Genomic DNA, 72,089 nt, shown 5'->3' with positions numbered 1-72,089 from the left:
TCATTCATCTGACACCCAACTGCTGCATGAAGACAGAATGAGGAGAAACAGATGCTGAGAGAGGAATAGTGAAGATAAACTTGATTATTTCAGAAATGGTACATAATTTTGAATTGATTGTATTTAGAAAGTTTCTCATTTCAGTATGCTGAATCTAATATTACATTTTCGTGATGTTTCCCTTTTAAGTCTGTACACAAAACATTGTACGAGTCCATCAGTATTCCATGTGTACTGGCTAAAAGTCGCTTTATAATGGTAGCAGCTAACTGAACTGGGGGACACTAAGCAGCGGGTGGTTTGCTGGGTGTGGGGTTCAGCTTGGTGTAGAAGATGGTACTGAAAGTGTTCCTTAATGTGTGATATGTAGCCATGTGCATAGCCACAGGAAGATGTTCTATAAATAGTTACAGGTAAAAGACATTGGCAATAAGTGTACAGTACAGGACAATATTATTTCTTATTCCCTGCTCTCTGTTATATCTTGAATATGAAGTTGTTTTGTCATAGTGATGTCATATGAGCTGCATTAATGCTTTCTGTCTGCATTTATAGATCCTTAGAGAGATGGCAGAAATGACTCTAGAGGGGGCACTTTCCTACTCTCTAACCCAATCAGCTCTTTTTGATACTAGGTCTCTTTCCAATTGGCAAGAAATCCGTACAAATGGTGATCTCTGGTTGTTCAGATGCATAAAAACCACTGAAATTCACTGCCTTTAGCAAACCCAGACTAATCCCCTGCAATCCTGACTGTGCCGTCCTTTCAAAGAACCTTTATTTTTTTATTTGCAGTTGAATGTCATAGGCCCCTTGCTCTGTCCATTAAACTTGTGATGTTAAAATAACTTAGAACTAACCGGAGAAATGTCGGGTTACTTCTCTGCTCAATAACTTTATTTTCTAAACAGAGTGATATCATAAGACGTTCTCTCCTCATTAACATAGTTTTCTGCCGACGGCTGTATAAAAATTGCTCATGTCTTAAAGTTTCTGAGAGGGGCACTCAGCAATTGATTTTAATTAAAACACAGGACTGAGCTGAATCCAAATCCTATTAAAAGTGTTTCAGCCAAAGTCTGGAATTTCTAGTCTTTGCCTCCTTGGTCTTTCCTCTACCAGCAAAGACTAAAGTGTATTTGGATTGGACCCTGAGCCTGTGTTTAATACCCTGATGCCCCTGCTGATTATGCTCATGGCAGTTTTACATTCAACTGACAGTTCACGATTCATTTTCTTGCAGAGTAGGACGTCTGGTGTTACTTCGGGGGGATCTTTATTTACATGAATCATTTTTCTTGGCTTTTAGTAACGAAATCATGTGCTAAAATTCTAGGATTCCGATGACGTTCCTTTTTTTTGTGTGGCTTCCAATCTGCTATGGAGGTTTTTACCTGCAAACTGTTCCATTACAAAACCTGTATCGTTTGTGTTCACAATGTCTAAATCATGTTTAAAGTGTGTGTACTGAGGCCTCTTGATATGCTGAAATGGAAATGTACCCACAATGCAGTGCTTTATAGGTTGCTGGCGCAAACACTGAGCAGACGTCCAGCTTAATCTATCTGTCCATCTATTTCTGATCGCTACAAAGCTGCTGTTCCTTGGCAAGTGTCGCTTGAAGGCATTTGCCCAACAATTTACCAAGCCATTGTAGCTAAAATCACTGTGTCTTTAACAACTTGAGATTTTAGCCTTTAATAAATTAAAGACAATGCATCTAAATGTGTCCGGCTGTTCTTTCCAACAAAGGAACCAAAAGTACACCATACTGTATTCTATTCTTTATTTTAGGTGAGAATATAATCGGCAGGAAGCATTTACTGGTAACTTGTTTAAAAGCAAACATCTCTATGATAGATCTTAATTTCAACAATATTATTGTTGAAATTCCCACCCTTTCCAGCTATATAGGTGATCCCAGTGGTGGCCAATAAAAGGGCAACGGAGTTTGGGAGTTTTACTTTGAAAGCAGCAAGTAAGTTGCGGGTAAAATTTAGTCCCTGTGTAAAATGTATAGTGATGCAATAGAATTCTTAAAGGAGAAGGAAAGTCTTCCTGCCAAATGTTAGCCAAGTGATAGTATTGACTTACCTGAAACCCCTGCCGGTGCTCAAAACTGCACCGGCCCGGGGTTATACAAGTGACCATCACGGAGTGATCCTCTTCCAGCTTCTTCTTGCTTCAAATTTCCCGGGGCAAACGCATGAGCAAAAAAAAGTTTGGCTTTTCACTCTACTGCGCAGCCGCGAGAAGAAAGTGGAAGCCGGAAGAGGATCTCTCAGTGGTGCTCACTGGTATAACCCGGGGCTGGTGCAGTTTTCTGCTGATAGGAACACCAACCTGGGGTTTCAGGTAAGTAAATACAATCACTTGGGGTGCATTTGGCACCCCCAAGTGCAAGAAGCCTTTCCTTCTCCTTTAATGAATCAGATGCAAGTTGAGTGTAGGACTGGCCATACCAGGGATGACTGACGTAGTTGGTCAGCTTAAAGGAAAACTATACCCCCAAAATGAACACTTAAGCAACAGATAGTTCATATCATATTAAGTGGCATATTAAAGAATCTTACCAAACTGGAATATATATTTAAGTAAATATTGCACTTTTACATCTCTTGCCTTGAGCCACCATTTTGTGATGGTCTCTGTGCTGCCTCAGAGATCACCTGACCAGAAATACTTCAACTCTAACTGTAACAGGAAGAAGTGTGGAAGCAAAAGACAGAACTCTGTCTGTTAATTGGCTCATGTGACCTAACGTATGGTTTGTTGGTATGTTTGTGAGTACAGTGAATCCTACGATCCCAGGGGGCGGCCCTTATTTTTTAAAATGGCAATTTTCTATTTATGATTACCCAATGGCACATACTACTAGAATAGTATATTATTATGATAATGGTTTATTTACACGAAGCAGGGTTTTACATATGAGCTTTTTTATGCAATATCTTTTTATAGAGACCTACATTGTTTGGGGGGTATAGTTTTCCTTTAAATATATTGCAATATATGGACAAACAATCCCTGTTTTGTTTAAAGAAGAACTAAAGCTTGACTAAAGTAGTAGCTAGAAATGTAAATTATGTTTTGGGCTTCTGTACCAGCCCAAAGCAACAACAGCCTCTGAAGATGCCCCATCATCTTTTCTGCTGACAACTTTTTTTCTGTAGGAAAAAAAAAAAACTTGAATCTTTCGTGATTTATTAAACACTGAGGCTGATAAAGTCCAAATAAAAAAGTATCCTTCTCCAACCTGCCAAAGTCAATGGCAGATGTCCCTTTTACAATTGGAAGATCTCATCTGCGCGGCGTTTTGCTCAGTAATCCAAATAAAAAAAAAATGGAGTTTTTTGGATATCAAATCTGAAAAAATTGTACGATTCTGATTTTTTAGGATCTTATGAAGTCTTACCCCGCACCACATTTTTCTAAGTTAATTGATTGATAAATAGGGTAAAAATGTGGATGGGACATAAAAAGTGGTTTTAAAAAAATAGTGAGAAATTTTTGGTGTTTTAGTAAATAGACCCAAAAAGAACAATCTTGCTTTCATCAGTCCACAAAATGGTGCACCATTTCGCTTTAGGCCAATCAATGTGTCCTTTGGCAAATTGTAAGCTCTTCAGCACATCTTTTTTTTTTTTTTTCCCAACAATGGAACTGTTCAGGGACTTCTTGCCGATAGCTTGGCTTCACATAGGCGTCTTCTAATTGTAACAGTATCACAGGTAACTTTACACCTTCTTTGATCTTCCTGGAGCTGATCATTGGCTGAGTCTTGCCATTTTGGCTTTTCCTCTATCCATTCAAATGGTAGTTTTCCCATTTTCTTCCACATCTCTCAGGTTTTGGTTCCCATTTTAAAGCCTTTGAGATCATTTTAGCTGAGCAGCCTATCATTTTCTGCACTTCTTTATATGTTTTTCTCTCTCCAATCAACTCTTTAATCAAAGTACTCTGTTCTTCTGAACAGTTTTGGGAACGACCAATTTTACTCAGATTTTCATAGAGAAATGCAGTATAACCAGCATGCACAACATTTGCTCTTTCCTTCCTTAAATAAGGGCTGTAATTGACACCTGTTTTTGCACAGAATGAATAAGCTCACTAATTGAACTCCACACTGCTATTATTTGTTACAAGCTATTATTATTTGGAACAAGCCTCAATTAAAGATTGCATTACACAGAATCACACGGGTTTTCTATTACTCTACTCCACTTACTAGTAAATTATTTGCCATTTTAGAAATATAATTTTTACCAAAAACAGTGATTGATCAGGTTAGTGATGTTGGACTGCTTTATTCTGAGCACAACTGTATATAATCCCTTTCTTATTAGAAAAGTAGAGGTTTCAGATATAAATTGGCCCAATCAGCTAAACCTTCGTTCATAGAGCCAATCAGGTGGCCCTCAGGACTTGTGAATCTTTGGAAGTTGATGGAAACTCAGAATCCACCACCCACAAAAATATACCATAAGATATCTCAACTAGTAATTTCTTATATTCTTCCTGGATGTAAGAGATGAATTTAATATACAGTAGGTGGTTGTATTGTTAAGATGAGGCCTTCGCTTCCTTTAGATAATCAGAAATATTTAACACAACCATGCAACCACTCTTTATCCACCTGTTGGATTTACATTACTGGTATTTTTCAAATATTCTGCTGCTTTGTATTCCTATTTTGTTAAAGATCTGCTGCCACTAGGTTCTAGTAGATGTCCATGTAAAAAGCATCTCAACTGGACCGGTTAAAAGATGTTTATTCAGCTTAATTATATTTATAAGACGATAATCTAGCTATGGGAACAAACTGTAAATGATATCCTTAGAAACTATACTTTCCTTAGTCAGAAGGTGCCATTAATAACTTTAAAGAGAAACTTTAACTTTAAAGAGAACACTATAAGCAAACTTATCTTAGTAACATAGTAAGTAAGGTTGAAAAAAGACACACGTTCATCAAGTTCAACCTTTTAGTTCTGTTTTTTTTTTATCTGCCTAACTGCCAGTTGATCCAGAAGAAGGCAAAAAAACTCATCTGAAGCCTCTCCAATTTGCCTCATGGGGAAAAATTCCTTCCTGAATCGGACCAGTCCCTGGATCAACTTGGACTATGAGCTATCTCCCATAACCCTGTATTCCCTCACTTGCTAAACACCATCCAATCCCTTCTTAAAGCTATCTAATGTATCAGCCTGTACCACTGATTCAGGGAGAGAATTCCACATCTTCACAGCTCTCACTGTAAAAAACCCCTTCTGAATATTTAGGCGGAACCTCTTTTCTTCTAATCGGAATGGGTGACCTGGTGTCAGCTGAAAAGACCTACTGGTAAATAAAGCATTAGAGAGATTATTATATGATCCCCTTATATATTTATACATAGTCATCATATCACCCCTTAAGCGCCTCTTCTCCAGCGTGAACATCCCCAATTTGGCCAGTCTTTCCTCATAGCTAAGATTTTCCATACCTTTTACCAGCTTAGTTGCCCTTCTCTGTACCCTCTCTAATACAATAATGTCCTGTTTGAGTGATGGAGACCAAAACTGTACGGCATATTCTAGATGGGGCCTTACAATTGCTCTATACAGTGGAAGAATGACCCTCCTCCCTTGACTCTATGCCCCTTTTAATACAGCTCAAGACCTTATTTGCACTTGATGCTGCTGACTGGCATTGCTTGCTACAGCCAAGTTTATCATCTACAAGGACTCCAAGGTCCTTTTCAATTATGGATTTGCCTAGTGCAGTCCCATTAAGGGTATAAGTGGATATTCTTACATCCCAGGTGCATGACTATCAGATCACAAGGCCAGTAATACAGGTGGTGGGTTCAAGGACCACATCAATGAACCGTTGCAGTCCTCAACCAGAGAAGGTATTTTATAGTTTTATGGATTAGTCATAATAATGCTGAATTTTAAAAGGTTTGTATACACTCATAACTATTTCAAAATTTCAAATCCCCCCCCCCCCCATTTCATTGGTGGAGACATTTTGGAGTAAAAAATGTCTGTTAAAATGTAGTAGGTACAACTAACTCTCAAAAAGATTGTATATAACACAAAAATAGCCACACCCCAGGGCTGGATTTACATAGTGGGTGCCCCTAGGCCCGCTGATGTTCATCACCCCTGTCCCCTCCCTTTTATTTGCTAAAATTTTCATCATTGGGATCGATTGGAGCAATGGAGATTGGCGCACAGGAAATTTAAAAAACCTTGCGCATCCCCAGAGTTTCTGAACTAATGTGGGTGTGGTTGGGCAGCATGCCACCCCCAAAAAAGCCAGAAAAAGAAATCGAGGAATTCGGGAAAAAAATTCTAAAAAAATTGTGTGATTTGGATTTTTGCTCAATTTAATAGCTCAATTAAATTGTGCTTTTTTAATAAGGTCCAATCATAGATTATAGTTTGGTCGGACTTTAAAAAAAAAAAAAAAATTTGGATTTTGATAAATAAGGCCCATAATAAATGCCTTTGTGGATAATTCTGACTGTTAAGTTTGGTAAAGGTGGGATATAGATCCGGGGCTGTTGTAGCTACAGCTCCTGGTTAAGTTATTATTCTTATTTCTACACTTGGTAAGAAATTTGGGGAAAGCACTCTCCTTATTCATCACAATAATGTTCCCAAGTACAAGGGTGGTACAGAATTTCTATGCTGAGGGGGGTTGAAAGAACTCGATTGGCTTGCACTGATGAACACATGGGATAAAGGGGAACACCAACAGGAAAGCTAGTCCTGATTTCTCAGCAGCAATGCTGCACCTGGTTATTGCTCTTGTGGCTGAATGCAATGCATATCCCACCAACAACCTTCCAACTTCCAACGAAAAGCCTTTTCCAAAGAGCCGATGATGTTATAAAGGAAACATACTATCATATTAATACCCTTATGTTTGGAATGAGATAGTGGAAAGGCAGGTTTATAGATTCCTTACGGAACAAAGATAAATGGAGGATACTCTAATTTGATCATAATCAGTAGATTCACACTCAAAACAAACTGGAGAGTACAACATTTTAAACTGGTCCACTTAGGCTATGGGGAAATTGTACAAAAAGATAATGGAATTGGGTTTACAGTCTTTCTGTCTGACATATACTCAACTAAATGTTGACTTATTTCGTTATTTATGGAGTAGTCCAAATGTACGCAAGGTTTGGCTAGCCTTAGAGAAGTTTTAAAAGCTTAAATTAAAGAGTCATATTAAATCCTATATTTGCTCTACTCCACCTGGACTCTGATCTATTTTTTAATCTAATTTCGGTGTTTATGGCCGCTACAAAGAAATGACTGTTCTTAAGGGTAGGACTACATGGACGTTTTCGGCGCAATGCAGCGAGCTGCGACAAAACGACTACGACAAGTCGCATTCGAGAGAACTAAGGTAAGAGATAGAAATGTCAGATGAAGTCGCAGCGTTGATCCGATGCAACACGACTGTCGGATTCAGACGCAGCGTGCAGCCGAAAACGTCCATGTAGTCCTACCCTTAATTGGCTGGCAGATTCCACCTCTTCATTAACAGATATTCTGGGTTAACCCCTTTATTAACAGATAAATTGGGATTCTATTTGGAGGATTATTTTGCTGCAGTCACTGGTTCTGCAGAGTTGGAGAAAGTTTGTATTAAATAATACAAAAACTAAAAAATCCACGTTAGATTACATGACAACACAGGACCCAGTCTTGCTGTATCGGCTTCTGGCAGTTATTATTTGACTTATTTGTGCTGTTTTGATAATTTATGACGATCCCTAAGCAGCAGCCCAGACCACACTGAGCATGTGCAGTCTTGGTCTTGCAAAGATGTTTTAAAGTTGACCTGTCATCCAGACACAAAAATCTGTGTAATAAAAGTTCTTTTCAAATTAAACATGAAATCCAATTTCTATTTTTTATTAAAGCATTCATAGCTGTTGTAAACTTATTTAAAAATCTCAGCTTTCAATTAAATATTGTTTGCCCCTCCTCTTTGCCTTAGGCATAGAGGCGGGGCAGACAATTACTTTCACTTTCCATTCAGCACTTCCTAGTTGTCACTGCTCTCCCCACATTCCCCCATTCTCTTTACCATTTAATTGTGTAGCCAGGACATGGGGATGGACATCGGGTCCCCCATTCTGGTGCACAAACAAGATTCTGAGATGACGCAAGGCTTGTCTTAATAACAGTGTCAACAAAATGGCTGCTGCCTGCTTGCTATAATTTTGAAATCCCAGACTGAAAGAAGAAAGATTCAAATAATTTATATAGTGTACTTAAAGTTCATTTTGCTTGACTAATGTGATAAAATCGGATTCTGAATAATTTTTTTGGGTGACGGGTCCCCTTTAAGAAAGTTACAAGATGGTGACCCCCTGTGGCCAACTTTGAAAGCATAAATCATTTGTTTGATTAGGCTTGTGGTGCAGTAAGTTCATGTTTATGTTTAGTATACAAAATACAGCATTTCTAGCCATATTCTATTTTAGACTTTACTTCCCCTTTAAATCACACTCTTGGCTTGCTAAAAATATAATCTCAACTGCAGAGGCTGAACCATTATGTTCACAGAATGTAGTTTTCTAATAACACTTCCTTCCTTGCTGTATGAATGTAATGCTTAAGATCCTTGTGTATTCGCAGAGTGTTTTTACATTGTTAGTTATATTTAGTCCTAGTTTACCTTTCTTTTAATTTGGTAAAATGTATAGGCGGCATCACCGTTTAATATCAATATCTTTTTTTCTTTCAATGACTTTTGCTCAGAAAGCTGAATAGAGGTGATTAATTGCACAGCTTTTGTCAAATCTGCTGTTTATTCTGTAAACGCAACACAAAATATACATATAAAAAAAAAAGCCGGAAAACTATCGCTCTGTGGTGCTCACTGGAATAACCCCGGGCTGGTGCAATTTTCTGCTGATAGGAGCACTGCCCCAGGGCTTGGCACCCCCCCCCCCTAAGTTAAAAGAACTTTCCTTTGATAAACTTTTTCAGTTAGTACAACAGTCCTTTGTTTGTTTTAGTTTATACAGTAGCAGTGGCCAGCTCTATGTTGTAGCTCCCACCTTTTCCAGCTGCATAGTCAGGTGACTGCAGTAGTGGCCAACAAGGGCACAGACACACATGAATATTAGTTGCCCGGCGACTAATCACCTCTTCTTCGGGCGACTAATCTCCCTGAACTGCTTTCCCGCCGGGTAGAATCTAAGTCGCTGGCCGGATGGCACTCTGAGCAATTAATTTTCCAAAGTCGCCCGAAGTTTCCCCGTGAGGCAACTTGGGAAACTGAAGTTGCAATATTTAATTAGAGGTTTTGGCAACTTCAGATTTATCTTGCAGGAAATTTCAGAGAACAAAGCTACCGCTCTTCTTGTCCACTACTGTATAATGAACAAACTGAAAAACCTTACCGCTAAATTTTCTGGGGGGAAAAAAAGTGTAATTTTCCTGCTGCTCTATATCAGCACAACTTAAAGAACAGTAACATCATAAAAAATAAAAGTGTTTTAAAGTAATAAAAATAAAATGCAGTGTTGACCTGCACTGGTAAAACTGCTATGTCTGCTTCAGATACACTACTATTGTTTATATAAATAAGCTGCTTGTAGCAATGGGGGCAGCCAATTATAGGGGAGGTTCACCTTCAAACAACTAGTTGTTTTCCGATAGATCACCAGAAATAAAAGACTTTTTCCAATTACTTTCTATTTTCTGGGTCACCGTTTTTTCTAATATTGAAGTGTAAAGATGTAATTTATCACCTTCTAAAGCAGCTCTGGGAGGGGGGGTCGCTGACCCTGTAAACTGTTCTAAATTTAGTTGATACATTTCTTATCTTTGTCCCTGCTGAGCAGAATCTCTGGGGTTCATTTAGCGCTTGTCGCCTGGCGACTAATTGCCTTTTCTTCGGGACAACAGTCTCCCCAAACTGCCTTCCTCCTGCTAAAATGAAAAATCGCCTGCGGCAATGCACTCACGGTGCTTCGATTTCCGAAGTTGCCTCACGAGGAAACTTCGGGCAACTTTGGAAATATTCGGAAGCGATGCAAGTGCAGTTCGGGGAGATTGTTGTCAGGCGACTAAATCTCCCCGAATCTGCAGTGTGCTAAAACCATAAAGGCCGCTGTTAGAATATTTGCAAATACTGAACTCAAAGTGTTTGGAAGGTGAACAATAGTGATGGGTGAATTTTTCCCGTTTCAAAGAAAACTCGCAAAAAAAACTCGCAAAAAAAATTGAATCAGTTAACAGTGCTGCTTCAGCAGAATTCTGCACTGAAACCCATTTCTCAAAAGAGCAAATAGATTTTTTTATATTCAATTTTGAAATCTGACATGGGGCTAGACATATCAGTTTCCCAGCTGCCCCCAGTCATGTGACTTGGGCTCTGATAAACTTCAATCACTCTTTACTGCTGTACTGCAAGTTGAAGTGATATCTCCCCCCCCCCCAGCAGCCAAACAAAACAATGGGAAGGTAACCAGGCCCAGATTTGTGGAAAGGCCATCTAGGCCTGGGCCTAGGGCGGCAGGATTTAAGGGGGGCGGCATGCTGCCCAACCACACCCACATTGGTTCAAAAACAATGGGGATACGCTGGAGATACAATAATTTTTCAAATTTCCCGTGCGCCAATCTCCATTGGTGACGAACGGTAGGGGGCCTAGGGGCAGCCTTTATGTAAATCCGGGCCTGAAGGTAACCAGATAACAGCTCCCTAACACAAGATGACAGCTGCCTGGTAGATCTAAGAACAGCACTCAATAGTAAAAACCCATGTCCCACTGAGACACATTCAGTTACATTGAGAAGGAAAAACAGCAGCCTGCCAGAAAGCATTTCTCTCCTAAAGTGCAGGCACAAGTCACATGACCAGGGGCAGCTGGGAAACTGACAAAATGTCTAGCCCCATGTCAGATTTCAAAATAGAATATAAAAAAATCTGTTTGCTCTTTTGAGAAATGGATTTCAGTGCAGAATTCTGCTGGAGTAGCACTATTAACTTGTGCGTTTTGGAAAAAAAAAAAGTTTTCCCGATGACAGGAACCCTTTTAAAGTCAATGGGCGTTCATTTGCATTTTTACGGCAATTTCGTGAGTTTTTTCGCCGGCGGCGAAACCTGGATATTTGCCGCAAATTCATGCCTGGCGAATAAATTCACCCATTACTAGTGAACAACCCTTTTAAAGGAGAAAAGGCTCAGGTTACACAGCAGATAAGCTCTGTAGAACATAATGTTATCTGTTATCCACTATTTAACCTGTGCCATATAGACTTTTTTTTAATTTCCGCCATTGCTTGTTTATATGAACTATAGTAGTGTTTCTGAAGCAAACAGATCAGTTTTACCAGTGCAGGGCACCAGTACATGAAATTTGCATTACTTTAAAACGCTAATTCTTTGGTGTTACTGTTCCTTTAATTCAAAGGCACAAAACCTTCTAGCAAGGCCGTTTCATGGAAGAGAGCAGTTACAAAGAACAGACAGAAAGACATCTATAGTTTTATATGCATTTAATAGTTTACCAATTGGTACAATAAGATTTTTGTTTTTTAATATGCAGAAAACGAATAAATTTTGTTTTACACAGTTTGAGAGCAACAAATCTTACTGTAAAACACAGAGCAGTATTATATACATTCCTTTACTGATTTTATGTCTTTTTTTTTTTACTGTGTAATTGGCTTTTTAGTTAATGTTTAGTACTGGACTGGAAGGATTCTTCCACCTAAATAAAAACGTCATTGAACATTGAATTGTGTCGGGCGTGAGCTAAACGTACGATCGGCGTCTCCTCGAATTGAACTGGGAAGGGGGAGGGGGTGTGTGAAAGATGAAGAATTGCTGATAAACAAGTAAGGAACCACTTACATGATACAGTGGAGGGATACAAAGGTTGGAAAGATGAGGAAGTGCAGTTGTGACTTGGAAATCCATTTTCTATAATGGAAAAAGTATTCAACGTATTAAATATTTCCCCACAATTATGGGCAGACACTTGCCTCTAAACTTTGTGCATTCGTCACTATTTACAGCTTGACAATTTGGAAATATTTTAAGTGCCTTACTTTATTTTTTTTTTTTTAAAGGATGTAAAACTCCTATTTCAAAGCCAGTTGTCCCTGTTCCAGTGTTGGGAGGATTATCAAGCCACCACTGTACGACAAAAAAGAAACTCTTTTAAACAGCGTGTGTGGAGGGTGTCGGCAGGGGGCGCTTAGAATTCAATTTACAAGGCAATTCACATGAAACAGAAGAGGCAAAACAGGAGAAGCAGAGACTGACAATTAATAGACCGGGCATTGTGGGCTAGAAAGTCCAACAGCTTTGAAGCTACTCCACAAGGCAACTTGCTAGTAACTAGTTATTGTCATGTATTAGTGCCTGGGCACATCATTGGTCACACCACACACAAGCAGGACGGTTTCACCTTGTAAAGTGCAAGATGCAATTAGAACCGCAAACATGTTGCTTTTCTTCTCCTCATTTGGATATTTCTGGTCACTGCTATTAATTTGCACCTCTAGAATGTACCATGGACCCAACAGTCTCAGGCAGCAAACAGCTCAATATTTACCTACCAGTCATTTAAACATGAAACTTCAGCCTTTGCTGCAAAGAGCAGCTTTTATCATTAAGAGGCAAAGACAGCACAAGCCACTGTTACCATCGCGAGGCATAATATAAATAGTGTACACATCATTTCTAGCAGCTACATATGTAGCAAAGATGTGCTTTTATACAGAGGACATTGAATTGAGCCTCATTCTATGTCAAGTGTGACTCCCACCATCGTTTCCCAGTGTTCAGATTTTGATTTCATTTATTGCCTTTAGGGATGCACCGAATCCAGGATTCCATCCAGGATTTCGGCCAAAGCTTTTGCCTGTCTGAACCAAATCCTAATTTGCATATGTAAATTAGGGACAGGTAGGGGAATCACATGTCTTTTCATAACAAAAGAAGAATTTTTTCCACTTTTTCCTTTCCTGGATGCAATATGCAATATGCAAATTAGGATTCGGATTTGGTTTGGTATTCGGCCAAATCTTTCACCAAAGATTCGACCGAATCCCAAATAGTGGATTCGGTGCATCCCTAATTGCCTTACTTACTTCGGTCTTATCTGTCTGATCAAATGCTCTAGGATCAACAAGTTTACTTGCCAAGGCACCAAATAAAAACTTCAAATGATAATTAGTCATAATTGTAGCTGTCCTGGGCGTCTTTTGTGAGCGTTAGTCTTAACATAGGCAGCAGCAACAAATTTTATACGAATGCACATATTCTGTCAGAAGATAGTGTTGAGAAAAACAGAAATATTACACTGGTAGAAAACATTAAAAGTGGCTGTATATGTGCAGCCCTGGGAAACTACTCCACTCTGTGCTGCATTTCTTTCCTGCAACTCCACTCTGTGCTGCATTTCTCTCCTGCTACTCCACTCTGTGCTGCATTTCTTTCCTGCAACTCCACTCTGTGCTGCATTTCTTTCCTGCAACTCCACTCTGTGCTGCATTTCTTTCCTGCAACTCCACTCTGTGCTGCATTTCTTTCCTGCAACTCCACTCTGTGCTGCATTTCTTTCCTGCAACTCCACTCTGTGCTGCATTTCTTTCCTGCAACTCCACTCTGTGCTGCATTTCTTTCCTGCAACTCCACTCTGTGCTGCATTTCTTTCCTGCAACTCCACTCTGTGCTGCATTTCTTTCCTGCAACTCCACTCTGTGCTGCATTTCTTTCCTGCAACTCCACTCTGTGCTGCATTTCTTTCCTGCAACTCCACTCTGTGCTGCATTTCTTTCCTGCAACTCCACTCTGTGCTGCATTTCTTTCCTGCAACTCCACTCTGTGCTGCATTTCTTTCCTGCTACTCCACTCTGTGCTGCGGTGCTTTCCGGGTGTGAATTGTTTGGGGGTGGGAATACAGTGAGTAGAGAGGGTTCTAAATACAGGGAGTCAAACCACCCATTACGTTTAGGAACCATTGGCCTTACATGTAATGTGAAAACTGGGTGCTCGGGTTCGTGACCAGCATTCAAAAATCAAACTGAAAGGGGGAACCTTTTGGGTAACCCTCCTATTGGGAATTGCAGTTCAGAGTAAAAGGTGTTTAATTACAAATGTTACTAATCAACAACATTGTTTGTCCTCACAGAGTGAATTCATGTTCATGTCAGTTACATGCTTGGATCATTTGTCTGTATGGGAAATAGGTATATTTCAAGATAATGGGTTACTGCATTGACCTCCCATCATCCAATGAATGTTTGGGTTTTTTTTTTGGTTTTTTTAAATTTACCACACTGCCTCCCCAACCATTACACAAGCAATATATTGGCCTGTTCCATATATAGGAAAATAACAATGATTGTAGTGTGTGAAAAGGTTTCTTCTAAGGGTAGGACTACATGGACGTTTTTGGCGCGATCAGACGCTCAAAAATAAGGTATGTGAATGCATTGTCGCATGGTGTCACAGCGTTGATCAGACCCGACAAGACTGCAAGATGCAGATACTGCGACACCATGCGACAATGCACTCACATACCTTATTTTTGTCGCATGCTACTTGTCACAGCGGGTTGGATTGCGCCGAAAACGTCCATGTAGTCCTACCATAAGACCATACTAAAACGCAACATTTGTTTTGTTTTTTTTAGTATGCAAAAAGCTTATTGGGATAAAAACAAAACTGAAAACAAATGTAACTTATAGTCTCTTATTTCAGTGTGCTGAAGCGAATATTAAATTTTCATTTTAGTTCCCCTTTAACATCCCTAGCACGTTTATGGTTCGGATCCTTGAGAGAGGGAATAAAGTCATTATGACAATTAATAAAACCATCACTCCACAAAAGGGAATGTAAGACAAGGGGGCTCATTAATAAACACTGGGCAAATTTGCACCTGGCCCGTAGCTCATTACAACCACTGTTCAACCTGCAGCTGCTTGGAAAAAAAGTCAGACACTAGGGCTCATTTATCAACACTGGGCAAATTTGCCCATGGGCAGTTACCGATAGCAACCAGTGATTAGCTTCTTTAAGCCAGCTGAAAGTAGAACAATGGATGCAGCAATTTTATTGGTTGCCATGGGTTGTTGCCCATGGGCAAATCTGACCAGTGGTGATAAATGACCCCCACTGACTGGTTGCTATGGGATACTGCCCATGTGCAAGTTTGCCCAGTGTTTCTAAATTAGTCTGTTAATTTCCAGGCACTCAGGTTTCATTTTTACATTTGCTGATGTGGCAGCCGAATAATAAGCCTAATAACCTGGAGGGCTACGGATATAAGAGACAGCACTGCGGATACGTAAGTGTGCAAAGTTTATTCTCTCTGCATTATTGGTCCTGAACCTGAAAACAGCAGCATTTATTTGCACACAAAGCAACATCATCATAGGAGCAAATACACCTGTCACAAGGGAGGCAAAATTAGCACAAAGTAAAGAGGTTTGGGTTTTGTTACATGTCCTGCTCTTACCCACTCATATAAATCAGCAATTCTTATTGTTATAAACACACCCAAGTTTTGACATGTCACTAGAGCATGCTGGTAATCCGTGGGTCTTAACTGCAGCGTAGTTAACGAGAACTAAAGCCCAAATTTTTTTTACAAATTAATTAAATTGAAGGTTTGTGATATAAATTCTGCTTGTTATTTGGACTGAGACTTTACTACCTTCTCTTCATGAACATTTTCATTTCTTCTTCTGTTGGCACAAAGCACCGGAAGAGAAGCTGGAGGGGCAAGACTGAACTTGCCAAGCAACAAGCCACATAAGAAGCAGAGAAGGAGTAACCAAAAGACTCTGTAAAAGGCTGGCATGTAGAAGAGCAGATAGAATTAACCCCAGGCTGAGCAGAAATTTTAACTCCAAAATTATATTACAACATTTATAAACACAAAAAAAAAAACAACAAAAAATAACTTTTCTGTAAACTTTAGTTCCCCGTTTCCCATTCATACGCTTTAACGATACAGTGCTTGTTTAGGTTGCAGGAGCCCAGACGAGTGCGATTATGCAGTTTTGGTTGATAAAGCGCCACTCCCTCTTTAGAAGGACAACATGGCTGCTGGAGAAACTGGCACAACGTTACAGCTTGGTTGGTTATTCACAAACCCAGCAGAGCATTTCTAGAGGAGCCCAAAGTGAATGTACCAGCTCAGGTCTGCAAAGGGTTTTCTATAAAATCTTGGAAATTGTGTGGCTCTGTACCAGAGATGTGCACACGTAGTGAGTTATGTTTAAACGTCCAGACAGTGAGGGATTGACACTTCTTACTTTTAAACATATAAGTAGGCTTTAAGTGAATCTAGTCTCAGGATTAATCAGTCACTAGTAAAGATGGGGGCGTAGAAATAAACATTATCCTTGCCAGTCAGAGGATGAGGCTCAGCCAGCATGAGAAGAAAGTGGCAGTGCTGCAGGACAATATAGATACCAATTTCCTATAAAAAGCTATTTACCTTGGTTGAACTAATGGATCTGCAGGACACCGGTTACCAGATAGATCAGCCATGACTTTGTAGCACTGGCACAACCACAAAGGGGAGTGAACTTAGGGGGAAAAGGCAGGTTAATAATAATAATAATAATAACCTGAGGAATACAAAGGATTTTGAGGAATGAAAAGATTGGACAGGGTTACCAATATATATAAAGCTGTTCTGACTTTCAGAAAACACATTTAGGGTAAGGGCACACAGGCAGATTCGGGGAGATTAGTCGCCCTGGCGACAAATCGCCTCTTTTCGGGGGGCCCAATCTCACCGAACTGCCTTCCCCTAGCTTCCCGCCAGCTCTAATAAAAAAATCGAAAACTTCAGGCGACTTCGGAAAACGAAGCACCGCCAATTTTTCATTATAGTTAGCGGGAAGGCAGTTTGGGGAGATTATCGCCCCGAAAAAGAGTCGATTTGTTGCCAAGGCGACTAATCTCCACGAATCTACCCGTTTGTCCTTACCCTTAGAAAGTAACTAAATCTTTAAGCAAATCTGTTGCGTTACTTGTCTTTTATATCTGCTTAACATCCAACAATCAACTCCTTAAGGCCATCAAGTGTGTAAATTCCCTGTGAAAGCACCCTAGGTGAGGATTATTAGATGCTAATCAGACTGAGCAACACCCACATATTATGTAGAGAACTGGCTCGATTTTAACAAGCGCAACACAAACTGCTGTGCAGAACGTTAACCTACCCTTTCATAAAATGTTAGTATACGGGTTTTGCTGCTACATCATAGAATCTGATAGGGCAGACATTCCAATGCAAATTGCAAGAGTGGGGTAAATAAACCTAGCTTTACATATATTTATATATGTGCTTCTGAATGTGCCCACAGCTGGAGACGGAGTATGTCAGGCCCAATCCTGTTAAGGTAGAGAGATTAACTGTCAGCTACACCCCACAAATACACAGTTCTTGCCTCTTAGGTCTGATGTGACCAATGCCAGCCCATGTTCTTAAACCTATGGTACTTCTAGACAACGTATGTAAATTTACAGTATACAATTTGGATTCACCATGCATGAATACTTTTTGTGTAACATTTAATAAGCTCAATCTACATCCAGAATAATTTACATGAAAGGACAAAGGTATTTAACAGAGCTCAATGGGTAACCATGGTATCTGAGTGCATCCAGAGGAAAGGGGGAAAGGCGATGGGTTCCAAGGTGAATTCAAATCAACGGCACTCCCACACTTTTACTGTTTGATCTACACTTCCAGTCACCACATACGGCGCAGTCTTGTGGAAATCTGAAATGAAAGCGCACAGATTAATTCTGACCTTTCCTTAAGTAAAATTTCACAAAGGAAAATTGAGCTGTTTTGTTGTAGCAAAGATTTTAATAAAACGCCATAGAATGTTTTCAATAAGCAGTTTTTTTTCCATAGAGACACTTATGTTTTAATTGATTGTGCCAGTATCATTTTCTTGCCTGTCCCCCTGTTACTTGCCTACCCCAGACTCTCAACAGCTGGGGACTAGGAAAAGCCTTGACAAGCAGGAGGTATTGTTTATATCAGTGTTCCAGCACAGTGGGGCTCATTTATAAACACTGGGCAAATTTGCACCTGGGTAGTAACCCATAGCAACCAATCAGTGATTAGCATTTTTTCAGTCAGCTGAAGGGTGACCACTGAATGCAATCATCTGATTGGTTGCTATGGGTTACTGCCTGGGAGCAGATTTGCCCAGTGTTTATAAATGAGCCCCACTGTGTCTATGACCCAGGCATTCAACACATGTAGGAAACAGCAGGATCGGTTATAGCAAGATGGTCTTTATAGAGATGCTTCCAGTTTTTTAAAAGAACATGAGACCGGTCAGATTCACATTAAAATACCAGTAACATCACCATTTTTGCTACTATAATAGTAAGTACATCATATTATGCCATGATTTTTCCCAATCGCTTCACCAAACTGACACATACAAAATCCATCTTTCAGTTCTAAATCAGCCACCGCCTGAACAGGAGTAAGCACAAACACAGCTATTCTGGCTGTATGGTGCCCAATCACCTAATTGGAAACTCCTTCAAGGCTAGGAAGCTAGGATATTTGTGAGTTCTAATTATGTGTTTTACAACTGAAAAATGTAATGGGGTGGGTTGAGGTGTATTTAGTATTACATAAGTGTAGAAGTGGTTTATGCGTTGAAAGACTTTGTTGTTATTGTTCCTTTAAGTTCCAGATGTTTAAGGAATAAAAAATAAAAACTGGGTAAATAAATGTGCAAAATAAAAAATGTTTCTAATATAGTTAGTTAGCCAAAAATTTAATGTATAAAGGCTGGAGTGAATATTCTAACAGAACAGAACTTCTTTATTTTCAACTTTAGTCATTGACTTGAAGGGGGGCCACATGGGACAATGAGTTTGCAATTGATCCTCAGCATTTAGCTCAGATTCAAAAGCAACAGATATGACCTATGTGGCCCCCTCAAGTCTCTGATTGGTTACTGCCTGTTAACCAATCAGTGGAAAGCAAGAGAGCTGCAAAGCAGGAAGTAGTGTTCTGGCTATTATGTTAGACATCCACTCACTCCAGGCTTTATACATTACATTTTTGGCTAACTACCTATATTACAAACATCTTTTATTTTGCACAGCCTATATATTTACTCAGTTTTTATTTTTATACTGAACAATTCCTTTAAAACATAGTTATTTTTCAAATTCTGACCACAGAATAGTATCTCTTCACAAGGGACACAACTATGCAATTTATAGAGGAATACATAAAACAGGTTTGTAGTTATCTTTCTGCAATTCAGTAAAGTCAGATTGTCAGTGCAATTAGATATCCCTACCATTTAAAGGCCCTTACATGGGTGTGTTTGTTTTCTCTTTACCATGTGATGGATTTTTGTGCTACTTATACGAAAATGCAATGTGCCCTCCTGCCGCTACAAACCCAAAGTTGAAACTGAAATCAGCTGTTGCATTGCTGTGTGGCTGAATGCACAAACCAACACTAATAGGGAAAAGATTTGTTTTACCATAATTTATACAAGATATGAGATTGGAAATCTTACCCAAAGAGGTAACAAAATGTTCATGCGCATTAAGGGTTTTCATGCAGCGTTTGTTCTTGTAGTCCCAAATGCGTATAGTTTTATCATCAGCACAACTAAGAATAAACTTTCCTCCTGGATGGAATTGAACTCCACGCACCCAATTATCATGGCCAACCTAGTAAGGGAGTGGGAATAAATAAGAGAGTCTAAGAAATAGTACAAATGAGCCAGCAGTGCCAACATATAGAACAAAGTAAATGATGGTTTGGTTTTTTTTTTGAAAACCATGCAATAAAGCCATGCTTACTAACAAAGTAAGAATGGTTGTTAAAATCTATTAGAGTAATAAAAAGAACAGGATAAAACTTAGAATTTTTTTTAAAAGAGTTCTGTAAAACTTACAAGTGTCATTAGGCACATGCCAATGCTAATGTCCCACATCTTTATAGTTTTATCTCTGGAACCAGACAGGAGAAAAGGACCAGGTTTACCACTTTTTTTAGTCTGAAAAATAAAATAAAAATGTTATAGTTTACACAAAGTGTAGGCTTGCATACACCAAATGGACTTTGCATATGTTTAAATATTTAGGCAAATAAATAAAACTTATGCAAAGATCAGTTAGCACAGAACATTTTTGCTTTGTTTTATTTTTCTTGCACCCAGGCAAGAAAAACTAAGTTACCCTGTATTTTTTTACTGCTACATTGCATTTCCTACCACAACTAGGGTCTCTGTCAACAACTATGTTTCTTCGTTGTTTATTTGAGATGCTGAGCAGCAAGGCATGCACTTTTTGGGGTAGGGTAATTAGTGGTTCACAAAAAAAAAAAAGAGAACGTTTTATAGAGCAGTTTTATAACAAGTGCTGAGAGTGCATGACTTTTTATATTTATTGATGGCTATTCCTACTAATTGTGCACAGTCAGGCATTTGGACCTATGATTGTGCAGCTACTTTATTTCTCATACATATATTACACATACACACACTTTTAAATATAAAACTTTGCTTTCCAAAACTTAGAAAAACAATTATATACCTCAGATCCTGTAGCATCGGATATGGTAGAATATGAGCTTTCTGGTGCCCAAGAAATGCATTCTACCACATGCTCATGCTCTCTAAGTTCTGCTTTGCATTCCTTTGTAGCTACAACCCAAACCCGAACAGTTTGGTCATTGGAACAGCTGGCAATAAGTGTACCATCCTGGTTTGGCCTCACCATGCGAACCCACTCTCTGTGTCCTGTGAAGGTCTTCACACAATACCTGTGGCAAATGAAAAAGACTGTAACATGCATACATGTAGTTTACGGAGTAATGCAAGGAGAGAGACAGACAGAGGGGTATATTTATCAAAGAGTGAAGTTAAAGATCGCCACAGTCTGCTAGAGTAAAATTCCGCCACTCTCTATTCATTTCTATGGGATTTTGAAAGGCGTATTTATCAAAGGATGGACTTTCACCCATTGATAAATACTCTTAAAAACGCCATAGAAATGAATAGAGAGTGGCGGAATTTCACTGTGGTGATCTCTAACTTCACTCTTTGATAAATATACCCCAGAGAGCGAGACAGACGGACTTATTTAGACACTTTGCAAATGCATCGAAGTTATGAGTGAAAACTCATGTGTATTATAGCACTAACCTCCTGAAATAAAAATGTTCCTTCTGTTGTTCTACCTGCAGTAGCTAAATCAAAGCTAGTTGCCGATTGGCTGGTATGGGTTTCTGTCCAGTGTCAGTAAATAATCCGTAAACGGGTTGTTCACCTTTAGTATGATTGTAAATTCTAAGCAATTTTTCAATTGGTCTTCATTATTTATTTTTTATAGCTTTTTTAAATGATTTGCCTTTTTCTTCTGACACTTTAAAGCTTTCAAATGGGGTCACTGGCCCATCTAAAAAACAAATGCTCTGTAAGGCTACACATTTATTGTTATTGCTATTTTTTATAACTTGTCTTTCTATTCAGGCATCTCCTATTCATATTCCAGGGTTTCATTCAGATAAAAAAAAAAAAGACCTATGCAGGTTGTATTTTATATTTTCATGGATGGTGCTGTCTGTGATACAAAGATTTCATTCAGATAAATGCATGGTCGCAACTCAAAAACCACAAATAATAAAAAATAACCAATTGCAAATTGTCTCAGAATATCCCTCTCTACATAATGCTAAAAGTTAACTCAAAGGTGAACAACCCCTTTAATGTGTTAAATTAAATATGCAAGGAACAGATACAACTCCAATTTCTGCATACTGCTGCAAATAAGCAAAGTGCACTACTGACTCAGTGGTCCTGATTCTAATTAAATGTTTAATGGATTTGAATTTAAATTAATTGAATGCAATACTGAAAACAAATTCCATGTTTTCATATCTTTTCCCATCTTTGAATATCCTGGCCATTTATACTTACCCAGTCTGAACTTCCCACATCTTAATGGTTTTATCCCTTGAGGCAGACACTATATGATCTCCATTGGGCATAATGGCTACTGAGGAAACATTATGATCATGACCTGATAAAAAAAATCATTAAACAAGAAATGGTTGGGTTCTGTATATTTAGAAAGAGAAGAGTAATAATTGACACACCTCTGTTACATGACATGATGAATGCTGCAAAGATTGTGTTCAGACAAAAATGGCAAAATAAAAATCAATTAATAGATGCCATGTTGTTGAATGTACCACAAGCTAAAAACACATTAAAGGAGACATATAGGATAAATGAAAAAAAAAAACCCTAATTTTGTAGGCAATTATAAGTAATATATGGTGTTGCTTTTACATGGTGATAAAAATTAATATTATCTTTAAAAATAGCCCCTTTACTGGAGATCCCTATAGATGTTCAAATGAGGGGTGGGCATGTGCTAACAGTCCCTGCCAGAAGCACAGTAGGAGGGGGACAACCAATCACAGCCCAGTAGTCAGACAAGCAAAGACAGCCTTCAGTTCCCCATCAGGTCCTGCTAGCTGCTGATTGGTTCCTGTCCTACAGTGCAGTGAGCTGAGTGCCGCCGGCTCCCCTGCACAGCCTGGGAATTCAGGGAGCAGGAAGTGGAAGAGAAGGGAGGGATTATTAGGGGTTTTGCAGAAATATTCAATAAATCAGCCAGAAACACTACTTTTTTAAGCACAATTCTTCTATATCTAAATGAGTACGCGCTGGTACGTTCTTATTTTTTTTTTTACTGCAAGTTGGAGCGATATCATGCCAAAGAAACAAACACGAGGTTCTTACCATGCATAGTCCTGATGCACTCAAAACCTTGGAAATCCCATAGCTTAATAGTCATATCCGCAGAACAAGAGGCCAGCAGCTTTCCAGAATGGTCAAAAGATATATCCTGCACAGAGTCTGTGTGCCCCTTGAGTGTGCGTTCAAAATCTCCAGTCTCATAGTCCCACACCTGACATTCGGAAAGAAAAATCTATTAGCACCATGCCACGGCTTGACAGGAGGCACAGACGTTCATTTTCACTCTGCAGGGAAGTCTCCAACCTCGATGAATAATTAATGAGCTACAAAATCAAAATAATTGGGTCTTGGAAAAACCTGAATACTGGCAGAATACTTCCATATGAAATGCAAGAATGAAGTTCTCTTTAAGCCTTTAGAACAACCCCCTAAGGAAAGGATAAAATGTGCAGTTTTTAACAAGTCCCTAGCAGAAAACCCCCACTATAAGTAAAATATGCTTCCTAAAAAGGCATTTTCTAACTTGATAAAATCATATTTATAAAGGTAAACTTTAAAGCCAATTGAAAAATTGCTCTGAATTAAAGGAAAGGACATTTCCCATACACTCCATTTTATGAAAATCCAATTTTTTAAACAATTATTTCCGTTTTCTCTGTAATAATAAAACTGTACCTTGTGCTTGATCACAACTAAGATATAATTAATCCTTATTGGAAGCAAAACCAGCCTATTGGCTTTATTTAATGTTTACATCATTCTCTAGTAGACAAAGGTAAACGATCACAATCATGAAAATTTAATATACGCTTCAGCATACTGAAATAAGAAACTTTCTAAATACAATCAAATAAAAATTCGGTACCATTTCTGAAAAAATCAAGTGTATCTTCGCTATTCCTCTATCAGCATCTATTTCATTGACAGTTAGATTCAGCATATCTTATAAGGGGGGGGGGCTCCTTTTGCCTGCCCTAGAAGATGTATTAGAGCTCACTATTAAAATCACCAGACATGTCTCTCTACATGCAGGATTTGTGCAAAAAAAAGCAGTTATTTTGTTAAATTTTTATTGTACAGGTATGGGAACGGTTATCTAGAATGCTCAGGACCTTTCCTGATAACGAATCTTTCCGTAATTTGGATCTTCATACCTTAAGTCTTCTAGAAAAGCATATTAACACGAAATAACTCCAATAGGCTGGTTTTGCTTCCAATAAGGATTAATTATATCTTAGTTTGGATGAAGTACAAGGTACTGTGTTAATACTATTTATTTTATTACGGATAAAAAGGAAATAATATTTAAGAATTTGGAATATTTGATTACAATGGAGTCTATGGGAGATGTACATTCTGTAATTCAGAACTTTATGGATAACGGGTTTCTGGATAACGGATCCCATACCTGTATTGTATCATTTATGAGTGAGGTCTAATACATCTGCTAGAAAAGCCCCCCCATAAGATATATTGAATCTAACGGACACCCAACTCCTGCATGAAGACAGAATGAAGAGAAACAGATACTGAGAGAGGGATAGTGAAGAAAAACTTGATTATTTCAGAAATGATGCAGAATTTGTAGTTGACTGTAATTAGAAAGTTTCTTATTTCAGTATGATGAAGCTTATTTTAAAAATTTTCGCGATAGTTCCCCTTTAAGGTATGAAGATCTAAATCATGGAAAGATCCATTATCTGGAAAACACAGATCCCGAGCATTCTGGATAACAGGTCCCATACCTGTATTGTGAGATGACTGCCTTTCAAAGGGAAAAAGAGCAGAGTATTGAGGGGGAGATGGGAAACAAAGCAGCCACTTGGGTGGGGGGGTGACATGCCAGTGAACTGGGAGAAGAGCTCGGCCAATTACAATAACTGTGGTGCAGATCGCTGGGCTATTAGTGACAAGAATGGATGCTGAAAATATTTAATCAGCTTATATTTACAGTTAGACTACAGGACACTATTTGGCAGTACATCTGGTTTTTATGCAAACAAAACTTGCCTCCAAGCTCTGAACTGAAAACTAAGCACCTGCTTTGAGGCCACTGGGAGCAACATCCAATGGGCTAGTTCGCAACATGTTGCTTGTGAGCCACTGGTTGGAGGATCATCGATTTAACACAATATCCATTATCCAGAAACCAATTATACAAAAGCTCAATAACGGAAAGGCCATGAACTTAATTTTTAATCAAATAATTAATTATAAATGAACACTGCAAGGCAGGGGCAATTCCATAATTCTCTGATATACTGTAATAGAATTGTGTGTAAAACACAAGTGTAAGGTGTTCCCAGTACAGTTGACTTTTGTCATGTGTCTGAAATAATCTTAAAATTGTATAACTATGAAGTACTCCCTTCTCTGAAATGTTTAGCTTAGGTTAAAAAAACCTTCTTGCAATTTCATGGATTTAAAACATACAGTAAAGGTTACCTTGATCGTTGCATCTTCTGATGCCGTGACCATAACACTAAACACTGGATGAAAAATAACACGAGTGACAGGACTCCGATGACCACTGAGTGCATATTTTTCAGGTGGGCGAGGTATCCATTCTTTGGGGTCTCGCTTTTGGCCTATAGGTCCTCCAGATGTAAACTCTTCTTTTGCTTCATTTAATTTGGATTCTAATTCCATAACCTAAAAAACAAAAATCCAACAGAATATAAAATGACTCAAACAAGTTTCTGAAGTGCAGCAACCTGTTATTTACACCTAAGTATAAGTAACATTAATTTCAAGAGATGCTTAATAAATGTGTGGCAAGGTTTTCCCTTACTTCAGTCAAAGATTGTTATTTGTCTCGGGTCCTATTACTTTAACCCTTTAAGTGACACACTAATAGGTACAAAGTTCTAAACTGCAAATTACTACCTTGAAAGACTATGATGCCACTGAAGATGTGATGGCCACATTGCTTTCAGACATATGTAGTGGCAGAATCATTTGTGGGGCTGCTTTTCAGCAGGAAGTAGCGATTTTTTTAATATGGTGTGTGTGTGTGTGTGTGTGTGTGTGTGTGTGTGTGTGTGTGTGTGTGTGTGTGTGTGTGTGTGTGTGTGTGTGTGTGTGTGTGTGTGTGTGTGTGTGTGTGTGTGTGTGTGTGTGTGTGTGTGTGTGTGTGTGTGTGTGTGTGTGTGTGTGTGTGTGTGTGTGTGTGTAAATGCTGTAGATTAACCCATTTCAATAAATTAAACTTTAATGAAACCCATTGCTTTGAAAATATTTGACAATTATTCAAAAATGTATACATATATTAAACAAAAAATGTGATGCACTAGTAAAAATCTATGTTTCAGAAATGTATAAACCTTTCAGTGCATAGAGGAGAAGAAAGAGAAAAACACACAGGACAGGTTCACATAACCAATTTACCTTTTTTTGTAATCTGATAACAGATGTCCATTTCTTCTCCAAGAGTCCTGCATACTTCTTATCTAACTCTTCATTCTGAAAATTAAGAAAAGATGTAAGTTAATGAAACTATAGGTGTAGATTTTTCGCTGTTCACTGAACTTAAATGCTTGTCTGCTATTCTGCAAACCAGAATACATACAAGGAGTTATATGTATGCCTTTTAAATGCAAATACTCCTGGTCTGTAAATCCGTTAGCATCTGCTGCATTATTTAAAGATTTAAAATAATTTTATTGGTATTAAGACCTCATGCAGTTTTACAATCTATTAAAATTTGGCCGGCCTACCTTGTTACACTTCAACAATTAAAAATAAATAAATAAATAGCTGTAATTAATTTTGGCGGAATTCATACACCTTCAACTTATTCTATATTTGCTAAAAAATCATCAATGGAGGTTGTTTGTTTGATAACTTGTGTTAATAAAGTTCACAATCCGTTGGTGCGTGTTGCTGTATATTCAATTAAAATGTCCCATGCCAATTCCGTTTAAATGTTATGTTAGGGAAAGGCTGCTCAACATAAAAGTGCTCAATTCTCTTATCATTATCCGAGGACTACTTCAGCTAGTTCACGATAAAATATACTTTGTGGGAGTCCGTTCTATTATGTCCACCTGAATCACACGGGGCATCCTCCTATCATGTGTTCCACTGTGAACTGCTCCACACTTCTGATTACAGTTATATCATTAGTGGATTATAAAGACTATAAAGGGTTTTTATAATTCACTTTGTTTGGAGTGCCTGAGGAAGCTCAAGCTGAGCAAAACGCATAGCACAAATAAATGGAATATAAATTGTTGAGTTAATAGTATAGCTGTAATCAGGAAAGTGGAGCGGTTCACAGTGGAACACACAATGTAAAATTAACTGGCGCCATTGTGCAAAGGAGGTTGATATCCGGGTGGAAAGCTGCAAGTTCAGAGCTGCAAAACCATTGTGGACTGGAGGAAGTCTGTGTGCCTTTTGAATAAGCCGGGAGAAAGTTCAAAGTGGAGATCGTTATTGTGGGTGAAATAAATAATAGTTTTTTTTCTGGCGCAGATATAGCGAAAGAGGGACGCCCCGTGTAAGTCGCTGGTTGAAGTGTAACAAGGTAGGCTGGCCGCCCAATTTTTAATAGATTGTAAAACTGCTTGAGGTCTTAATACCAATAAAATTATTTTAAATTATTGAACACCATTTTAGTTTGTAGGGTGCTTAAGGTGGAAAAGGTCCCCACCTGTTGGTATTAGGAACTATATTGTGCCCCAAACAGATTATTGCACCGTATAACATTATTTAAAAAGAGTCAGAACCAGCAGTGCAGAGAATAGAAAGGGACACATAATACATTCGATTAAAACAACTTTTCAGATCAATGACATAATATAATACATGATTATATGATGGTTCCCACTTTTAGAGCCTCCTTCACCCTCTATTGTTCCCTGTATCTTTAAAAACAACCAGAAAGATCACACTTGGAGAGTATCTTGAAGATTCCCTCAATGTATTGCGCTCATATGCTCCAACAATCCAGCCTTAGAAAATTAGTTTCACCCACATATTTGGTTCCAGGCACAAATTGTGGTTTCAGTTTGGATAAATAAGGTCATAAGTCAACCTAATTTGATCATTTTTCTTTTTGGCCAATGAACAGTGGTGCTATCTAAAGGTGGCCATACACGGGCTGATAAAAGCTGCCGACAGACCGAGTCTGCAGTTTATTGGCCCGTGTATGGGGCCCCCCGACGGGCTTCCCCGATCGAGATCTGGCCGAAAGTTGGCCAGATCTCAATTGGATGGGACTAAGAATCCCGTCAGATCGCGGCCGCATCTGTTCGTTGATGCGATCCTGCGATCCGACCACCCGCTCCCGATCGGATCAGCCCGATATTGCCCACCTCAAGGATGGGCATATTGGAGAGAGATCTGCTCGTTTGGCGACATCGCCAAACAAGCAGATCTCTCCGTGTATGGCCACCTGGTTAGCAAAATGCATTATAGTAGGAGTCCACATATAAACAGTACATTTTGCACACAAATACGGACACTGATAATTCCAGTGTGGCTTATTTATATTCATTCTCCAATGAGTAATACAATAAAGCACTGGACCGACAGGTAAAAACAGCACAGCAAGAAGAATGTACATCATACCACATCTGCTGCATGAGCTACACTGTCCGGAGTGTTTGCAGGGAGGCATATGCATAGTAGATATGAAATGTGAACAATGCACTCACATTACAATGTGCTTCTCTCCAGGTCAGTACTTGCCGATATCATGTTTGGGTGTCTATCTATGGCACCCATTTGTACTAACACTGGACTGATCAAGCTAAAAAGGCATACTGTCAAACGACTGAATTCTAATACCTATAGTGTGCAAAAGATAGATTATTAAATTAATCCTCAACATTTCTCAACGTAACTTTATCAATTTATTGTTTTAGTGAAAAAAGTTTTGAAGAGAGCATTTTTATCAGTTTTGATGGTGATGATTCACATAAGAAATTCCAGTTTTCAATAACATAATTACTAGAACTATTTTCAGATAATGTATCTTCCAAGACTGAATTAAGCCAAGTTGCAGACTTTCTAAACTGTTACAATGTGATATAAACAGTGAGTTGCAACTGTCAGTGGCAGAAGGAATTTCCACATGCTCCCTGATTGAGAAATGACAGCAATGAATGAATGGGTAAGATTACAGAAACTGCAACCTGGCAACCTGTTACTGGGAACGGTAGGGACACAATATTCCTTTTAAAAATCTACTTTGTAAAGAACAAGCACATTTAAAAACTAAAGAAACTACTGTCATGGTAACTATCCCTTAAAGGGGTTGTTCACCTTCAAACATTTTTTCAGTTACTTTCTATTTGTGACAGTTTTTCTAATATTGAAGTGTCAAGTTTCATTTTTCTCATTCTAAAGCAGCTGGGGGGGGTCACTGACTCTTAACACTTTTAAAACTATACATTTACTTGATACATTTGTTATCTTTGTCCCTGCTGAGCAGAATCCACGAGTTTTATTAAAAGCACCTGTTAGAATTGATACAATAGTTGCTAATATTCCACAGATACTGATGAGAAATGTAGCAACTAAATGTAGCAACTAAATGTAGCAAATTGTAACAGTTCAGATGCTCCTGAATTGCTAAACTGCCAGACCGAAACACTAGGGACACGGACATTACACTTTAAACTTACATTGTGCGAGAATGGTAAAAAATAAAAGATTGAAAGTGATTGAAAAGTTTTTCTTTATGGTGAACAATCTGAAAACAACTCAACTGAAATTTGCTGGAAGTTGAACAACCCCTCTAAAGCTTAACAGGATAAGGTCATGGAAAAAAATGTCAAAAGAGCAAACAGATTTTTTTTTATATATTTAATTTTGAAATCTGACATGGGGCTAGACATATTGTCAGTTTCCCAGCTGCCCCCAGTCATGTGACTTGTGCTCTGATGAACTTCAGTCACTCTTTACCGCAAGTTGGAGTGATATCAACCGCTCCTCCTCCAGCTGCCGCAAGGTGGCCATACACGTAGAGATTGTGGGCGATATCGGACTGATCTGACTGTAAGCCCTAGGGCACAAGGATTAGATTAGAGTGGATTTTTTTACCCTGCCCGATCGGCATTTGCCTGACTTTCAGCCAACGTAATTCTGCAGGCTGAGAAAAGCAGATCTGCACAGTGCCCCTGTTCCATTGTTTTGAATCTAATCAGCATGTGTATGGTCACACAGAGGCTGAGGTCAGCCCAATTAGGCAGGCTGAACAACATTTAAGACAATAAATAAAATCAAATACAGATATTTATTGATACATTTATATATCTTTCCCTTTCGCCAAATTGTACTGTAGATTTCTGTTTTAAACTATAGAATTGGAATTAAATACAGAGTTACTATTCTTGTATATGTAATACATAATATTAATGTTAAGTAACTTTTCCAATTAATATGCATACCTCTTAAATGGAATATATGATCTAATTCATGGTGATACGTAATGGTTAATGTTTTTTATGGGTGGGGTTTATAGCTATTTAATTGCAGGTATGTAGTGGGATCAGGTGAATGCTTCCGAAGAAGTGGTGAGAAGCCATGAAACACGTTAAGCGGATGATCTGATGTTATGTACGCTGATATCTTTTAACATGTATTATTAAAGTTTAAAGATTTTAGCACACCACTCTGAGTGCTCTGTAGTTGTTGGATGTTCGTGGATTTGATCCGAAGGGGGACGGATGTTACGTGCAGCACGGAGGTGAGAGTGTGAGAGAGATGAGATGCTCCCCGTGTTTGGAGTCATAGGCTGAACAACAGCCTGTGTCTCCATAGCCTAACAAAAGAACAATGGGAAGGTAACCAGATAGCAGCTCCCTTACACAAGATAACAGCTGCCTGGTAGATCCAAGAACAACAATTTCAATAGTAAATTCCATGTCCCACTGCAACACTTCAATAATATTGAGTAGGAGAAACTACAGCCTGCCAGAAAGCAGTTCCATCCTAAAATGCTGGCTCTTTCTGAAAGCACATGACCAGGCATAATGACCTGAGATGGCGCCTATACACCAATATTACAAATAAAAAAAAAAAAAATGCAATTGCTGGTTCAGAAATAAAATTTTAAATTGTAAAGTGAATTATTTGCAGTGTAAACAGTGTAATTTATTGATAAAAAGACATCATAAAAATCATGACAGAATCCCTTTAAAAGGAACAGTAACAATGAAAGTGCTTTAAAGGGCAAGTCAACCCCAAAAAAAGAAAGTGCCTAATAAAATAAAACATAATTCTAAGCAACTTTCCAATATACATTCATTGCAAATATTCAGTGCTTTTAATGCATTTTAATGTTACATTATTTGTAACAACAATTGATATTGAAAGCAGCGTTTAACACCTGGTTGTTACTTTTTAAACAATGTTGCAACAGTCTTAGTTCCCCAGCAAAGACAGACCAGTTAATCAGCTGCCTTGTCTTACATTGTTTCAACAGTCTTAAGCTGGCCATAGATGTTGAGATTTTTAAAATATCCAATCCTCATCGTAAGACCACGATTTTCTCGGAATGATTGTACGAATTGACCATCAACTAAAAAGACCAATTTGCCAGGAAAACAATGGGGAGCTGCCTGCTTGGCCCTGCAAACATAGATAGATTGCACTGGGACCGACAAAGATTTTTTAACCTGGCCAATCAATTTCCTGACAGATGTCGGCCAAAAAATCGTAAGATGTACGATCGTTCGAATCCCACTAACCGCACGATAATTTCGAAGGATTGGTCTGACTTTGCTAAAATCGGACGTTCGGCAAGAAGAATCATCGTGTCTAAGGGGAGCTTTAGACATCAGGGCAGATAATAGAAAGGGACAAACACCGCTTTCAATAGCAATACATATACAAATAAATTAAACACCATAAAACATTTGTAATGAATGTATATTGCAAAGTTGCTAAGAATGTTTTCTTTTATTTTGCAAATTTTTATTTTGGGTGTTGACTTGCCCTTTAATGTAATTAAAATATAATGTACTGTTGCCCTGCACTGGTAAAACTGGTGTGTTTCCTTCAGAATCACTACTATAGTTTATATAAACAAGCTGCTGTGTAGCCATGGGGGCAGCCATTCAAGCACAGGATTTCCAGTAGATTAAAGGTAAGTTCTGATGAATCCAAATGTATACTACAGAGCTTAGTTGTGATCTGCTAAGTAACCTGTGCCTTTTCTGCCCTTTCAGCCTAAATGTCCGCATGGCTACACAGCAGTCTATTTATATAAACTATTATAGTCTTTCTAAAGCAAACACACAACTTTTACTAATGCAGGGCAACAGTACATTATATTTTAATTATGTATAAAACAGTACATTATATTTTAATTACGTTCTTTCATTGTTTTGGTGTTACTGTTCCTTTAAGTGAAACAAAAACTAAATGAACGCATGTCGCATTCATTCATGCAGAGTGCCAAATACAAATGGTACAACTGAGGGGCCCCATTAATCCAATGTGGACTACAGTAACACCTCAAAGTACTAGAGGGGGGAAATCCTAATTCCTCTCTATCATTCATTATAGACTTTTTTTAGTTTAATGACTGCATGCATTTGTAGGTCTGTGCAAACCTGCATTTAACCCTAACTCCCCCCCAAAAACCTTCTGATAATATGACTGACAAGCCAGAGCAGCAATTTGAACATAATACTTGTGAAGGCTTTGTCCTAACAGACCGTATATTATTATAATGCATTAGTAGACATGAACCTCTCCCCCAGGGTGGAGAACTGACTTTCACCAATAAAAAGAGTTTAAACAGGGAGGGACCCACAAAACAAATGCACAAGGTAAAACAGCTTGTATATGAACACATCAGTCAATATAGCAGTAACACCCTGTCTGGGAAGCCTACAACTGACATTTAACTTAACTAATATTCCATAAAGTAACAAATTAAAACAGCAGTTTCATACCAGAACATAAACAGAGGACTGCATAGCTAAATACATTATAATGATTGATAGAGATTATATATTATGATGGCTATATTTTTAATTTAAAAATACTTTCTTTTAAATTGCAACAAGAACTCGGTATGAGGATTTTTTTGTAGAGCAATTCGGATTTCTGCCATTTAAAAATAAATGTAGATTAGTTAAAAAGGGTCCTCCAACCACAAAAGTGTCATTCTAAGTAACTTTCTAATATGCAATCACTAATACTTTTCTGTGACTTAAAAATTATTAGAAAAAGCTGTTGCTATTAAAAGCAATATATGTCTGCCAGATCTGACCCATGAAACTATGTTGCATGACAGATGATTAACAAACTTGCAGGAGAATGAATGGGCTTCAGTTCTGTTCATGGTTTTTAGAGACAGACACAAAGAACCCACAGGGATAAACACCCCTTTCAATAGAAATAAATAACTTTTAAAATAAAAACATTCAATAAATGTATACCAGAAAATTGCTTAGACATAATTCTCCATTGGAGTGTGGAGGGGCCCTTTAATTCTGCTGGTATAGATTTACCCATGCTATTATATTCCTTTTCATTAAATTTCTAAATAAACTATATTTACTCTTTAAAAAAAAAAAAAAAAAATCCACTAAATGTCATATATACAATTCTTTATCAAATTTCAAAAACACATTACGAGGGCCATTATACTTTCAATAAACTATTAAGCTAGGGTAACAGTTTTTAAGCACACGCAAAATGTACCGTATTAGAGCTGTCAAATCCCTCACAAAAGGCTTGGTCAACTACTGAACAGAATCAGAACCCAAATTTGCACATTCAAATTTGGAAGAAAAAAAAATTGTTAATTTCAAAAACTGCCATATTTAGGCCTTTTTATACATTTATAGACAGCTTAGCAATTATAACTTACCATATCAAGTTCTGCCTCCTTCTTAAAAACAGAATAGGCCTCTTCATAACCATTGGAACGTAGGTAATCCGCTATTGCTCGATTTCTAAAATGGAAAAGTTTACATTAAGGCCAATTGCTGGTAGAATATAGAAAAAAAAAAAAAGACAAAACAATGAAAGCTATAGAAAGAATATTTCACTATAGGAAATATATAGTCCCAAAGGAGAACATCAGAAAATTCCTCGCCACTGTGTAGAGATAATGGCTGCATTACCATGATGGCATTATGCGATTACATGACTTTAACTGCAGCAATCATCAGCACACACAATTAATTTTCAACCATTGTTTCATCACAACAAACTGCAGTAGACAAAATGTCATAGTTGTCTTTGCCATTATGGGAGATGACCATTATAAGAAATAGGGATGCACCAAATCAAATTTGGATTCGGCTGAACCCCCGAATCCTTCGCAAAAGATTCGGGCGAATACCGAACCAAATCCTAATTTGCATATGCAAATTCGGATTCGGTTGGACCCAAAGGATTCGGACGAATCCTGAACCGAATCCTGGATTCAGTGCATCCCTAATAAGAACTAATTTAATGCTAGTCAAGACTTATCCAACAAATAGCAGAACTCAATTGTTCAGGCAAGCACAGGAGGGTCGGTTAGAGGTTGTCTGGTTTTATAACAGGCATAGGAGCTGATATTTTAACAGGCTATCAGGCAGATAAAATGAATACAGCTATAGAATTGTCAGAAAAGTCTTATCTTTCATCAAATAGGAAAGACAGAATATTGCATTAGCCCTTTCAAAGAGAAAACTATTGACATAGTACTGTGTGGGGAAAACAGCTGAAGTATATAGCAGTCAATCAGATCTAATTACTATGCAAAATGTTGGACATACTAGCAGATACAATGGTTGTGTTAATATGGATGTAACACTGGCTCAGCGCTTGCAGAACTGTTGTCCTGAATTCAATTGTGACCTAGACACTGTCTGTAAGGAGTCGACATTTTCCCTGTGAATATGTAGGTTTCCTCGGGGTACTCCGGTTTCTTCATACACAACAAAAACCATACAGGTAGTTTAAATAACTCTTGATGAAATCAACAGGGACGTTTGCATGGGCTCTACTAGGGCAGGGTGATCAATCTTTAAAAAGCTTTATTACATAAAAAATAAAGGCTAAATGTAGTCCCACAGAGAGCATTAGGATTGCTGTGATTTAACCCCTTTCTAATGCATTAGAGAAATAATACCCAAAAGTGCAGCCAGTCAAAAGTGAGCTTCTGCTATGAGGCAAGATGAGAACCTTGCATTCAATGTCATAAAGGGACCCCTTGCAACTTAACCAGCTGACTTCTAGTTCCAATTATAGTGAAATTGTGCTCTCTGCACCAGCAGTGAACACTCCTCACCTTGGTTCAAACAGTGGAGAGATGAAGGATGTGGGGGAGACAGCACCAGGTTTGCTACCTTAACTATTTAGAAGGCCAGAGGCAAAAGATAACGTTGCAGCTGCATTTGAACAGGCAAACTTGAATCCTGTGGTGCAGCCACTGACTAATAAAGTATGTATATGCCAAGACCTACCTTTAGCTCTCCCTGCCAGAATTAACTATTTTCCTTCCCAAGTATCTATATGTTTTACATAATTCCCCTATAACCCCGCCCCCCCAGGCTCAGTGGTTCAATGGGGTGGATAAAATAGTCAGGAGATTTTTGTGGGTGGGAGAGCACCAGTGCCAGAATATTAAGGTACTGCAAGCTCCTATATCTGTGGGAGCTCTAGCACTAACCAACCTTAAATTTTACTTTCTTACTGCCCAGTTAGTATATGGTCATTGGTGGATGATTCCTAACACTGATAACTCTGCAGTGGTCTTAGAAGCTGCTACAGTTGGCTCCTTTGAAGCCAAACTCCCGTACCAAGGAATTTCTTCCTATTATCCTACCACACCCTCCATGGTTATAGTTGTACAGGCCTTTCAGAAAATAGTTTGTGGCTCTTCTAAGGCTTGGTCTCCTCGGACCCCACTATTGGGTAACATCCAGCTCCCTCATGTTTGGGCTCTTCCAAATATTGCTAGAAAACTTACAAAATACAATTCCCTACAAGGCCTATAAGCCTAGCCGAAACAACCCTTCAGACCTACCTCTATAGACAAGACCTGACCAATGCCCTGCCCTGGCTCTACATGATACTATCTGCAGCCATGTACATATACATACAGATCATATTTCTAAATAGAGCTTATCTGACCCCCCTATCGCCTGTCAAAGATCTATAATAATCTATCCGATCAATGTCCCAAATGTAGAGAGAAAACAGGCACTATGTCTCATGTCTTCTGGGCCTGCCCACAAAATTGTGCAGAATAAAATCTTTAAAAAATAGTCTATATTTTAAAATAGCACTTATATTTCAATAAACTTTAGAAGTAGTTTTACAGACTGGAAATAAAACATGCATCACCTATACAATTACCAATTACATACACGTAATTGAAGAGAATCAAAGTATTAAAATGAAAATAAACTAAAGGAGAGCTAAAAAAGTTCCCTGAAATATTCGCTTGCTGACTCCCATTGACTTAAATAGGAAATGTTTAAAAGAACCTGAGCTCAATAGGTAATATTCCAGTGGAAAAGAGCCAAATGAAAAGCACCCAAGTGGCATAAGCTCTTTCAATAAGAACACATTCAGCCTTCTTTTTGTACAACAGTACACAGTTGCAGAATAATATTAACATGCACATGTTTTCGAAAGGCAATTTATACAATTCAGAAAAAGAAGAGAAAAAAGTCCAAACCACTCACAGCTCATCTCTTTGCCTCTGTGACAGCACCATGATGAATGATGTCCCAGTTATACAAAATAATAAGGGACACCTTAAGGGATTTTTCAAACTATTTAGAAAACTGAATTGGGGAAAAAGTGTGCCACAGAGTGGCTTCAGAAACAAGAAAAAGTCTCCTCCAGATGCAGTGTAATGAGAAATGTGGAGTCATTCAATAAGGACGGTTCATTCCACCTGCATACAAAGAGAAAAAAAAACATTAGAGCCAGTTAAGAGAATAAATGTACATTAATTATGAATTATTAATTTGTATATACATTATATTATCTAGGATACTCCAAAACTTTGCATATTAGAATTTAGAAACAACACCTTATAGCACTAAAAGATCCTTAAATGGGGAAGAAACACAAGAATGAAGGTTTTGTTTCCAATTTGTATAGAAAGTAAAATGTTGTGCGGTCATGTAGCAACTTCAATACGGCAACCAAAAATTAAGCGGTGGAAATTAAAATCATAATACAGATCTTTTTGGGATTTATCAACTATTTCGTAAAAAGAAGAAAAAAATATTTTAAGTAATTAATATTTTAAAATTACAGAGCCTTTGATTATTTTAGACTACCACTTGTAATGCATTAGAGGATGGTGCCAGCAAGTCCTTGCTACTAGACTTTAGGTAGCCATAGACTTTACACTTACAATTTTTCCTAGAAAAGATCTTTCCAAGAAAGATTGTTTCAATACACACGTGTAGAGCTGAATAGTCCGATAAACAGGTAGAAACAATACCTGTATCGGACAATTCAGTATGAATAATGGTCGATGTTTGGGTACCTTCAAAGGGGCCCGATCAAAATTTTAGACCTGGTCCGATCAACGAGCTGATCAATATCAAAGTCTTCTGCTGATATCGTCAGCTAGTCTCCCCTATACACGCACTGAACATCTTACCAAAATTTGTTTCGCACAATATTATCGGTGTGTCCAAGGTCACCCATAATCCAACTTGCATACCAGAACTAATTCAACTGGTCAGTCAAAAATTGCAGCATAGAGCAACTCCATCTACCAAAGCTAAAAAAAAATGTCTGTACCATGCATTTCTGAATATACCAGGCAGAAAATAAACATAGGAAAGAAGTTGTCTGTTAGATCTAAGAATTCATAACCACCTCCTATAAGTTTTTCTGATGCTTAAAGGGGTGGTTCACTTTTAAAGTAACTTTTATCATGTTATGGAATGGCCAATTCTAAGCAACTTTTCAGTTGGTTTTCATTATTTATTTTTTATAGTTTAATAGTTCTTTGCCTTTTTCTTCTGACTCTTTGCAGCTTTCAAATGGGTGTCGCCGACTCCCTTCTAAAAAACAGATGCTCTGTAAGGCTACAAATGTATTGTTATCATTACTTTTTATTACTGATCCTCCTATTCAGTCCTCTCCTATTCATATTCCAGTCTCTTATTCAAATCAATGCATGGTTGCTAGGTTAATTTGGACCAGAGTTACCAGATTGCTGAAGATGCAAATTGAAGAGCTGCTGAATAAAAAGCTAAATAACTCAAAAACCTTCAGTAATAAAAAATGAAAACCAATTGCAAATTGTCTCAGAATATCACTCTCTACATCATACTAAAAGTTATCTCAAAGGTGAACAACCCCTTTAACATTTTGTAACATTCACACACTAATGTTTCTATACCTTGGCATTATTAAATATGTGAAATTGCACGTGCCTCTTTTGAACAGCTGGGGGAAGCAATTTTCCTTTTTAACACCTCATTACTTAAAATCAACTTCTGCTGTGAAAGTGGCAAAGAAACGCTGTGAGTTGAGGATTGCAAAGAAAGTGGCTTTCCCAGTTGCTAAAAACCATGTAGACTGTTTCAAATATATTTATTTGCGAAACAAATATAAAAAAAGACCTATTTAAATAAACAACGAAGCTAAATTATCAGGGAAGATGGATAAGGAAAAGCAGTCAACTTGTATGGAAATACACAAACAAAAAATATATATAAATCTGGCAGAAAAAAAAAAATCTACCTGGTTTTTTGCTGCATACAGAAAGGAAAAAAGCTGGCCAATACAATTTGACCCTTCTTTTTGTCTGATATGCCAAGGACATACACATCCCATTACCTTCTTTAACAATCACTGACTTATAGAAGCAGTTCACCTATAAATTATCTTTAGCATAATGCGGACAATGATTTTTTGATTGGATTTGGTCTTCAGTTTGGAATTTCAGCAGTAAATCTATTTGCCAGGGTGCATTTTACCCTAGCAACCAGGCAACGATTTGAATGAGAGACTGGAAGAGGAAGATAAGAGGGCTTAAAAGAAAAGAAATAAAAAAGTAACCGTAATAATATTGTAGCATCATAAGCACAAGTTTTTTTGCTGCCAGTGACCCCCCCATTTGACAGGTGGAAAGAGGCCCACCCATATAAACTGGCTATACACAGGCTGATACTGAAGGGCTCATTTACTACATTTAAAACAATCCTTGTGGGGAAAAAAATGGAATTCTTTTAAAGGTGTTTACATCTAAATAAACTCCATTCACTTCCAAATAGCTGAGCTTAGTAGTGCTGCTACTGATCGGCCTATTTTTGCAAGTTGGCTGCAGTGCACCTACTGATGCAGAGGAGGGTTCTTAAAGTGAGCAGGGTCAATAAACGGAGTTAGTCTGGGATAAAAGATGGATTTCATTTGGACTCTAATGCAACATGACGGCATTCAAACTCTAAACGTTTTCCTTGGAATTTTTTTGACTTACACTGAATCACAACTTTGTTGCCTTCCTATGTCCAGTGTTAATTTGCAGTGGTTATTGGGCTTTTTTAAATTCAATTTGAGGTCCAACATTTGGTCCAGGCCTCAGCTGGCTTTTATGAAGGATAAGGATACATCAACACACTGTTCCAGACACTCAAAGATAGTTTCACGGAAATAAAAATCGAACAGCTGTTATTTTGAGGGAGTATCTAGAAGAGTGAATAGGCAAACCCAAGTCTTTGTCCCCATAAAGTCATTCTGATTACTGCAACTGCCCGCAAAACCGTGGTCAAAACTCCCATCCACCTATTACTGCTTCGAATACTACTGAATGTATAATACCCTTTTGGACGTACATGAGTTTTTGACAGGTAGCCATGGCTCCATTTTTAAAGGAGAAATATTTTGTGTAAAAAAACTAAGAATGTACCAATGCGTTATACTCATTTAGATATAGAAGAATTGTGCGTAAAAAAAGTAGTGTTTCAGGCTGATTTATTGAATATTTCTGCAAAAACCCTAATAATCCCTCCTACTTCGAGCTCCATGAATTCCCAGGCTGTGCAGGGGAGCCGAAGGCACTCAGCTCATTGCACTGTATGACAGGAACCAATCAGCAGCTAGCATGACCCAATAGGGAACTGAAGCATGCATTTGCTTGTGTGACTGCAGGGCTGTGATTGGCTGTCCCCCTCCTGTGATTCTGGCAGGGAATGTTAGGACACACCCACCCCTCATTTGAAACAGGGACAAGTGAACATCTATAGGGAGCTCTAATAAAGATAATTTTTAGCACCGTGTAAAAGAAACACCATATATCACTTATAATTGTCTACAAAATTAGGGGTTTTCAATTCTCTTTTGCACCGTCAGGTACTGGCCATCAGTTACAACCGGATTAATTAATTAGACCTAAAATTGCACACACAAAAATTAGGGGGAAAAAATGCTTTACCTAAAAAGATAAGGAGCTTCTGTTGAAAGTATGAATGACTACTGTTTCAGGTCTGTGGAACATCGGAAGTGGACACTTTTTATTAATGGGGCAATGTATTATTCCTATATTTTTGCCAGCTACAACTATTTTACACGTTTTATATTTTACCAACATGTTACTTTAATGCAACATCAGCAGAATGTTAAGTTAGCACTCACAATGAGTGAGAAGGAACATGCACCAGTAATCACTTTAATTTGGTGTGCAGGTCAGTTAGTGAAGTCTCATTCTCAACATTTCTTTCTAAACCGAATTTGGCAGCCAATGACATGATAGACTTTGTTAATGAATATTTATAGGGAAATAACCTTACTTTGGAAACTTCAGTAAATTAAAAATTGCTTGCTATAGCTTTTACCAAGTATTATAAATAAGCATCTAAAATGGCCATGAGCTAGAAATTGGTGCTTAACAGCTGATATAACATGTGAAATGGATGTATGTGAAAATGGATATAATTGCAAGCTTTGCAGGTCAGATATATATATATTTATATATTAGATGTTTTGTTCTAAGGCAGGGATCCCCAACCTTTTGAACCCGTGAGCAACAATCAGAAGTAAAAGGAGTTGGGGAGCAACACTAACATGAAAAATATTCCTGGGGTGTCAAATAAGGACTGTGATTGGCCATTTAGTAGCCCCTATGTGGATTGTCAACCTACATTAAGGCTCTGTTTGGCAGTGCACCTGGTTTTTAAGCAACCAAAACTTGCCTCCAAACCTGGAATTCAAAAATAAGCTCCTGCTTTGAGGCCACTGGGAGCAACATTCAAGGGGTTGGAGAGCAACATGTTGCTCACGAGCTACTGGTTGGGGATCACTGTTCTAAGGAATCACTTAAACAATACAAAAACAGGTTACTTGCTACATTGGAGCAGCTACATTAGTACAAACAATGAGAGGTTAATCGGAATAACAACTAAAACATTGGTCAAAAATGGAAGACTTTATAATTTTATCAGCCAGCAAAGATCCGCCACTGATTTTTAATTTATGAGAAATGGAATACTTTCTGCTTCAGTTACTTCCAGGGCAGATGTATTAGACCTTACGCTAACTGATTCCACTACAAACAAAATTGCTGCCTTTTGCACAAATTCTGCATATAGTGACTGATGATTTTAATAGTGAGCTCTAATACATCTTCTAGGCAAAAGGAGCCACCCTATAAGATATATTTGATCATTCAACTGACACCCAACTCCTGAATGAAGACAGAACGAAGAGAAACAGATGCCAAAAGAGGAAAAGTGAAGATAAACTTGATTTTATAAGAAACGGTACAGAATTTGTAATTGATTGAAAATATTAGGATATTAGAAGTAATCTCATAGTTCCATGACCTGATAACGGCACTCGGCCAAACTGCTGTGACTTAGAATGTCCTTATATTTTACAATAGGGGGCACTTTATTCACTATAAATACCTCCTCACATATAACAAAGGTTGGCCTTCCAAGGGAGTTTCAACCAAAAAGTGCAACAACCACTGATTTACACTCATATGGTCCTAACATTCAATATGTCCTACATAAGTTTGATCAAGTGTACATATGGTATGGCATGTTAAAGTCAAGAGCTATTTGACCAGACATATTTCATCAGAAATCAGCTTAAAATGTAAAATAAAGTATCCAGAAGTAAACATGTAATGTTCATATAAAGATAGTGTTGAATTGTGTGGATTAAAAAGCAATTTTGCTTTTTTTTTTTTTTTAATAAAATCAGCAAATCAACATTCACATATTTTATTGCCTGAAAGACATTAGCACTCTAAAGTTATTTGACAGATAGCTCTGTTAATAGTGCAGCAAATCAACTGAAATTAATAGGGGACACAGCCAGATACAGATTAAAAACAGAAAATATGGACACAGAAAAAAGCACTGGCACACATGGTGCTTTGTTTTTATTTTTGTTTTGTTTTAGTAAAGAGAATGTAACACAAACCATTCAACTAAAGTCTCAAACCAGTTTCACTATATTTAATGAGAATCAGCATCTGCAACTAAAATATGTAACTATGGGCTAACAATGTGGACCTTTTCATATCAGCTTTACAAAAGTGCTTTAACATGACATAATATGTAACTAACTAAAAATGCTGAAGGCAAAACATACCCCAATATGAGAAACCTATAATTGTTTATTATACTTGTTCATCATTCCCGTTCCCTGTGAAGGTTATAATATAAAATCTCTATGGTCCATATAGTCAGTTGTATCAGGAACCAATTAAACTGCCAGATTTACAGATAAGGAGTTCATTTTACGAGGCGTTTATTTGTGGACTGACATTTAAGGGCACACAGGAAGGCATTGGTCATGATTTAAAAAGTAAAAAAAATATAAACGTTATATTTGCTACCACAGGCGACAAATCTCCCCAAAAATGCCTTGCCATTCACTAACCGTGTAATCACTGCACGTAAATTACATCACTCACGCCAATTTGGCTTATTGCGAGAAAATGTCTGCTCTCAATTATTTCGCTTAAGTAATGTAATTTAGTAAACATGTTCCAGATTATTCAACTAAAGAGTCTTACCAGCGGCCATACCTGTTAATGGCCAAGAAAGGGTGAAAAACTCAAAGAAAAAAAGGGCTTCGTATGAATTTACATATAAATTTCATTAAAACACTTTAATTTTCACTGCTTTGTGCAATACACAGCAATAGATATTTCTAAATTAAAAAATAAAGCAAAAAGTATTTAGCACAAGTCCTATAAACAACTTAAAACCATGGCACTATGCCTTTATTAGAAATATAATAGCAGAAAATAAGGCTGACACTATGCATCCCTTAAGCTGGCCATAGACTCAAAAGATTCGCTTGTTTGGCGACATCGCCAAACGAACGGATCTTTCCCGATATGCCACTAACGGCATGGCTATATCGGGGGTAATTAGAACGTTCAGCCGTATGGCCGAACAATCAAATTACGATACACCAAGGGGCTCCAACGGGTCAGTCAGTTAAAGATCAAACCTTCCCGATCAATATCGTGGTCGGAAGCCCCCATACACGGGCAGATAAGCTGTCAAATTGGTCCAAACGTCCGATATCGGCAGCTTTATCTGCCCATGTATGGCCACCATTAGTTAGCAAAACTGCTACTCTACTGTGGGTTTAAGTGGTTGTCTGAGAATTGGATCTAATCTAAAAATGGGTGATTTTACCAGACAAAGCTGTAGGCAAAGATGACCAGGAATACTGATCAAGGGAAAAGGATGGCTTTATATGTACTCAAAGTAATAGGAATCTCTATTATGAATATGAATATTGTGACAAAACGCCTGCTTGCAAAATACTTCTGAAAGACACAGTTGGTGAGCTATAGGACCTTGCCCAAAGCATGGTTGAAACTCTGCTTTTTGAGCTAAAAGAGATATGTATTTTTTTTTCATATGAAAGCACAAAAGTAAATACAGGTATGGGACCTGTTATCCAGAATGCTTGGGACCTGGGGTTTTCCAGATCCTTCTGCAATTTGTATCTTCATACCTTAGGTATACTAGAAAAAGATGTAAACATTAAATAAATCCAATAGGCTGCTTCCAATTAGGATTAATTATATTTTAGTTGGGATCAAGTACAAGGTAATGTTTTATTATTACAGAGAAAAAGAAAATTGATAATTTAATAAAAATCGAATCTATGGGAGGCGGCCTTTCCATAATTCGGAGCATTCTGGATAACAGGTTTCCGGATAACTGATCCCATACCTTTAAGAAAAACACTTTTTTTTTTTTTTTATATAAACTGTCCTACTTTTCCAAGCCCTGTACAATGATTGAGGTACAAATGCAAAGGTAATAATACAAAAGGGCCATGTAATTGTATCTGCCTATCTGGATGCTCAATTTTGTTTTACATATCCTAGTCCAATGTGCAAGGAGTCATACATTATGTTATCTTATCTAATTGTGCTTTATCTTTAACAACATTTGCACAGAACAAATACACTCTACTTATTTCCTGATACTGGAAATGTTTAAAAAAAAGTTTCCAAGAACATACCATTTCTAACACTCACACAACAGACTTCAGACTATTCTGGTACATTACAAACATCCATGCAACACATACATAATAAACAGCAATAACCTATACACATCTAGACAATTGCATAGATCACCACATCTCCCAGTGAAAGGTGTCTTTTCCTGCTGAAAAACCAGATGGGAATGGACTGAATGAATATTACATCAAATACTATGAAAAGCAGAGCCTTACTATGATATATGTGTTAAGACATGTGAAAAAGTGCTTATCACCCGTCATCTCTTCTCAATCAAAAGCATGGAACGTGATCTGCCTGTTGCAGACAGTGGCAGTTATGAGGTTCATGTGTTATGTTAACATACCAACCCAACATTCTGAAAATACTTAAATATCGTTTCTGCTGGCACAGAACGTTTAAAGCCACACCAAGATAAAGGATTTATATCAGTTTTGAAACAGTCATGCAATTTAATTAGGTAATTGAATATGCCTGTTTATAAAAGCACAATACACAGAATTTGCCAGAATGCTACCTCTGGATTTAAATCTAAAATAGCAACAATTCATTGCATTTCCAGTCGGGAAGATAACCCAATGTACTGTTTTAGTCATAACAGTAGCCTTAATTATTTACTGAGCATTATGGTCCAGAGTTCCAATAGAACTGCCTAACCATTATGCCATGTATGAACTTGGTCACTATTTGAATGGTCCAATTTAGTATTTACTTTCCATTAGGCAGTTGTGAAAAAGGTTCATCAGCACAGTATGAGAAATAAATAAAATAACCTTCTTTATTCTTAGTTATCTATAATAGTGTGAAATATAATATCTGGCTGCTGATGCTGGGCATGTGGCCATGTTGGTAGGTAAGCAATTGTGATTTATTGCCACTTTTGTTGCTTGATGGCTTAACACCCAGAATAAGAGTGTGGCACTTAGGTAATGCCACCTGAGAAGAAGAAACAAAAAGAAGGGGAGAGTGAGAAGAAGAAACAAAAAGAAGGGGAGAGTGAGAAGAAGAAACAAAAAGAAGGGGAGAGTGAGAAGAAGAAACAAAAAGGGGGGAGAGAGAGAGAGAGAGAGAGAGAGAGAGAGAGAGAGAGAGAGAGAGAGAGAGAGAGAGAGAGAGAGAGAGAGAGAGAGAGAGAGAGAGAGAGAGAGAGAGAGAGAGAGAGAGAGAGAGAGAGAGAGAGAGAGAGAGAGAGAGAGAGGGAGAGGGAGAGACACAGAAAGAAACTACTAGTGCAAAGCAAATAGAAAAGACCCCACACCTGGTAAGGATACAGAATCCCAAAGAAAGATCCTGAGCCTGATCCTGAGCCTCTTCAGACTTAATGCAAAAAAACCTGGAAATTAAATTGGAATGGTACACAGAGACTAACAGGCCCAGGGAAAGCAGACTGAGTCATGTGACCAGAAGGAATTAGAGGATGAGGCCCACTTCTTATTACTCAGCAGGAGAGGGGGACACTTACTTCCAGAGACTCTCCAATCACATCTCATTTGGAGAAAATTCCAAATTCTACTGGGAGAAGATGTTCCCTCTAATTCTCTCGAATACGTGCACACAAAAAATTTTGTATGCACACATTTTTAAAAACGGTGTGTGCGGGTCAGAATGAATGATAAATTTTGTATTTTTACACAAAATCCGGCCTCAAAATTTGTCCATGCGCACAGTTTAGATGGAACATTGGTGCTAATACAATAATGTCCCAATACTCATCCCTCTCTATTTTCCAATACACATATACTTCCTCCCAACCCTTTACAATTTCCTACCAGCTTTAGAAATACTAAAATATATTAGGTCCTGCCAATAAAGTCAATTTGAGAAAGAGAGGCAGAGAAAAAGAGAGAGAAATAGACAGACAGGGAAAAGGGGAGAAAGAGAGAGAGAAACAGCAAAAGAAGGGGAGAGAGAACACAGAAGAAATAAGCCTAACTGTAAAAAAAAAGTGAAAAATGGCAATCCTTAAGATAAAACCTATAAAAAACATCAACCTATATAGTACGGTATATGGTGCAGGCCGTATGAACTGAAACAGACTGCATATAACAAGAGAGTGCAGAAAGTTTTAATAGCCATGAAAATCAAAGGCTTGGTGAAAATCCAAAATATAACTGCTTAATTGCAATTATACATTTTCATATGAATAATACAACATTCAGATACCAGCTTAATAAATATTAAAATATCATTGGTACAACACAGATATTGCTTAATAGAATGGTTTAAAGCTGCAATGACAGAACAATTTTCAAAGCATTAATCAGGTACTGCATTGTAGGGGTGGTGTTCCATAAGACAAAGAATGAGTTAGCTTTATTAGAGAAAAAAAAAAAAAACACCAACAAAAATAAACCACATTAAAACTGTTGGGTACCGTAAATGGCGTCAATCAGTCAGCCTTAGGTAAAAATAAAGAGCTTACTGTAAACCAAAAGATTGTATATTCATTTATAAAAAAAAATGTTAACCCTTCTTTGTAAAGAAACAGTATAGAGCAGACCATTACCATCTACAAATATGAAACACCCTAACATTTAGAGAATAATAAGTTCATAGAGAAATCGGCAAGATATGATGCAGTGGCAGTCAGAAGGTAAAAATATCTCAGCAATGAGATTTCATAGCGAGGGAATATTATGTATTACAGAACCTTTGTTGTAGTCCATGCATTGGACATCCAGGAAGTAACAACGGATACTGAAACTGGAAGTAAACAACATTTACTCTGTTTTTCTTTTACTATATAGCTTAAATTCACCCCAAAATGTCACGTTAATATAGGAACATATTAGTCTTAGGAACATGTCTTTAAAGCATTGTGAAGTATTTATTGCAGCTGCACAGCAATATTTGTAATCCCCACATATACAAGATGTGATTAAAAAATAAGAATTATCCATTTGAATTTCAGCATATATGAAATCAAACCTCAACAAGTGTGTAGAAAAAGCAAATCGCAAAAAGAAAAAAATGATTTAAAAATAGATTTTCGGTTAAATCACTTGTAGTTTGTGACATAATTTGGTCGTGTGTTCTGTGCATCTGGAGAGATGTACAATCCAGAATGATGCAAAATACAGTATTTTAGCAGAGCTGCAGAGCCATATCATCGTCTCTGCCTCCTTACTCCACCCAGTTTCCTCTGTCCCTGTTTGACGGCGCTGCGCAGTATCCTTTATTATGAGCCCAAAAACAAGAGCCAGACAAATGGCAAAAATTGCTGAACACATCGGTTAAACAACATTATTCATAAATATATATATATTTAAGTTATAGAGCCAGAAATGTTTAAAGCTCTTGCCCTGAATACTAATGGTTAAGGAAACATTGCATAAGAAACAATTAGCAACATGCCAACACAGGACACTTTTAAAGCAATCCAAGGACGGAAAAAAATGCCTAGTCATGATTAAAATTCCTGACGTCAGAAATATATTATTGATTTTAATTCTTTAGATGATTACCATCAGTTTCAGCCATTAGTGTCAATCCCAGCTCTTACTGAAAGCCTTTCGAGTGTCGCTGACTTGCAATATAATACACATTATCACAATCCATGGCAGGACGTCTAAATCAAGGCTATTATGATGCAAGCACTACATCATAGTTTTACGTGAGAAGATGAAATGTCAGTACTTAAACAACACAAAAGGTGGCAACTATTAGTTCAAGGCCTCCCACCCAAAACACAATTCTGTTGCTCTGCACAAGAAGAGGTAATGATTGGTAGAAATGAAGCCTTGTACAGATGAGGGAAGACATCCCTGTTACTAGATGGGATGTAGGAGTCATTCCAAATGCAACATAATACTGGAAAAGGAGTGGAGGGGCGGCATACACATAAACATGGCATGTCCCTCTGATACTCATGAGACACAAAAACAAGCAGTTGTCTCGCTAAGCTGAAAGTGCTTTTTATTAGTAAACTGATTTTTTTTAAATGAATTCACGTCATACGCTATTGACTGAAATGGTGTATTTATTACATAGATGTTGAACAGAATTCAGTTTCCTCTGCTGAAAGTTGTAGTTGCACAACAATCAGTAGGCCATGAACAGACACATCACTGCAGCATAGAATGCTATAAATAAAGGCTAGTCAATCATTTGCCAAGGACACTACCTGCAGCTCTCAAACAGAGGGGACAGGAGATCATTCCTCTATCTAAATCCAGATGCTTACAACATGCCAATGTGTGAGAGGATTCACTGGCTTCTCTGTCAAAGATGCCCAACCCACTCACTGTTCTCTTGATGCTGCAGAACTCTAACTCGCAGCATCCCTTGACAGATAGGGGAAATGTAGGTGTGCAATAGCTGGAGGTGCTTAGGTCGTACATAGGATTGTGCTGCTGAAATGCATCTCCTTTAAGGCGATGATCTGGCAAAACTGCATCTCCCCTTAAACTACACCCACCAGCAGCCCTATGATAAGGCTTCCATGAGGTGTAGGTCATGAAATAGCTGGGAAGGTGAAAGTGGGAGATCTTTGGCTAAAGCTGTCCTCCCCCCTGCGGGCTAGGAACAGTAACGGCTGGCCGCCATTTTGAGAAAGTGGGAGAGAGAGGAGAAGATGAAGGAGGGAGGGGAGGAGGCGGCAGCAGCAGAAACAGCGGCAGCCACATCGTCACACAAGGCCTTGCATCCCGCCCGATGATATGGCTGGGCACTTACCGTGCAGGGTTATCCCAAGCACACAGCGGGAGAAGGATTTCTTCTCATGATCGCCGGGCAGCTCCCCTGTGCAAGGTCTGTGGAAGTGGCTTCCCACCTATCACGTGACGACGGGAAAATAAGTCAGATAAATAAAAATGCTTGGGTGTGGAGGTCAGCGGGGCCCGCTCCTATGTACGTTGTCTCCTGTCTGTCAAAGTGTAGCCAATCCGTCTTCTCTGCAGCTATTCCTTTCCAAGTGGCCGTGCCTCCCTTTCTTCTCCGTGGTTTATGCCGGGACTCTCAGGGCAGCCGCCGCCGCCGCCGTGCTGTCAACGAAACGGAGATCGGGAGCGCGGTGACGTCATATCAACCGCTGAAGGAGAGGAGGGGGAGCGACCGGCCGGCTGCTGGGGAGTGGGTTTGGTTAATCTGGAAGCGCGCATGCGCCTTAGCGGTGGCTGCCTAGGCGTGGACGAGGAGGGGGAGGGATGACAAAGGCAAATGACGCAGGGAAGGCGGAGAGCGCATGCGCAATTTTGACGGTAGAGGGTCCACGCTTGCCTTTCGCGTTCACGAGAAAGGAGAGTTTGTTTGTGCAATGTCTGTGCACCCGTATGCGGTAGGAGTGGGTTCCTTGGACCGTTATCTGAACATTCCCTCCATTGTTGTTCTCCATTGACTATTCCAACACTGAAAAATATTTTATAGGCCTAAAATTGGCAGTTCGTCTCAACCTAATTAGTCTGCCGCGGTTTAATTCTCTTAATGGTTCCCGTTATTTGGGGAAATAATTCAAGCTTTGCAGCAAGTCATTTATTTGAACATCTTTTTACTCACAGAAACATTATTAAGGGCAATGACAGACAAACGTAGTCCTGACATAGGGCACGCCTGTTCCTTTGTATTTAGCACCGTGCTAATTGTGCAGAGGGCAATTGCCACCTTTTCTGGAAAAAAATACCGGCCTTCCTATATATATGTATCTTATTTCCCTATTAATAACTAGGGATGCACCGAACTAGGGATTTGGCCGAACCCTCGAATCGTTTGTGAAAGTTTCGTCCGAATACCGAAGCTAATCCAAATCCTAATTTGCACATGCAATTGAGGGGTGGGAAGGGGAAAAAGATTTTACTTCCTTGTTTTGTGACAAAAAGTCACGCGATTTCCCTCCCCACCCCAATCCTGGATTCGGTGCATCCCTATTAATAACATTGTGCTCAAGCATCATTTTCACCATCCAGGATGGTAAAATATTGGCCAGGTGGCAACCCTAATTGTGCCCAAAATGCCAGGGCTCAACAACTTACTTGGATCTACCTAGGGTTGCCACCTTTTCTGGAACAAAATACCGGCCTTCCTATATATATTTATCTTTTTTCCCTATTAATAACATTGGGCTCAAGCATAATTTTTCCCTGCCAGGACTGTAAAATACTGGCCAGGTGCCAACCCTAATTGTGCCCAAAATTATACATTGGCGGAATTGAACACTGGAACTATCAGGTCATGCCAGGGCTCAACAACTTACTTGGATCTACCTAGGGTTGCCACCTTTTCTGGAACAAAATACTATATATATATCTTTTTTCCCTATTAATAACATTGGGCTCAAGCTTAATTTTTCCCTGCTAGTACGGTAAAATACTGGCCAGGTGGCAACCCTAATTGTGCCCAAAATTATACATTGGCGGAACTGAACACTGGAACTATCAGGTCATGCCAGGGCTCAACAACTTACTTGGAACTAGCTAGGGTTGCCACATTTCCTGGAACAAAATAAATACTGGCCTTCCTATATATATATTTTTTTTTTCAATATTAATAACATTGGGCTCAAGCATAATTTCTACCGGTCAGGTGTCAACCCTAGAAATAGCAGACACTAAAGCCTTTCCATGTTGGAAGTGACACCATTCCAACAGAAATTCTGGCAGAACATGCTACAATTTGTGCTCATCATTTTTATTTAGAAGGTGGCCTACCTCCAGCTAGTTCTGGATGCAAACAATAGTTCTCAGGTGAATGGCCCAATGGTAGCTTTTGGTCTTCCTATACCCATAAACATAAATATGCGACTGTATAAATATACGATAAATGATCTAGATGGGGAAAAATGTTTTCGATCCTGGAGAAAAATTATGAAACGTTTCCAGAAAGTCAGGAAAAGCTTTTGTGAATGTGAAAAGCAGTTAGCAGGAAAACAGAAAAAATTCAGCTTTTAAGAAATCTGCTCCTGATACAGAACCTTTCAGTGCACCACTTAGCGCTCGAGTTTGGTTAGAGAACATACCATTGCAAACACTTTTGTAGCCAGTTGTTTATCCATGTGCTACAAGAGTTGCCAAGATCAACAGACTATTACAGAGCAAATATTTACATGACGTATCCAAATCCTTGGCAGAATCAAATTAAAACACCTACTGTAACTCCACTGTCCAACTGTGTACTTCAAACATTCATAAATAGCAGATACATTTGTTTGACATGATCTCTTTTTCATAAAACTATGTTGATTACACCACTTTCTCCACATACAATAGTATTACTAAAACAAGGCAGACTTAGTATCAAATTACTAACACTCACATTCAAAGCGCTTAAAGAGCACCTGTTGGCTAAATACATTATCCCCAACCAAAGCTGTGGCCTAATAGAGCCAACACTCCGGTTGGGCATAAAAGTTTTTTTGTTTTTTTTAAATGACCCTCATCAGTGCTAGGCCACCCGCACCGGGAGGGAGCTCCCAGTTTGAGCAGCCATGTTGGGGCACATGCATGTGCATAATGAGCAAATGCCACAACTTCGTTATTGTGCACATGCATGCACTCTAACTGACATGAGCTCCCTCCTGAAGTATTATCTCAAGCCCCTAGAATTCTCTGCCTGCGATTGATTTCAGACTTATATAAGTAAGAGTGGCCTCAGAAGATTTTTTTTGGAGGGGGCCTGGCGCTAGCTTGTTATCCCGCTGGATATGTGCCTGCATTTCTAGCTCACTAAGTCCCTAAAAATTTAAAATATTAATGGCAAGTGCAGGATCAAAATCAGTAGCTACAAACAGAAACATGCACGCTGTAGGTACTGGCAGTGGCACATGAATCCGCTGTAGAAAACCCATTTTGTGATGTGTCTGGTTATTCTGTTCTGTTGCATATTACAAGGTTGGCAACCTAGGGCTCAGAACTAAGGAAATTGTAAATGCATGTGTTATAAATACAATTACTCATTTTGAATTCCTGATTCTAACTCCAGAAACAAAGTAGCAAAAGCCAGCTGATTAACAGACACAAAGGAAAATGCAATGTAGTCTTCTGCTACATTCTTTCAGGAGTCAGAACCAGAGCGCAAAAAGGGACAAAAAAAAACAAATATTGCTTTTAACTACATTCACCAATATACTAATGTAAATTTCAGTGATGGCTTCATCTCATTTTAAAGGACAAGCATTTCTATTCTATGGCTCCTATGGCTGAGAAAGTGTTCCCAAATCTCTACATTAAATTATTAAGCTATAATGGTAAAATCACTCTCCTGAAGCTAAGGGGCTGATTTATTAAAATTCAAGAACCTGAAAGAAATGCTACCACAAAGATTTTCAAATTTGAATTTTCCGAAATCAGATTCTCAAGATTCATTAATTGACAACATTTCAAAAATTCTGAATGAAAACATTTGCCATTTAAAACCTGCCAAGCTTCTAAAAAAGTCAATGGAAGGTGTATTCTTAACATTAACAATTACGTATTTAATTTTTTTGAAGGTTGATTTGTATAAAACGAATGGGAAAAACAGATTTTAAGCAATTGTTTTTTTTTTCACAAATTAACACAATTCAATTTTTCCTCTCAAAGATGAAAGAAAGTCAACTAAGTTTGAGGGTCTTTGATAACTTGACATTGAAAATTGGTACACTTGCCTTCCCATGTCTTTATTGACCAAGTGTATGATTGTTTTTCTGTAATTCACATTAAAGCTTAAACTGTTTGTAAACTGTATACAGACAAATATTGTTTCACCCCTGCTGCTGCTTGATTTGTTGAATGTTCAATATCTAGTCATGACTACTAATAAAGAGTTGGATTGTTCTCAGGCGTAATGTGATGGTCTCTTTTAAATATTTCATGCAGCTTATCTTTAGTGATTTTGTTTATGCAGATCATAAGATTACTTCTACCAAGAGCTAAAAAGTGTTATGGTAATGGTTATTCCTTCTAGGCATAATATTGATCAAAATATTTATGACCCGAGTTTTAAGTTCATTTATTAATTTGCTCATCTTCTTGAGCTCCGTACTCATTTTCCAGCTGGTTTCTATTCTCACCAACCTTTGGTTATCATATTTATAATTATTATACAGGTAGTCCTCGAGTTACATACACCTGACTTACATACAACTCATACTTACAAACCAAGGCTATTACTGTAACATACTGTGGTTTGCTTGGCCTTTATTAGCATTTCGCTTTTAAGCTTCCTGCCCCAATCCCCTATGGCATGTGTTGTCTAGTGCAGAGCACAGAAATGTAAAAATAAATACTATATTAAGACATCTGTCTTAAGTTGCATTTGATAAGTAAATGTATATGTTGCAACTTACATACAAAGTCAACTTAAGAACAAACCTACAGACCCTATCTCGTATGTAACCCCAGGACTACCTGTACTTAATTTGTTTATTAAGTATTATATACTAATAATAATTATAATAATAATAATAAGAGACTGTTTCAAAATGCTTTTCAAGACAATGCATATAGAATAATGGCGTTTAGGCATACATGTACAACCAATTGTCATTGCAGATTTCAGTGGAAGCCACTGATGCCTATGGGCTGACTACACATAGGATCTACTTGCGCATTATGCAAGGAATCAGAATCTCTTAACCTTCTGCCTACTAGCCATGGTCAAATCCATGTGAAGTATATGTTGCCTAGAAATAACATACAACCGAAAAGTGTGCAGTTTATGGCAAATGGCAATCAGATCCCCTTTTCAGAAAAAAATAGATTTAGACACCAATGTGTTTGTGCTGATAGGTACAAATATATAGTAATGTAAACCCATATGTCTAGCCAAAAAAAAAAAAATACTGAATCTAGCAAAAACAACTGGTCCAGGTGCATGGAGAGTTCCAATAGAAGAATCTGCATTTTACTGCTTTCTGTTCCATTGTGTGAGGTCTACATGTGATATCAAGGTCAAGTTTAATATTTATTTTCACTTTATTACCATACGTTTGTTCACAATGATAAGCTGGTAATCATGGAACTGAGTTGGCCCTGTTGAAGTAGCCTATTTGACCTCACAGGTCAAGTAACAAACATAGCACTAAACCTTTTGCCAATGCAAGCATCTCTGCTGTCTGTCAAATCTGACCTTTCTGCCACTCTTTTAATTAAAACTCAACAAGACAAAAAAACAACATCAAATAGACAAACCTATATTCTATCTGGAAATACAATGTATAATAGATAAACAATCCTGCACATGGCAAACGTCTCCATATCATTCTCTCATGTTAGCTATTTAGAGAGAGAGTGTGAGATTCTGATCCATTGACGGGGTTTAAAGTATTTGGGTATTGCCCTGGCAGGTTTTATTTGTTCATGTAAAAGAGTGTATCGTGTACAAGTGAATATAAAAATAACAAAAGGCACCGCTCAAAACTTGCACTCCCATAGCTGCTCTCATGTAAAGAGCCGGGTACTCTGTCCACAGCGTCCCCACTGTCTACACAATATCCACAATCAAAAAAGGACGGCACTCTGGACAAAAGCAGGTTTTATTGCAGTGTCCCTTGCCTATGATTAAGGGATTTAATCCCGAAAAGTGCTGTCCGTTTTTGATTGTGGATATCGTATACAAGTGTCATTTTAAATGTTGTTTTTGAAACCAACACTGTATAGGCAAGGTGTTTTATAGTACGGTAGTCATGTATATATATATTTTGAATCAATACAAATTATTATAAATATAATTAAATAAATATATTATAAATATTATTTAATAGTTGGGTTTTCACCTTTTGGATGAAAAATAAGTCATGACATGGGGTAGGGCGAATGAAGTGGTCATCAGGGGGTTGATGTCATTTGGGGGGGGTTGTGATATTAGGAAACGGGGCTATAAACTGGCAACGGTGATTAGTTGACTTATTTAGTGTAGAGTGTCCTCTACTGATTTCTGGCTTTGGGAATCTGGGCAGGTAGTTTTTGAACCAGACAGCATGTAAGAAAACTACAGGTAGTTTTTTTATACAGTGCCAGAAATAACACAGGCTTTACACATAAAGGGGATTGGCAGCAGACTGCCATAACACATAACTTACAAAGTCAGTGACAAAAGAAGGATGACAGTCCCTGCTTAGAACAGCTTACGGTACCAAAGATATATAGCACTAGTGGGAATTATAAAGAACTCATATCCAGATAACTGGAAGGAGAAAAATCAATTGGTGGCATCATTGCTTAGTAGATGTAAGGTGCTATCAATGTCTCATTGTAGAGGTGAGTTCAGAGTTGATGTTTAAAGTTGAATTAGAAGGAGAGGAGCAAATGTGCTTGTATTAAACAGGAAATTGCCATATGACAGCAAATGATCTGTTTCATCAGGTCTTTTCCAATGAATACATAATGTGTGCCCAAATCTGGTCTTGAGGTCAACCAGCCAGCCATATTTTCAGCTCTACTGGCAATGACATTTTCAATTGGATGTATAGGCGGGATCGGGAACTCAGAAATTTACATTAAATGTAAATGGTGTTAAATGTATATTTGTTCTAGAAAATCATCTAACACCAAATTCACAAGTGTTTCCATTACAGCTAAGCAAAAGTCTCACTACTTGAAAAAAGTACAAACCAAATGCAAAATAGTGCAAAAACACCCTATTCAGAAAACAAGTTTGAGCCCTTTATTATTGTGACTTTTTATCTCAGTTCTACGCTGTCAGTCTTTCTTATTGCAGGTTTACTTTACTCCACTTTTGTGAATAAGCCCCTTTGTCAGGTAACTGATAAATAAAAATGAGAGTGATAGGGACATCCTTTAAAATACTAATTATGTATGTGCTGAATAACAATGTAATAATTCTTTGTATCTATCTATGGTATTGTTTTTATTTAATATGTGGTATATGTGCTCAAGGCTCATGCTGCACATGCAGGTTTTGTTTATTTAGAATTATTTAGGATGCATTGTGTAAGTAGAACTGGTTTCTAAGCAGCTGTACAGTATGTATCTATATAAAATGCTTATTAGCCCTACGGCATGGGGATTTCATGTAACCTGTGTTACAGGGATATGTTAGCAACCATTGGCAGTGTGCAAGAGATTTTTTACCTGCAATCTGACATTTAGTCCTGTGCTTGCCAACAACATAGATACTATGAATAGTAGTTAGTAGTTATCTCTGCAGCAGGAAAATATCCTAATAGTTGTTAAGCCCTTTAAACATGTATTATTAATGCATATTAATATATCCTGAAGGATAATCAAGTCATAGCTAATCAATATTCTAGGGGTCATTTACTCAATACGAACCTAGTGTGCAAAGTGCAATTTCAGATTCTAGTGCCATATTTTTTTACCTATAATGCAGCATTTTCTCATAATTGCTATAGGATCTATGCATTTATTGCTAGTTTCTTGTGTATTCTTTGAGTTTTAACACGCTCATTCTTATCTCTACGTCTTCTTTCAAATGTTGATTTATTTATTTTGAATCTGAAAAATGTAATAAAAAAGTTAAATATCAAAACAAATGCAGAGTTTTATTTTAATATGTACAAAATGTGGTAGTCCATGTTTTCATTCTCCTACCTAACCTAATTCTCTCTGCCACAATTTAACCACAATGCCTAGCACATTTACTTAGCTCGAGTGAAGGAATAGAATAAAAAAACTTCGAATTTCTAAGTGTTTTTTTGGCTACTTCGACCATCGAATTGGCTACTTCGACTATGACTTCATGATTCAAACTAAAAATTGTTCGACTATTCGACCATTCGATAGTCGAAGTACTTTCTCTTTAAAAAAAACTTCAACCTCCTACTTCGCCACCTAAAACCTACCGAACCTCAATGTTAGCCTATGGGGAAGGTCCCAATAGGCTTTTTAGGCAATTTCTGATTGAAGGAAATTCGTTCGATCAATGGATTAAAATCCTTTGAATCGTTTGATTCAAGGATTTAATTTTTCCTTTGATCGAACGAATTGCGGTAAATCCTTTGACTTCGGTATTCGAAGTCGAAGAATTTAACTTCGACAGTCGAATAGCGAGGGTTAATTAACCCTCGATATTCGACCCTATGTAAATGTGCCCCTGTATGTTGCATTTTGAATGTGAAGTCTGAAAAGTGTGCTCCTGCTTTGAAAAGACAGGTGTGTGTGTTTGTAAACATTATAATGAAAGGTATTTAGAGGGTGTGAACATCATACAAGAAAGCTTTTTTATGTTCTTGTATTTATTCCAAAACCCTTCATGCATTAAGATTTCCATGCACCTTAACTTTCTATGATTGTATTCAGAAAACTATTTTGACTGCCAGATAGGGCTCATTGGTTCTCATCCATCTTCCAGTATAGTGGGCATATGTACAAGCACAATGCTAAGTTAGGTCCTGAATTGTTCCCTTTGTTTAGTTTAGTAGACCAGTAATTCATTAATGAGAAAATGTTCTATGCTTGGTATTAATCTCCAAATATCAGGGTTGTCACTTTATATTTTTGTTAGTAACAAAACAGTACAATAGCTATAGAGTAATCTTTAAATTAAGTTCAAAACAATACCATTTCAAACTAACAAGAATAACGAGTAATGCTGTGTATCACTTGCTGTGATGTGTATAACTAGGGAGGACACTATTGCTGAAAATATGCCTTACTTGTGCAGAATATTTCCATCATTTTCATGTTACCATAATCCAGAGATCTACACTTTTATATGTTTTAATATGTTTATTTATATTTTACAGTATCACATATGTGGCCTTGAAGAGGCCTTAGAATTGTGTAGAGGAATGTAAAGACAAAACAAACAATGTATTAAACAATTTTGGTACCACATTGTCGCATAGTTATTGTGAATCTTTAAGTAATTCTAACTAACACAAAACTAGCACATTCCCTCCCTTCTAAAAAAAAGGAAAAGAATGGAGAACAGGTATGGGATTCGTTATCCAGAAAACTCTGACTAATGGCAAGCCATCTCCCATAGACTCCATTTTATCCAAATAATCCAAATTTTTAAAAATTATTTTATTTTTCTCTGTAATAATAAAACAGTACCTTGTACTTGATCCAAACTAAGATATTAATAATCCTTATTGGAGGCAAAACAATACTATTGGGGTTATTTAATATTTATATGCTTTTTAGTAGACTTAAGTATGAAGATCCAAATTACAGATAGATCTGTTATCTGGAAAATCCCAGGTCCCGAGCATTCTGAATAACAGATCACATACCTGTATTAGTTGGCTGAGTTCAGAATCAGATTTTTTCCAAGATACTGTATATAGAAAGTATCCAGGTCCCTGTTTTCTTACTTTAATATCTTTCTATCTTTTTTCTCTTTTTTTCTACTGACTCCTAAACACTTGTGTTTACTTGTTATACAGTTCAGTTTCTATTTGAAGTTATATATTTATATCTGGTAGCGCAGTGTATAGGAACCTCTATATCACTGAAAACACCATGATTAATGTAATACACATTCACAATGTACCGGTATCCTGACACCTTTACAATGTTTACTGTGCTCCACATAAAAAGAATTTGAAAAAAAAGATACATAGAAAGTAGTAGTGGTGATGATGGACCATGGTAGAGGCCTACATTTTTAGCTTCAAGTAGCACCCCCTAATTTACCGGTAAGCAATATTCTGCTGCCAGAAAATGCTTCCCTCCTTTACTCTTTTCTAAGGTCTGCATAGAAAGGCAAATGGGAGCACTCCCCCTCTCTCACCTGCACGTGTAGATTCAGCAAACCTGTGTGCTTGCACGCAGAGTGCCCCTGGTCCAGGCCAATATCATGTAGAGACAAAACAAAGGTTGCGGAGCATGTCGGCAGCTGAATCTTAAAATCTTCATTTATTAGAAATCATTAAAAACATCAATAGCAGTGACATGTACCCCTACGCTTGACGCGTTTCGTGGCGTCTCACCACTTCCTCAGAAGCAACTCCGCAATCTTTGTTTTGTCTCTAAGGTCTGCATAATAAGAGTCATCAGAGCCAGACAGGACCGTCCAAACACCCTAGGCAACCGGTTGGCCACCCCACCCCCCATATGTGCACATGTGAATACGAGCATGCAAATATATATATATACTTCTATATATAACAATTCATAAAACCACAAAAATACAATCAAAAGCTCATAATAAACAGCACAATAACGCAAATTCATATCTTCATGAAAATATTTTTCTTTAATATATAATTGTTAAAAAGAAGTTCATCAGTCTTAAAATATTCCAAATCTTAATATCTAAAAATAAATAAAAGCAGCAGCAGAGCAGTTAATACACATCAGTCTATGAGAAGAAATAATTAAAGGAATAGCAACATCAAAAAAATTATTGCTACACACTTACACAGCAGCTTGTTTATATGAACTATAGTAGTGTTTCTAAAGCAAACAGATCCGTTTTACCAGTGCAGGGCAACACTACATGATATTTTCATTACTTTAAAACACTTTAATTTTTTGGTGTTACAGTTCCTTTAAGGAGAGGTGAGGCAGTCTATAAAACTGGATGGTTGGTGGGCCAAACAGATTCAATATAAATTCAGATTTAGTCCTGTTCTTTATGCAACACGGCCACAGGAGGAAATGTTTTGAGTAACTTTACTAATAAATTAAACACTCAATATCATACCATATTCTTCAATTACAGAATGTCTTTAAATGTATTCTTAAAGGGATTTTCAATACAAATATTGAAATATTTAGTTTAGCTTAAACCCCTTTATACATTGCATTTGACAAACACAAACCAAAAAAATGGTGCACATGTCTTATATATATATATATATATATATATATATATATATATATATATGTATATATATATATATAATATATACACCAACAGATGAACGGCACTCCGATTAAAAAACAGGCTTTTTATTGCTGGGCACTGTGGAAATACATAGGCCTTACGCGTTTTGGGAACACCTTCCCTTAATCATAGGCCTATGATTAAGGGAAGGTGTTCCCGAAACGCGTAAGGCCTATGTATTTCCACAGTGCCCAGCAATAAAAAGCCTGTTTTTTAATCGGAGTGCTGTTCATCTGTTGGTGTATACATTTGTGGCAGTGGGGACACTGCGGACTGAGCACCCGACATCAAAGGGAAGCAGCTAAGTGGTGGTGAGTTGAAGCGGTCCTGATTGGTGTTGTTGTATATATATAATATACTTGCACCTGCTTTTTAGAGAAGATAAGAGGGATTACAAAGGTTACAACTAAGAGAAAGTGTATCAGTATCGGGTCTGGGAATGTAAAAGGCCGACAAGTTCCGATAACACTTTAACATAAACCAATCAGACTGAAAAAAATAACATACCATGGGCTTCTGTAAATTTTTATCCATTTACATATGTTTCACCAATTATGTACAGTTTCTACTTCTACCCCTCATATTCAGGAATATACTGTATACAGTGGTGTAACTACAGAGGGAGCTGGGGGTGTGATCACACCCAGGCCCGTTCCCCTTCGTAGTCCACTGGAGACCACACCACAACAAATGTGGTAAAGAAACCACGCATCTGGAGGTGGGGCACAGTAGACATCCTGCCCAACGTAGGTCTATTTCCTGATAGTTCCTGGTTGTGATTCCTGTCTGATTTTCTGTTGCTGACCCTTGCCTGTTTGACCACTCTTCTGGATCTTGACTTTGTACCGTGTTACTGGTTTTGACTCTGTTACTAGTTTTGACTCTGACCTGTTTATCCTGACTACGTTCCTGTTTCTGTACTGCGCTGTCTGACTGGTACTGTCACAGCCTGTTCCACGACTTTACTCTTTGTTCCCCGTTCCTCCTGAATACGTTAAGGTTTCCTTGCCTGTACAGAACGTTCTCCTTGGTCCTCTCACTTTAAGACCAGGCTGCATCTGAGTAGCAGAGTGCTCCTTCCGAAGCCAAAGGTGGCTGCTATAGGCAGAAGTGTGAGCCGAGACCAGGACCTTGGGGTTTGTTGATGGTTTTGAGATACTATACGTTGCACATTCCCTACCAGTAACTCATTTCCTTGTTGCAGGATTAAATTCCATGTAACCATTTGTACTTATTTTGCATACCCAGTTCAATGGCCCTCCTGACCATTTCCTGTCTCACTGTAACATAGAGCTTTGCAGGGGTGGTCCTTCCTCTTTGGCCTGCAGTAGTTGATCTGGATGGATGTCTATTGAGCCTGGAGTCAACAAGGCCCCAGAAGTATTAGGCCCTAAAAGGACAACCCCTTTAGAGTAATCAGGGAACAGGGACCTCATGAACAAGGTTAGCTAGTATGCAGGATAACTACTGTTATAGCACTCTCTAGGACAGTGATCCCCAACCAGTAGCTCGTGAGCAACATGTTGCTCTCCAACCCCTTGGATGTTGCTCCCAGTGGCCTCAAAGCAGGAGCTTATTTTTGAATTCAAGGCTTGGAGGCAAGTTTTGGTGCATAAAAATCATGTGCAGTGCCAAACAGAGCCTCAATGTAGATGACAATCCACATAGGGGCTACAAAATGGCCAATAACAGCCCTTATTTGGCACCCCAGGAGCATTTTTCATCCTTGTGTTGCTCCCCAACTTCTTTTACTTCTGAATGTTGCTCACGGGTTCTAAAGGTTGGGGATCCCTGCTCTAGGAGGAGTGAGTCAGTGAGTATTAGTTAGTAAGAGCAGCTTTGAGCTCCAGGAGGAAAGATGGGAGTATCACTCTCCCAGGCTCTGCTTGACTGCAGTACTGACAGGGAAATGGGTTTTTGTTCTATCACATCTGTTGTAGGGATCTGGACCACTTGAGGTAAAGACAACCTGGAAGGTGTATACTTCAACTGCCCCTGCTATTCCATTTTGTCTGTATCTGCTATACCTGTGATTGTACCTGGCATATATTGAATAAAGCCTTGAGTTACTTTGTTTGCAAAAAACCCCTGGCCTCCTCTTTTCTATTTTTTTACATTTTTGGCAGTATAGAGTTGAAGTTCATCAACACCCTCTCATGCTCTTTCAACTTAGCAAAAGCCCATCCCACTGAAAGAGGTGCCAATGTAGCCCATGCTCCACCTCACTAGTTGGTATTTGCCTTTTTTAAGAAAAATTTGGGTTACAGGTGAAACATATGTAAATGGCTACAATTTTCCAGAAGTCTCTGGTATGTTTTCAGTCTGATGTTAAAGTATTGTCACTCTTTTAAAAGCCAGGAGCTGGTGCTGATACACTTTCTCTTGGCTGTGACCTTTGTAATCCCTCTTATCTTCTTTGAAAGGCAGGTATTAAAGTACAGTATAAATATAAATTGCTGTTTCTCTCAAGTGTATTACATCACTTCTGCATGATGCTGTGTGTACACTATTCATTATGAACCTATATATTTTTTGCATTGTTCACCATGTACAGTTCACTGTGGGTGGACCTGTGCTGATTTCCTTAGCTCTACATCGGTACATGTGAGTAAAGGGTTTCACAGTCTACTTTGATTATCTGCCTGGCAGATGTGGTGCTACCGCTTGGACAGTTGTTAAACCGCCAGTCAGAGACACAAAAGTAGCTTTGCAATGCAGCACCTCTCATAAATGGAACCTTTTGTGTGTTGCAGTTCTGTCTCTCATTACTGAAGACATTCTACTTTTTTTTTACATTTTTGTCCCCATGAGTCCCATCAAATGCACTTGTATTATGTTACATATTTTCTTGTGGTTTAGAATGCATTATAAATATATAAAAAATATTATGCTACTGGAAAGCATAAAAATGGGATTTAGCGATGAACTGTGAGCCCCTAAGCTCTGCTGCCTATCCTTAGTTTTGGCTGTGTTCAACTACACAAACTTTGCACATCCAGCTTGTATTTTTTTATTTTTTTCGTAAAGAAGGTGTACGTTTTTGACAACTGCTACTTCACAGGGAATAAATTTCCTTGATAACTTTTCTGAAGGACTTTTGTAAATATATTTTATAAGTATTGCAATATGGTGTGAATATTACTGTTTTTTTTTTTATTATAAAAGTCCCAAACCTGAATTAATCACCCCAAAAACACAACAATAACCTGTCCGGGCTTCTTCGGCACCTTCACTGGTGTCAATACAAAGTGATCTGCAGAAGGTATGTTTCATAGAAAAAGTGGCTAAAATACATAGCCATACATTTCAAACATTTTCTAATCGAACTCAGCACGAAATATTGTTTTGCTGTTGTGCAAACATTTTTCAAATTAAGATGTAGAAAACGTCAGACTTCATAATTTATCTTTGTGTCTGTTAAATAGAGGTGAATGCATCTTAAAAGTGTTTGCTTTAGCATGTATGTATGTAAAACAGAATCTCATTCCAAAAAAAAGAGCAACTTTATTTATTTATTTATTTTTGCTTTTCCCAATCCAGCACTTAACCCCTATGAATTTACAGTGTATGTAGTGACATCAGTAACCAGCCATGTGATACACAAAGACATCCCATGAGACCAAAGTCTGCAGCCAAGTAGACAGGGATCAATACCAAGTGATAGGCAGAAGAGAATGCTGAAGCAGTGACCTTTGTATTCCAAACGCATTTCTAATATGCTTCTGCAAGGCTTGTGATGACTGATAAGAGATGTATTTTGACCCAGCTGCTGAGCAATGCCAGGGCTTAACATACAAGACAAAAAGAATAAACTGATGTATTGTCAGTATTATCTAATATGTACAGTAAGTTCCAAGTGTCTTCCTCTCATAATAGTAATGTACATTCCTCTGAAAAAAAAACACATTTGTGGAACATTCAGTTTTTCCAAGTCATGGGCATTTTAGCTATGAGATGAAAAGACCACCAATCCTCTCATGGAACTCACAGTCTTCCCGTATTATGGGAATTCAAACTATTACAAGATTAGAGCCATGATTTAAAGACTTTTCTCTGATTTATGCAAAAATGAATAACGGTACCCTAACTTGTAGTGATGTGCATGTTGCCCGATACCCTCACTCCCCCATTTGCGGGCGTGCCTGCTCTCGGCCTGTGACCGAACACTGCCAGCTTCCGACTTCCAGTTTTATAGGTGTTCACCTGTCTGCCCCACCCCTTTTAGGACATCATCAGTTGGATGGGTCGTTGTGGGTCTATAAAAGAAAGGCGAAGTCGCTGGTAAGGATCGGGCGTGGGTCGAGTTTTTCTTGACCTGCACATCACTTCTAACTTGTGCCACAATACTCACCAACAGTGCTCTATTAATATCGTGTGCAGCATATGTGTTTCTCGTTAGGCAACATATTTTAACAGGGTTCATATTACCTTTTGCTATGGTTTCTTTTTAAATACTACTGATGCTTGATTACCCTTGTAGTACTACCTAATAAGCTAACATTGTACTGCACGGAAGTTTTACAAGAAAGACTAGTTTCAAAGTTATAAGTTATACAAAAGAAGCTACTTTAGTCTTTCAGACTATTGCATACTAGCAGGGTTCCACTCAGACCACCAGGGGCAGGAGAAAAATACAGGCCTTTCTATATATTTATCTTGGGATCAACCTTCATTTTTACTGACCAGGTCGGTAAGATACTGGCCAGGTGGCAACCCTAGGCAGGAGTGAAGGTAGGAGTGAGGACCAAGGAGGAAGCATGCAGCCCAGGCTGGACAGGTGCTTGGCAAACCAGTTGGCAAACTAGATACCACTTTTTTTTTAAAGGAACAAGGCAAGTAAAATAATACGGGATTGGTGCACGCAGAGAAATAAACAGGAACTGGTGCATGAAGGGAAAGAAAGCAAGAAATGGCAGGAAAAAGTTCAATAGTCAGGGCAGGCAGCATGCCCAGATTTGTTTTTACTTCCTGGCGATGACTTTAATATCACTGGCCACGGCAGAATTTAAAACATGCAACCTCACATATACATATAGGAATCAGGACAAATGGAACAGCCCTCTTGAGTTGGGGACAACTTGGAGACATTCACTGTTCTCGGGTGAATTGCACATTTTATTATATTGTTGACCTTGACCATAACCATTTAATAAAAGCTTTATCATTGTCTTCTCTGATTTGATGATGCCTTTAGCGCTAGTATTTTTCAGTCTGCTTATAAGTAGGGTTGCCACCTCTCCCCATGCCTGCATGGCTAATAAGCAATTAATTTAGATGCATGGCTGCACATAAATCAGTTCAGTCTGCAGCATGCATCTAAATGAATTGCTAATTAGCCATGCAGGCTGTGTATTCCTGTGTTCGGTTTTAAAGGGATGAGGTGGCAACCTTACTTATAAGTGCAGACCAAAAAAACAGTTCTTCTGATTTCTTCAGCCCGCTCCTTTGTCTGCATTCAAAGTCAATGTGTCAGACTGCGTGCAGATTTCATTGCGGAAATACATTCCCACACATTCCCATGCTGAAATCAGCTCCATGTGTCTGCAGCTCATCACCTGTGTATGCAGTCAAAGGAGCAAGCTAAGGAAACCAAAGGAGCTGTTTCCCGGCCTCTGCTTATACTTATTTTTTTAATATAAAATAAATTCTGTAAAAATGTTCCAAAAATACATTTATTACAGATGTAAATAATTTTAAAAGTAATGTAAAGTTATTTCTAAATGTAATTTCTATTAAAAGCTTAATCTTCAGTCTGGCTCTGCATTTCTGCCTCTGTCTCTTGAAACAATGGGGTATATTTATCAAAGAGTGAAGTTAACAGTGAAGTTCTGCCACTAGAGTGAAATTCCGCCACTCTCCATTCATTTCTATGGGATTTTTATAGGCGTATTTATCAAAGGGTGAACTTTCACACATTGATAAATACGCCATTCAAAATCCCATAGAATTGAATTGAGAGCTGCGGAATTTCACTCTAGTGGCGGAACTTCACTCTTTGATAAATTTATCCCTATGTCGCAAAAGCCACATGATTAACAGACCTGGAGGAGAATTGACTTATTTTTCAAGAGTCAGAACCAGAGAAAAGCAGCGTCGGACTGGCCCACAGGGATACCAGGAAAAGTCCCGGTGGGCCCAGTTGTCAGTGGCCCTTATGCTGCTAGACATTTGGCCTATTTCATGGCCATTCCCTATTTTAATGAGAACTAAGTGGCTTAATGGATGGAATAATAGATTATAGTATGTAAAGAAAAGAGACTAGGAGAATAGAAGTTGAGTGAGGAGAGGAAGAATAATAGTAGTGAGAGTGGGCCCCTGGTCTAAGGTTACTTGGTGGCCCCTGGTCAAAGGGTGGGCCCCTGGTGTCCCAGTCCGAGACTGGATAAAAGGGTATGCAAATATTGCTTTCAAACATAATTAAATTTACAAATAGCTTTTAAACCCCTATTATAATTATTCTTGTTTCCCTGATCTATAGTCAGATGCATGAAAAGGAAAGGCGCTCTTTACTTGGGAGTGCCAAAAGTTAGGCACACCCAAGTGATTGTATTTACTTACCTTACACATCGGGCCGGTGCTCCTATCAGCAGAAAATGGAGCGATCGTTTTCCGGCTTCTTCTTTCTTCACCCTGGTGTGCATGTGCAGAAACGGGAAAAGCCATGCTTTAAGGGCAGAGACATACAGTCAGATTCAGGGAGATTAGTCGCCTGGTGACAAATCTCCTCTTCTTCGGGGCGACTAATCTCCCCGAATTGCCATCCCCTGCCTTCCCGAAAATCGCCAATGGGATGGCACTCGGGGTGCTTTGTTTTCCAAAGTCGCCGGAAGTTGCCTCACAAGTAAACTTCTGCCGACTACGGAAAATGAAGTGCTCCGATTGCCACCCCGCCGGCGATTTTTGTTCTAGCTGACGGGAAGGCAGAGAAAGGCACTTTGGGAGATTAGTCGCACCAAAGAAGAGGAGATTTTTCCCAGGTGACTAATTTCCCTAACCATGTGTCTCTACCCTAAAGAAGAAGTTGGCTATTTTGTTCTACTGTGTATATATCTGCCCTGGGATATTTGAAGAAAGAAGAAGAAGGAAGCCGATCGCTCCGTGGTACTTGCTGGAAGCAGTTTTCTCCTCACAGGAGCACCAGCCCGAATAAGGTAAGTATATATAATCACTTGGGGTGTCTAACTTTTGGTGCCATAAAATAAAATAGGCCTTACCTTCTCCTTTAAAGAGCAAACCAGGACTCTTTTGTCTGTACCTCTGGTGGGGGAAATAAAGTTTTGATGATAGCTGCCCCTAAATAAGGAGGTATAATGCTCCTTTATGCGGCTGCATGTTTAAAAATGACCTCTGGCTATACTCTGGACAAACCCAGCAAATTGGTTCTGAAATGAGATGACTACTATGATATATTTATAGGTATTGTGCTTAACCTATATAAATTACTTGCATAGTATCCAAATAATGTGCACTTTACAATTCACATTTTATGGGATATAAACTTTTTGAATGAAAAGAACGGCCAAATATTTCTGGGGGAAAAGGGTTGCCTGGGAACACTTTAAAGCACAAATGCAACTGCAAATAACAAACACATTCCTCTTGTTCTTACATATGAAATACTGCCCTATTAAAGGATCAGTATTTGTTTATTTTTGATTTTCTTTCTGTTGTTTCATAATTCTATTATTCTGACCAGTGACACTGCATTTGTTGCTTTGTACTGAGTTCCCCCTAATATATGCTAGTGTTTGACTCAGTATATAGAATATATAACTGTACTGATACTAAAGTATTTCCTGTTGCTCCTTACACTGAGGTTGTATTGCTGCTTATGTAATAAGTCAAGTTCTGGCTGCAGAGACAAGAGTCAGGTCTGTTTACTGACTGTCCCATAGCAACGGCTTGATTGCGTAAAGCCTTACCATAATTAGCCTGCAGAAGGCAGTGGCTGGGCCCTTTTTATCCAGGGCAGCAATACAAAGCAGATCGTATAACACCATTTCTAATATTAAAGAATGATTTTATAATGACACTGCACTGGGGATATTTGGGATTATAAAATATGTATGTTATTTGGATATGAAAGTTGTTTCATTTTCTCATGGTCATGTCTTTGTAACAGGATTACAAATGTTTACACAAATCCATTTATCTGGATTTCCCCTGCCTGGCCTCACTAGTGGACTGACAATACTCTGCCTGATCTTACTGGTCACTAAGGGGCAGATTTATCATAAAGTGAATTTAGAACTCACTGCAAAAAAACTCACTTGCTTTCTATTAATTCCTATGGGATTTTTAATTCATAATTATCAAAATGAATAGAAAGTGAGTGAGTTTTTCTGTGGGGAGTTCTAATCTCACATTTTTATAAATCTGCACCTAAATGTATTGATATTTTTAAACCTGATTTTTTCTTCCATCTTCCTACCACCTGGAGTGGCTCCAGCTACGGTTGCCACCTTTTCTGGGAAGAAATACCGGCCTTCCTATATATTAATCTTTTTTTCCTATTAATAACATTGCGATCTACCATAATTTTAACCGGTCAGGCTGGTAAAATACCAGCCAAGTGGCAGCCCTACCTCCAGTCCAGCTGCTGCTGGTAGATCCTTGCTCCTTTCCGACCTCCCCCTGGCGGGGGGGGAGGGGGACAGAGTACTCAGGGGGATTTGTGGCGGGGTCCATGCGGGAGGTGGAGGGGGTCAGGGGTCTGTGTGCGTGGCAAAGGGGGGGTGGCGCCCTGTGCGGGTGGTGAAGGGGCAGTCGGGGGTGCAGGCCCAGGGGGATTTGTGGCAGGGCCCAGACCCCCCAGTCCGATGCTGCTGAGCGCTGTACCACCATGTTGGTCACTTCCCAGTGATGGTATGAAATAGCCAAAAGAGACCAATATAAAATTACTGATGATGGAACAGTGCCCCAGGCCCTGGCACTTTTTACCGAAGAGGTGTACCAGCTTGGGATAAAACGTATTGGGGATGGGTGCCTAATGTATAAATACCTTGTCCTTTAAAGAAGAGATGTATTGGCATGAGATAAGCAGTGAGCAATTGTAGTTACTGGGGAGTAACTGACAAATTTATTTTGTTTGGAGATTTTGGACTTATTTGCTTATAGGAGTGTGCAGCTGTCACACTTATTGATGAGCTTTTCATTAATCTTTTCTAAAACTCAACCATAACCATCCATAATTTCCAATGGTGCCCAATTTAGGCCAAATTTGACCTACATACCAAGAGGTTTACTTGAGTTTCAAGAGGTTCACTTGAGTTTAAGATCAGCTTGCTCATCACTGACACTTGGCTTCATGCAACATAAGAGATTCTTTTGTGGCCCTATAGCCATTTGCCATCAATTAAGCAGAACTGCAAAACAACAATGCAAAATTCTTGACACGTAGCACAAAGAGCTGTGGTAAAGGTACACAATTTATTATACAAAAAGTGTTGCACAGTGTAATACAGATGATCCTATGAATCACACCAAGAAGCATTATTTACCCATGTGGACACTAAATATATAATATAAATATAAAATCGGAGGCTTGGTTTTAATCAGGCACCTGTCCTTTGTACTTATGTCACCTTCCTTCCAACGCTGTTGGTAGTAAAATCTCAGACTGAATAAATCAGAATTCATGTCTCCCGTCCAGCTGTGTACTGCATTGTTGTACTCCAATTTAATAAAACTTTTCAGGATTGGAGTACAGGTAATTGTGTTTTCTTACTGCAGATGAGAGCTTTCTGCTGTCTCTAATCTGGGGATCAATTCTTTGAACTATGTATCTGACACATATATATTGTGCAAAACAGAAATGCATTTTCCAAGCAGTATCAGAAGGAATATTTTATCATATTTGTCAGATGTATGAATCTTTCTTTATTGAAACCCAGCATTTGTCCTGCTTTATTCTGCATAGTATGATCCATGGTTAATAAGATGTGAGGATCAATAATTTACAAGACTACAATTATACTTTGACTTATGGAGCACAAGGAACAAAGGTGATTTGTCACTGATGACAGAGTGCTGGGACCAATATTCTTTTGTTCTCAGAGCAAATGACATGAAAACATATCTATGCACAGCCTTCTACTACCAGCTGTGAATCAATCACAGATCTAAAGACATCCTGGAAACTGGCTTGATGAAGCAAATATCCCTTACCTATAACAAAAGCTGTTAAAAATCATCCCCCCAAAATTGCAATTGCTTGATACACATATGATAAAATCAAACTGGTATGTATAACTAGGCAGCTCCTCTGATATATGGGAAAACTGGGAGTTCCATGAGTTGCTTCCATTTATTTTGTCCCTAAGACATATGGGGGGAAGACATAAGCTCCCCACAATATGTTAATTTAGCATTAGACTTCATCATCATCATTTTAGAATATTTCATAATAAACATGGGTCTTACAAACAAGGGTTACAGGGTAAAAAATAGGATCAGAGGTCCTGGTCCTACTCGCAAGAACTTACAATCGAAAGGGTTGGGATACATTTGAAACAAAAGGAATATGAAACAGTTGGTGATTTGTGATAAGTTGATGTCTGATTAATCAAGATACACTGAATACGCTTCCATAAACAGGTGGGTCTTTGGGGAGCATTTGAAGGTTTAGAAGGAAGGGTAGAGTCTGACAGCTCAAGAGATAGACTGAAGCTTGAGAGAAATCACTGGAGGTGAAAAGAGGGGAAGATGTGTAGAATGAATTTTGAGATCAGCACTGCGATATAAGGAGGGACTTCATTGTTAAGGGCCTTGAATGTGAGTTGCACTAATTTGAATTTGATTCTAGGGGAGATTGAAGGAATATGCAAGGGAAGGAGCTGATGTGGAGTGGTGTCTAGCAGCAGTGTTTGAGTGCTGAAAATATAATGGCAGAGAATGGACACGCACTCCAGGAGCCAGTCAGAGCCGATATAATCTTTATTTGAAAGAGCTAAAACAACGTGTTTCGTATGCGAAGATGGGTCAGGGTCAGGACATATGATTAAGTATCTTCGGATACGAAACGCGTTAGGACCGTTGTTTTAGCTCTTTCGAATAAAGATTCTTTTATCGGCACCGACTGGTTCCTGGAGTGCGTGTCCATTTTCTGCCATTATATTTTCAGCACTCAAACACTGCTGTTAGACACCGCTCCACATCAGCTCCTTCCCATGCATATCCCTTCAATCTGGCTCCTGGAGTGCGCGTCCATTTTCTGCCATTGTCGACATTACACCCCAAGCTACAGGTTTGGGCCGCTGCACCCGAGCCACCAGATGCCATCGGTGAGTGTGGTTGATTTACTGCGATAAAGACGTTTTGGCTTTCACCTTATGCTTTTGATAAGTTATGGCTTCGCCTGTATGTGATAGACCTGGGGTTTATACACCCAGGTCCAACTTTGCACTGGGTGAGCCATATATGAAAATTTGATTAATCAATTTCTTGTTTGAGGGATTGAGCCGCAAGAATTTCCTCCTTGTGTATATTGCTGAAAATATACCTCCCCATGAATTCTATGGCATCTCAGGTTTCAGGTGGTGAGGATTTTTCATCCCTATATATTTTGTTCTTGTGATTTTATAAAAAAAACCCTAATACTGCTTTATACCCCATCTGCTACTGCCAGTGGCGTAACTTGATAGCGTCTGCCCCCCGCAAAAAATCTACTGAGGGGCTCGGCATTAATAGTCCTCCTCACCTAGACCCCCACTCTCGACCTGTTGCGCCGCACGTCACAGACCCAGAACAACATGCTATTTTGAGGGTAAAAAATGGGTTGGGAGTGGGACTGTAATACAGCAGACCCAGCGGCCCGGGCCCCACTCTTTCCAAGACTCCCCTGCGACTGCTGGGTCTGCTGTATAGGTAGTTACACCAGTGGCTATCGCTGACTACTTTCACTATACAGGTTCAACAATGTCAATGAACCTGGAAGTGACATCATTTGGGGGCATGGGAAGGTGGCAAGAAAGGCAGAGATGCCTAATTTGAAAACTCATCAAATTTATCAATTAATACCAGATACCTGCATTTTTGGAGCTACCCGATCCACTGCAGGACTTAAAAGTGGGGTATAATTTCCAGTTTAGTGGATGAACATAAATAAAACTTCACATAAATGTAACATTTAAAAAATGTGCATTTACTACAATGTTTCTGTTTTATTTT

The 72,089-nt window shown here is 38.4% G+C and overlaps 1 protein-coding gene across 1 annotated transcript; it reads right to left on the bottom strand.

Moving 5' to 3' along the window:
* Positions 1-17,585: 17,585 nt before the first annotated feature.
* pafah1b1.S (platelet activating factor acetylhydrolase 1b regulatory subunit 1 S homeolog) lies at positions 17,586-49,254 on the bottom strand. Its single transcript, NM_001366437.1, has 11 exons — positions 48,870-49,254; positions 36,409-36,623; positions 33,594-33,678; positions 26,147-26,221; positions 25,205-25,411; positions 22,802-22,970; positions 21,971-22,073; positions 20,586-20,814; positions 19,946-20,047; positions 19,562-19,718; positions 17,586-17,778 (listed from the first exon to the last, which is right to left on the bottom strand). Exons 2-11 carry the CDS (start codon positions 36,438-36,440, stop codon positions 17,705-17,707), a joined length of 1,233 nt encoding a protein of 410 aa, NP_001353366.1. The 5' UTR covers positions 36,441-36,623; positions 48,870-49,254; the 3' UTR covers positions 17,586-17,704.
* Between the last annotated feature and the right edge of the window lie 22,835 nt (positions 49,255-72,089).

The sequence above is a fragment of the Xenopus laevis genome, chromosome 2S (assembly GCF_017654675.1).
Source record: "Xenopus laevis strain J_2021 chromosome 2S, Xenopus_laevis_v10.1, whole genome shotgun sequence".
NCBI classification, from domain to species: domain Eukaryota; kingdom Metazoa; phylum Chordata; class Amphibia; order Anura; family Pipidae; genus Xenopus; species Xenopus laevis.
The sequence above is the reverse complement of the archived record's forward strand: the minus strand, read 5'-3'. Positions and strand labels throughout refer to the sequence as shown.

Bases quoted from the DNA above. Each gene is read 5' to 3' on its own strand.
- pafah1b1.S (NM_001366437.1), bottom strand. From the start codon at position 36,440: ATGGTGCTGTCACAGAGGCAAAGAGATGAGCT. The intron at 33,679-36,408 runs GTGAGTGGTTTG...TTTCCATTTTAG, and splicing joins CAGAGGCAAAGAGATGAGCT to AAATCGAGCAATAGCGGATT. The intron at 26,222-33,593 runs GTAAGTTATAAT...CTTAATTTTCAG, and splicing joins AGGAGGCAGAACTTGATATG to AATGAAGAGTTAGATAAGAA.